Here is a 70,819-nt window from a genome sequence, read left to right as displayed (position 1 = left end):
CTGCCCCCACCTCCCACTGCCCCCACCTCCCACTGCCCCCACCTCCCACTGCCCCCACCTCCCACTGCCCCCACCTCCCACTGCCCCCACCTCCCACTGCCCCCACCTCCCACTGCCCCCACCTCCCACTGCCCCCACCTCCCACTGCCCCCACCTCCCACTGCCCCCACCTCCCACTGCCCCCACCTCCCACTGCCCCCACCTCCCACTGCCCCCACCTCCCACTGCCCCACCTCCCACTGCCCCCACCTCCCACTGCCCCCACCTCCCACTGCCCCCACCTCCCACTGCCCCCACCTCCCACTGCCCCCACCTCCCACTGCCCCCACCTCCCACTGCCCCCACCTCCCACTGCCCCCACCTCCCACTGCCCCCACCTCCCACTGCCCCCACCTCCCACTGCCCCCACCTCCCACTGCCCCCACCTCCCACTGCCCCCACCTCCCACTGCCCCCACCTCCCACTGCCCCACCTCCCACTGCCCCCACCTCCCACTGCCCCCACCTCCCACTGCCCCCACCTCCCACTGCCCCCACCTCCCACTGCCCCCACCTCCCACTGCCCCCACCTCCCACTGCCCCCACCTCCCACTGCCCCCACCTCCCACTGCCCCCACCTCCCACTGCCCCCACCTCCCACTGCCCCCACCTCCCACTGCCCCCACCTCCCACTGCCCCCACCTCCCACTGCCCCACCTCCCACTGCCCCCACCTCCCACTGCCCCCACCTCCCACTGCCCCCACCTCCCACTGCCCCCACCTCCCACTGCCCCCACCTCCCACTGCCCCCACCTCCCACTGCCCCCACCTCCCACTGCCCCCACCTCCCACTGCCCCCACCTCCCACTGCCCCCACCTCCCACTGCCCCCACCTCCCACTGCCCCCACCTCCCACTGCCCCCACCTCCACTGCCCCCACCTCCCACTGCCCCCACCTCCCACTGCCCCCACCTCCCACTGCCCCCACCTCCCACTGCCCCCACCTCCCACTGCCCCCACCTCCCACTGCCCCCACCTCCCACTGCCCCCACCTCCCACTGCCCCCACCTCCCACTGCCCCCACCTCCCACTGCCCCACCTCCCACTGCCCCCACCTCCCACTGCCCCCACCTCCCACTGCCCCCACCTCCCACTGCCCCCACCTCCCACTGCCCCCACCTCCCACTGCCCCCACCTCCCACTGCCCCCACCTCCCACTGCCCCCACCTCCCACTGCCCCCACCTCCCACTGCCCCCACCTCCCACTGCCCCCACCTCCCACTGCCCCCACCTCCCACTGCCCCCACCTCCCACTGCCCCCACCTCCCACTGCCCCCACCTCCCACTGCCCCCACCTCCCACTGCCCCCACCTCCCACTGCCCCCACCTCCCACTGCCCCCACCTCCCACTGCCCCCACCTCCCACTGCCCCCACCTCCCACTGCCCCCACCTCCCACTGCCCCCACCTCCCACTGCCCCCACCTCCCACTGCCCCCACCTCCCACTGCCCCCACCTCCCACTGCCCCCACCTCCCACTGCCCCCACCTCCCACTGCCCCCACCTCCCACTGCCCCCACCTCCCACTGCCCCCACCTCCCACTGCCCCCACCTCCCACTGCCCCCACCTCCCACTGCCCCCACCTCCCACTGCCCCCACCTCCCACTGCCCCCACCTCCACTGCCCCCCACTGCCCCCACCTCCCACTGCCCCCACCTCCCACTGCCCCCACCTCCCACTGCCCCCACCTCCCACTGCCCCCACCTCCCACTGCCCCCACCTCCCACTGCCCCCACCTCCCACTGCCCCCACCTCCCACTGCCCCCACCTCCCACTGCCCCCACCTCCCACTGCCCCCACCTCCCACTGCCCCACCTCCCACTGCCCCCACCTCCCACTGCCCCCACCTCCCACTGCCCCCACCTCCCACTGCCCCCACCTCCCACTGCCCCCACCTCCCACTGCCCCCACCTCCCACTGCCCCCACCTCCCACTGCCCCCACCTCCCACTGCCCCCACCTCCCACTGCCCCCACCTCCCACTGCCCCCACCTCCCACTGCCCCCACCTCCCACTGCCCCCACCTCCCACTGCCCCCACCTCCCACTGCCCCCACCTCCCACTGCCCCCACCTCCCACTGCCCCCACCTCCCACTGCCCCCACCTCCCACTGCCCCCCACCTCCCACTGCCCCCACCTCCCACTGCCCCCACCTCCCACTGCCCCCACCTCCCACTGCCCCCACCTCCCACTGCCCCCACCTCCCACTGCCCCCACCTCCCACTGCCCCCACCTCCCACTGCCCCACCTCCCACTGCCCCCACCTCCCACTGCCCCCACCTCCCACTGCCCCCACCTCCCACTGCCCCCACCTCCCACTGCCCCCACCTCCCACTGCCCCCACCTCCCACTGCCCCCACCTCCCACTGCCCCCACCTCCCACTGCCCCCACCTCCCACTGCCCCCACCTCCCACTGCCCCCACCTCCCACTGCCCCCACCTCCCACTGCCCCCACCTCCCACTGCCCCCACCTCCCACTGCCCCCACCTCCCACTGCCCCCACCTCCCACTGCCCCCACCTCCCACTGCCCCCACCTCCCACTGCCCCCACCCTCCCACTGCCCCCACCTCCCACTGCCCCCACCTCCCACTGCCCCCACCTCCCACTGCCCCCACCTCCCACTGCCCCCACCTCCCACTGCCCCCACCTCCCACTGCCCCCACCTCCCACTGCCCCCACCTCCCACTGCCCCCACCTCCCACTGCCCCCACCTCCCACTGCCCCCACCTCCCACTGCCCCCACCTCCCACTGCCCCCACCTCCACTGCCCCCACCTCCCACTGCCCCCACCTCCCACTGCCCCCACCTCCCACTGCCCCCACCTCCCACTGCCCCCACCTCCCACTGCCCCCACCTCCCACTGCCCCCACCTCCCACTGCCCCCACCTCCCACTGCCCCCACCTCCCACTGCCCCCACCTCCCACTGCCCCCACCTCCCACTGCCCCCACCTCCCACTGCCCCCACCTCCCACTGCCCCCACCTCCCACTGCCCCCACCTCCCACTGCCCCCACCTCCCACTGCCCCCACCTCCCACTGCCCCCACCTCCCACTGCCCCCACCTCCCACTGCCCCCACCTCCCACTGCCCCCACCTCCCACTGCCCCCCCCACCTCCCACTGCCCCCACCTCCCACTGCCCCCACCTCCCACTGCCCCCACCTCCCACTGCCCCCACCTCCCACTGCCCCCACCTCCCACTGCCCCCACCTCCCACTGCCCCCACCTCCCACTGCCCCCACCTCCCACTGCCCCCACCTCCCACTGCCCCACCTCCCACTGCCCCCACCTCCCACTGCCCCCACCTCCCACTGCCCCCACCTCCCACTGCCCCCACCTCCCACTGCCCCCACCTCCCACTGCCCCCACCTCCCACTGCCCCCACCTCCCACTGCCCCCACCTCCCACTGCCCCCACCTCCCACTGCCCCCACCTCCCACTGCCCCCACCTCCCACTGCCCCCACCTCCCACTGCCCCCACCTCCACTGCCCCACCTCCCACTGCCCCCACCTCCCACTGCCCCCACCTCCCACTGCCCCCACCTCCCACTGCCCCCACCTCCCACTGCCCCCACCTCCCACTGCCCCCACCTCCCACTGCCCCCACCTCCCACTGCCCCCACCTCCCACTGCCCCCACCTCCCACTGCCCCCACCTCCCACTGCCCCCACCTCCCACTGCCCCCCACCTCCCACTGCCCCCACCTCCCACTGCCCCCACCTCCCACTGCCCCCACCTCCCACTGCCCCCACCTCCCACTGCCCCCACCTCCCACTGCCCCCACCTCCCACTGCCCCCACCTCCCACTGCCCCCACCTCCCACTGCCCCCACCTCCCACTGCCCCCACCTCCCACTGCCCCCACCTCCCACTGCCCCCACCTCCACACTGCCCCCCCTCCCACTGCCCCACCTCCCACTGCCCCCACCTCCCACTGCCCCCACCTCCCACTGCCCCCACCTCCCACTGCCCCCACCTCCCACTGCCCCCACCTCCCACTGCCCCACCTCCCACTGCCCCCACCTCCCACTGCCCCCACCTCCCACTGCCCCCACCTCCCACTGCCCCCACCTCCCACTGCCCCCACCTCCCACTGCCCCCACCTCCCACTGCCCCCACCTCCCACTGCCCCCACCTCCCACTGCCCCCACCTCCCACTGCCCCCACCTCCCACTGCCCCCACCTCCCACTGCCCCCACCTCCCACTGCCCCCACCTCCCACTGCCCCCACCTCCCACTGCCCCCACCTCCCACTGCCCCCACCTCCCACTGCCCCCACCTCCCACTGCCCCCACCTCCCACTGCCCCCACCTCCCACTGCCCCCACCTCCCACTGCCCCCACCTCCCACTGCCCCCACCTCCCACTGCCCCCACCTCCCACTGCCCCCACCTCCCACTGCCCCCACCTCCCACTGCCCCCACCTCCCACTGCCCCCACCTCCACTGCCCACCTCCCACTGCCCCCACCTCCCACTGCCCCCACCTCCCACTGCCCCCACCTCCCACTGCCCCCACCTCCCACTGCCCCCACCCTCCCACTGCCCCCAACCTCCCACTGCCCCCACCTCCCACTGCCCCCACCTCCCACTGCCCCCACCTCCCACTGCCCCCACCTCCCCACTGCCCCCACCTCCCACTGCCCCCACCTCCCACTGCCCCCACCTCCCACTGCCCCCACCTCCCACTGCCCCCACCTCCCACTGCCCCCACCTCCATCCCACCACTGCCCCCACCTCCCACTGCCCCCACCTCCCACTGCCCCCACCTCCCACTGCCCCCACCTCCCACTGCCCCCACCTCCCACTGCCCCCACCTCCCACTGCCCCCACCTCCCACTGCCCCCACCTCCCACTGCCCCCACCTCCCACTGCCCCCACCTCCCACTGCCCCCACCTCCCACTGCCCCCACCTCCCACTGCCCCCACCTCCCACTGCCCCCACCTCCCACTGCCCCCACCTCCCACTGCCCCCACCTCCCACTGCCCCCACCTCCCACTGCCCCCACCTCCCACTGCCCCCACCTCCCACTGCCCCCACCTCCCACTGCCCCCACCTCCCACTGCCCCACCTCCCACTGCCCCCACCTCCACTGCCCCCACCTCCCACTGCCCCCACCTCCCACTGCCCCCACCTCCCACTGCCCCCACCTCCCACTGCCCCCACCTCCCACTGCCCCCACCTCCCACTGCCCCCACCTCCCACTGCCCCCACCTCCCACTGCCCCAACCTCCATGCCATCCACTGCCCCCACCTCCCACTGCCCCCACCTCCCACTGCCCCCACCTCCCACTGCCCCCACCTCCCACTGCCCCCACCTCCCACTGCCCCCACCTCCCACTGCCCCCACCTCCCACTGCCCCCACCTCCCACTGCCCCCACCTCCCACTGCCCCCACCTCCCACTGCCCCCACCTCCCACTGCCCCCACCTCCCACTGCCCCCACCTCCCACTGCCCCCACCTCCCACTGCCCCCACCTCCCACTGCCCCCACCTCCCACTGCCCCCACCTCCCACTGCCCCCACCTCCCACTGCCCCCACCTCCCACTGCCCCCACCTCCCACTGCCCCCACCTCCCACTGCCCCCACCTCCCACTGCCCCCACCTCCCACTGCCCCCACCTCCCACTGCCCCCACCTCCCACTGCCCCCACCTCCCACTGCCCCCACCTCCCACTGCCCCCACCTCCCACTGCCCCCACCTCCCACTGCCCCCACCTCCCACTGCCCCCACCTCCCACTGCCCCCACCTCCCACTGCCCCCACCTCCCACTGCCCCCACCTCCCACTGCCCCCACCTCCCACTGCCCCCACCTCCCACTGCCCCCACCTCCCACTGCCCCCACCTCCCACTGCCCCCACCTCCCACTGCCCCCACCTCCCACTGCCCCCACCTCCCACTGCCCCCACCTCCCACTGCCCCACCTCCCACTGCCCCACCTCCCACTGCCCCCACCTCCCACTGCCCCCACCCCACATTCAACTACCTACTTTCCCTGGCCCCTCTCCCTGCCCCATATCCATCCACCTACTTACCTCCTCCCCCTCCCCCCTGCCCCCTCCTCCTCCCCGCATCCACCTGACCCCTCCCCCTCCCCGCATCCACATGCCTCTCCCATAGAATTAGAGAATCATAGAAACCAGGGCCAGTGGTTTTAGCTGGGGGAAGGGTAATTATGAGGCTATTAGGAGAGAATTAGGAAACATAGGTTGGACTAGGAGATTACAGGGACTGGGAACGTCCGACATGTGGAGTTTTTTCAAGGAGCAGCTACTGCGAGTCTGTGATAGGTATGTCCCTGTCAGGCAAGGAGGAATTGGTAGGGCTAGGGAACCGTGGTGCACCAAAAAAGTTTCTTTGTTGGTTAAAAAGAAAAAGGAGGCTTATGTTCGGATGAGACGTGAGCACTCGGGTAGTGCACTAGAAAGCTTTAGATTGGCTAAGAGGGAGTTGAAGAGCGAGCTTAGAAGGGCTAAAAGGGGACATGAGAAGACTTTGGCGGATAGGGTTAAAGAGAATCCTAAGGCGTTCTATAGGTATGTCAAGAACAGAAGGTTGGTTAGGGCAAGTTTAGGGCCAGTTATAGATGGCAGAGGGAAGTTATGTGTGGAACCGGAGGAGATTGGTGAAGCATTGAACCAATATTTCTCTTCGGTGTTCACGCAAGGGGACATGAATATAGCTGAGGAGGACACTGGGTTGCAAGGGAGTAGAATAGACAGTATTACAGTTGATAAGGAGGATGTGCAGGATATTCTGGAGGGTCTGAAAATAGATAAATCCCCTGGTCCGGATGGGATTTATCCAAGGATTCTCTGGGAGGCAAGAGAAGTGATTGCAGAGCCTCTGGCTCTGATCTTCAGGTCGTCGTTGGCCTCTGGTATAGTACCAGAAGATTGGAGGTTAGCGAATGTTGTCCCATTGTTTAAGAAGGGGAACAGAGACTTCCCCGGGAATTATAGACCGGTGAGTCTCACTTCTGTTGTCGGCAAGATGTTGGAAAAAATTATAAGGGATAGGATTTATAGTTATTTGGAGAGTAATGAATTGATAGGTGATAGTCAGCATGGTTTTGTGGCAGGTAGGTCGTGCCTTACTAACCTTATTGAGTTTTTTGAGAAAGTGACCAAGGAGGTGGATGGGGGCAAGGCAGTGGACGTGGTATATATGGATTTTAGTAAGGCGTTTGATAAGGTTCACCATGGTAGGCTTCTGCAGAAAATGCAGATGTATGGGATTGGGGGTGATCTAGGAAATTGGATCAGGAATTGGCTAGCGGATAGGAAACAGAGGGTGGTGGTTGATAGTAAATATTCATCATGGAGTGCGGTTACAAGTGGTGTACCTCAGGGATCTGTTTTGGGGCCACTGCTGTTTGTAATATTTATTAATGATCTGGATGAGGGTATAGTTGGGTGGATTAGCAAATTTGCTGATGACACCAAAGTCGGTGGTGTGGTAGACAGTGAGGAAGGGTGTCGTAGTTTGCAGGAAGACTTAGACAGGTTGCAAAGTTGGGCCGAGAGGTGGCGGATGGAGTTTAATGCGGAGAAGTGTGAGGTAATTCACTTTGGTAGGAATAACAGATGTGTTGAGTATAGGGCTAACGGGAGGACTTTGAATAGTGTGGAGGAGCAGAGGGATCTAGGTGTATGTGTGCATAGATCCCTGAAAGTTGGGAATCAAGTAGATAAGGTTGTTAAGAAGGCATATGGTGTCTTGGCGTTTATTGGTAGGGGGATTGAATTTAGGAGTCGTAGCGTTATGTTGCAACTGTACACAACTCTGGTGCGGCCGCACTTGGAGTACTGTGTGCAGTTCTGGTCCCCACATTACAGGAAGGATGTGGAGGCTTTGGAGAGGGTGCAGAGGAGGTTTACCAGGATGTTGCCTGGTATGGAGGGGAGATCCTATGAGGAGAGGCTGAGGGATTTGGGATTGTTTTCGCTGGAAAGGCGGCGGCTAAGAGGGGATCTTATTGAAACATATAAGATGATTAGAGGTTTAGATAGGGTGGATAGTGATAGCCTTTTTCCTCTGATGGAGAAATCCAGCACGAGGGGGCATGGCTTTAAATTGAGGGGGGGTAGTTATAGAACCGATGTCAGGGGTAGGTTCTTTACCCAGAGGGTGGTGAGGGATTGGAATGCCCTGCCAGCATCAGTAGTAAATGCGCCTAGTTTGGGGGCGTTTAAGAGATCCGTAGATAGGTTCATGGATGAAAAGAAATTGGTTTAGGTTGGAGGGTCACAGTTTTTTTTTAACTGGTCGGTGCAACATCGTGGGCCGAAGGGCCTGTTCTGCGCTGTAATGTTCTATGTTCTATGTTCTATGCTCTAACCCTACAGTGCAGAAGGAGGCCATTCGGTCCATCGGGTCTGCACCGACCACAATCCCACCCAGGCCCTACCCCCACATATTTACCCGCTAATCCCTCTAACCTACACATTTTAGGATTCTAAGGGGCAATTTTTAACCTGGCCAATCAACCTAACCCGCACATCTTTGGACTCCCCACATCTACCTCCCCGCGCCCAGCGGCCCCCTCCCCCTCCCCGCGCCCAGCGGCCCCCTCCCCCTCCCGCGCCCAGCGGCCCCCTCCCCCTCCCCGCGCCCAGCGGCCCCCTCCCCCTCCCCGCGCCCAGCGGCCCCCTCCCCGTGCCCAGCGGCCCCCTCCCCGCGCCCAGCGTCCCCCTCCCCCTCCCCACGCCCAGCGGCCCCCTCCCCCTCCCCACGCCCAGCGGCCCCCTCCCCCTCCCCGCACCCAGCGGCCCCCTCCCCGCGCCCACCGGCCCCCTGCCCCTCCCCGCGGCCCCCTGCCCCTCCCCACGCCCACCGGCCCCCTCCCCCTCCCCGCGCCCACCGGCCCCCTCCCCGCGCCCACCGGCCCCCTCCCCCTCCCCGCGCCCACCGGCCCCCTCCCCCTCCCCGCGCCCACCGGCCCCTCCCCCTCCCCGCACCCACCGGCCCCCTCCCCGTGCCCACCGGCCCCCTCCCCCTCCCCGTGCCCACCGGCCCCCTCCCCCTCCCCGCGCCCACCGGCCCCCTCCCCCTCCCCGTGCCCACCGGCCCCCTCTCCGCGCCCACCGGCCCCCTCCCCCTCCCCGCGCCCACCGGCCCCCTCCCCGCGCCCACCGGCCCCCTCCCCGCGGCCCCCTCCCCGCGCCCACCGGCCCCCTCCCCCTCCCGGCGCCCTCCGGCCCCCTCCCCCTCCCAGCGCCCAACGGCCCCCTCCCCCTCCCTGCGCCCACCGGCCCCCTCCCCACGCCCACCGGCCCCCTCCCCCCCCTCCCAGCGCCCACCGGCCCCCTCCCCCTCCCAGCGCCCACCGGCCCCCTCCCCCTCCCAGCGCCCACCGGCCCCCTCCCCCTCCCAGCGCCCACCGGCCCCCTCCCCCTCCCCGCTCACACCGGCCCCCTCCCCGCGCCCACCGCCCCCCCCCCCCCCCCCGGCCGGCACCTCCCCTTCCCCACACCCACCTGCCCCCTCCCCGTCCCCTCCCCACACCCACCCGGCCCCTCCCCGCCCCCTCCCCACACCCACCAGGCCCCTCCCCACCCCCTCCCCACACCCACCAGGCCCCTCCCCACCCCCTCCCCACACCCACCAGGCCCCTCCCCACACCCACCCAGCCCCTCCCCCTCCACATCCACCCGCCCCCTCCCCCCTCCCCAAATCCACCCGCCCCCTCCCCACATCCACCCTCCCCCTTCCCCTCCCCACATCCACCCACCTGCGTTGAGGAGCGTGATCAGGAGTGGGTTTGGGGTGTCCTCTGAGACCTGTATGTTTGACCGAGGTCAGGAGGAGGGAGCCTTTGCATTCCATCCACAGCACAAAGATGCCATATCCTATCGTCTTCCCACCCATATTTTCCCTTCACCTTGCACTGTCCACCCGGATTTCTCCCCTTTCTGCTCGCCTGGCCCCAGTGAGACTTCCCTTCAAGTTTGGCACACTGCAATTCCTGCAGTGGCCACTGTTCCTGGTGGTGCTGTGACCTGATGAAGGAGCAGCGCTCCGAAAGGCTTTTTGCTACCAAATAAACCTGTTGGACTTTAACCTGGTGTTGTGAGACTTCTTACGGTGCTGTTAGGACAGACAGTTGCGATCTATTTATTTAGCCAGCAATTCTTGAGATGGGAATTCCTTCCTGATGGACACAAGGGGCCTACTTCAATTGATGGGGGTGGACTCACCCCTGATGTTTATGCGAGAGGAGGTGGGAACCATGCCCCCGTGTGAAATCTATCCCAATGGTTCTCTATCCCAATGGTTCATGTCTTTCTCTGTGCTGTTTCTAGTGGTGTTGTGAGACTTCTTAATGTGTTTACCCCAGTCCAACGCCAGCATCTCCACATCCTGTTTCTAGTGATCAGGGTGGTGAATGAGAATGATGATCCATGTTCCCAGCTCTCCTGAAGCATCTATTTATCCTTTGCCTGACCAATATGTGCTCCCATTGCCTCATTGACTGCTAAACCATCCACACATTGATCTATACTGCCTTGATTAGCAAAATCTTGATTTTTAAATTCTCACCCGGGTTTTCAAATAACACTCCCCTCCTCATCTAAACTTCTACCCCCACCCCACCCCACTCATGTAGAACAGTTTCCCACTGAGTACAGAGTGAGTACATTGCATGGCCACCAGCCGAGGACTCTTGTCGTCTTTCTGGACTTGAAAAACTTGGACAGGTACATGGATGATAGGGGTGTGGAGGGATATGGTCCAGGTGCAGGTCAGAGGGACTAGGCACAAAAATGGTTCGGCACAGGCAAGAAGGGCCAGAAGGCCTGTTTCTGTGCTGTAATGTTCTATGGTTGTATGGACAGTGGTGGGACATACGTATAAATTGCAGTGTACAGTGGAACCATGCCAATGCCTAAGATGATTTGGTATAAGGATCCTCCCTGGGTTTAATTGCTGCCTCCCTCCCCACTCATCCAGGAACCCACCTCCATCGGATTTTGTCAATGCGACAATTTGCTCGACCCTCCTCCCGCTGGCCCCCCCGCTCGCCTCCCCCGCCGCCCTCCCCGCTCGCCCTCCCCTCCTCCCCGCTCGCCCTCCCCTCCTCCCCCGCCGCCTCCCCTCCTCCCCCGCTCGCCCTCCCCTCCTCCCCCGCTCGCCCTCCCCTCCTCCCCCGCCCTCCCTTCCTCCCCCGCTCGCCCTCCCCTCCTCCCCCTCCGCCCTCTCCCCTCCTCCCCCGCTCGCCCTCCCCTCCTCCCCCGCTCGCCCTCCCCTCCTCCCCCGCTCGCCCTCCCCTCCTCCCCCGCTCGCCCTCCCCTCCCCCCCCGCTCGCCCTCCCCTCCCCCCCCGCTCGCCCTCCCCTCCTCCCCCGCTCGCCCTCCCCCTCCTCCCTCACAGGCATGTCATGTGTTGATGAGTTGCTGACTCCAGTTGGAGGCTCTGACTGACTCTGTCTTGTTTGCTAGGCCTCCAGCCTGTGTTTTGGAATAGGGTGGATGTGGCACAGTGGCTGAAGTGGGCAGAGCAGGAATACTCCCTGCGACCAATGGAAAGTGACATGTTTGAGATGAATGGTAAAGCTTTGTGCTTGCTCACCAAAGAGGATTTTCGATATCGCTGCCCTCATTCAGGTAAGGAGCTCTCCCTCCAGTGGAACGGCAATAATCATGGGGGACTTCAACCTGCATATTGATTGGCTGACTCAAGTTGGAAGGGGTGGGATGGCGGCAGAGTTCTTAGAATGCTGTCGGGATAGTTACCTTGAACAGTATGTTACAGAACCGACGAGGAACGAGTTATCTTAGATCTGCTAATGTGTAACGAGGTAGGTAGAATTAAGGATGTTCTTGTGAAGGACCCTCTTGGGTCAAGTGATCACAATATGGTCGAATTTCTGATACAAATGGAAGAGGAGACAGTAGGGTCCATACCAGTGTCCTCTGTTTGAACAGAGGGAAGTACGATAGGATGAGGGCTGAATTGGCTAAGGTGGACTGGGAGAGCAGACTGGTAGGTAGGACAGCTGAGGATCAGTGGAGGATTTTTAAGGAGATCCTTTTCAGTACTCAGCAACAATATATTCCGGTGATAAAGAAGGACCGTAAGAAACCAGCCGTGGATAACGAAGGAAATTAAGGAGAGTATTAAATTAAGAGACGAGTGCTTACAGAGTGGCCAAAAATAGTGGAGAATCGGAGATTGGGAAAACTTTAAGAGACAACAAAGAACAACTAAGAAAGCGATAAAGAAAGGAAAGATAGGTTATGAAGCTAGGCTAGCCCTAAATATAAAAAATGATAGTAAAAGCTTTTACAAATATACAAAAAGGAATAGAGTGGCAAGAGTGAATGTTGGACCCTTGGAGGACGAGAGGGGGGATTTAATAGTGGGAAATTGAGGAAATGGCTGAAACTTTAAACTAAGTTTTTTGTGTCGGTCTTCACGGTGGAAGATACAAATAGTTTACCGAATATTAATGATAGAGGGTTGGTAGGAGGGGAGGTACTCAATACAATTAAAGTTACCAGGGAGGCAGTGGCTTGGTAGACTAACGGGACTGAAGGTGGACAAGTCCCCGGGCCCCGGATGGAATGCATCCCAGGGTACTGAAAGAAATGTCAGAGGTAATAGCGGATGCATTAGTGGTTATTTATCAAAATTCATTGGATTCTGGGGTAGTGCCGGCGGATTGGAAAACGGCTAATGTTACGCCGCTGTTTAAAAAAGGAAATAGACAAAAGGCGGGTAACTACAGGCCGGTTTAGCTGAACGTCTGTAGTTGGGAAAATGCTGGAATCCATCATTAAAGAAGAAATAGCGGGCCATCTGGATAAGAATGGTTCGATTAAGCAGACGCAGCATGGATTCATGAGGGGAAAGTCGTGCTTGACGAACTTGTTGGATTTTTATGAAGATGTGACTAGTGCGGTTGACGGAGGGGAACCGGTGGATGCGGTGTTTTTGGATTTCCAAAAGGCGTTTGATAAGGTGCCTCACAAAAGGTTGCTGAAGAAGATGTGGGTCACACGGAGTTGGGGTAGGGTGTTAGCGTGGATTGGGGAATTGGCTATCCGACAGGAAGCAGAGAGTCGGAATAAATGGGTGCTTTTCTGGTTGGCAGATGGTAACTAGTGGCGTGCCGCAGGGATCGGTACTGGGGCCTCAACTATTTACCATTTACATAGACCGATCTGGAGGAGGGGACTAAGTGTAGGGTAACAAAGTTTGCAGACGACACAAAGATAAATGGAAAAGTGAATCGTGTGGAGGGCGTAGAATGTCTGCAGAGAGATTTGGACAGGCTGAGTGAGTGGGCGAGGATCTGGCAGATGGAGTATAGTGTTAACAAATGCGAGGTTATTCACTTTGGAGGAAATAATAGCAAATTGGATTATTATCTAAATGGAAAGAAATTACAACATGCTACTGTGCAAAGGGACCTGGGGGCCCTTGTGCATGAGACGCAAAAACCCAGTCTGCAGGTACAACAGGTGATCAAGTAGGCATATGGGATGTTGGCCTATATCGCAAGGGGGATAGAATATAAAAGCAGAGATGTCTTGCTGCATCTGTACAGGGCATTGGTGAGGCCGCAGCTGGAATACTGTGTGCAGTATTGGTCCCCTGATTTGCGGAAGGATATATTGGCCTTGGAGGGAGTTGCAGAGAAAGTTCACCAGGTTGATACCAGAGATGAGGGGTGTTGATTATGAGGAGAGACTGAGCAGATTGGGTTTGTACTCGTTGGAATTTAGAAGGCTGAGGGGGGATCTTATAGAGACCTATAAGATAATGAAGGGGCTGATAGGGTAGAGGTGGAGAGATTCTTTCCACTTAGAAAGGAAACTAGAACGAGAGGCACAGCCTCAAAATAAAGGGGGGTCAGTTTAGGACAGAGTTGAGGAGGAACTTCTTCTCTCAGAGGGTGGTGAATCTCTGGAATTCTCTGCCCACTGAAGTGGTGGAGGCTACCTCGTTGAATATGTTTAAATCACGGATAGATGGATTCCTGATCGGTAAGGGAATTAGGGGTTATTGGGATCAGGCAGGTAAGTGGTACTGATCCACTTCAGATCAGCCATGATCTTATTGAATGGCGGGGCAGGCTCGAGGGGCTAGATGGCCTACTCCTGCTCCTATTTCTTATGTTCTTATGTTGTGCCAGGAAATTCTGACAGCTGTGACCAGGACCAGGGGCACAATGAGGGGAGTCAAAAACTGAGTGTGGGGGTTGGATAGAGTAGTGTTGGGGGAGGCAATTTGAGCCCAGGTCTTTTAAATCCATTGTTCATTTGCTGAGGACACAATGAGTCTGGACTCAGTCTGTACATTCAACCAGGGTTCTTCCCAGAGGAAATGCACAGACTGGGCCAGTTTCTCCCAACACCCAACATGAACAGTGATTATTCTCTTGTGAAGAAATTCCTAATACTTCTACAATTGTGAATCTTCTCCTCAACTTAAAGCATCTGCTTGTATCTCGCATGATTCAATATTAACAGTTAGAAATCGGGGCTTTAAGGGAAGTGCAGATTTGGGAAGGGCCCGGTACCAACGTGTTTGGCACTTCCACCAGCTGTCTGTGCCTGCACCCCGCCATCTCCCCCTTCTTCCTGCGACCCACCCCGCTCCCCCCGCCCATTGTCATATTTTGTTCTATAATGTGACTGAGATACTTCAGTAAATGTAAATATTGTAAACGTACTGTTGGCGATGCTTGTTCCCTACCTGTTTCCTCAGGAGATGTTCTGTACGAGTTACTGCACCACATCCTGAAGCAGAGAGAATCTCCCATTTGGTATCCGCCCTTCCTCCAGCCAGTGGCTGCTCCGCATAATCCACCTGAAGTCATCCTTCACAATCACCTGGAAGGTTAGTCATTCCTGGCTCCAATTATTCACCACATTCCCGTGAGGGTGAGTTTGTGGGGGGGACGTGAGGGTGGGTTTGTGGGGGGCGGGGGGAGGTGAGGGTGGGTTTGTGGGGGGGGACGTGAGGATGGGTTTGTGGGAGGGGAGGTGAGGGTGGGTTTGTGGGAGGGGAGGTGAGGGTGGGTTTGTGGGAGGGGAGGTGAGGGTGGGTTTGTGGGGGGCGGGGGAGGTGAGGGTGGGTTTGTGGGAGGGGAGGGTGGGTTTGTGGGGGGGACGGGAGGGTGGGTTTGTGGGGGGTGGGGGGAGGGTGGGTTTGTGGGGGTGAGGTGAGGGTGGGTTTGTGGGAGGGGAGGTGAGGGCGGGTTTGTGGGGGGGGACGGGGGGGGTGGAGGTGAGGGTGTGTTTGTGGGGGGGGACGGGGGGGGGAGGTGAGGGTGGGTTTGTGGGAGGGGAGGTGAGGGTGGGTTTGTGGGAGGGGAGGGTGGGTTTGTGGGAGGGGAGGTGAGGGTGGGTTTGTGGGGGGGGGGGAACGGGGGGGGAGGTGAGGATGTTTCTGTGGGGGACGGGGGACGGCGGGGGGGGGAGGTGAGGGTGTTTTTGTGGGGGGGGGAGGTGAGGGTGGGTTTGTGGGGGGGGACGGGGGGGGAGGTGAGGGTGTTTCGGCGGGGGGGGAGGTGAGGGCGGGTTTGTGGGGGGGGACGGGGGGGGTGGAGGTGAGGGTGTGTTTGTGGGGGGGGGGACGGGGGGGAGGTGAGGGTGGGTTTGTGGGAGGGGAGGTGAGGGTGGGTTTGTGGGAGGGGACGTGAGGTTGGGTTTGTGGGGGGGGGGACGGCGGGGGGGTGGAGGTGAGGGGGGGTTTGTGGGAGGGGAGGTGAGGGGGGGTTTGTGGGAGGGGAGGTGAGGGGGGGTTTGTGGGAGGGGAGGTGAGGGGGGGTTTGTGGGAGGGGAGGTGAGGGTGGGTTTGTGGGAGGGGAGGTGAGGGTGTTTTTGTGGGGGGGGAGGTGAGGGTGGGTTTGTGGGGGGGGGGGGGGGGGGCGGCGGGGGGGGAGGTGAGGTTGGGTTTGGATGTTCTAGAATAGACAGTATTACAGTTGATAAGGAGGATGTGCAGGATATTCTGGAGGGTCTGAAAATAGATAAATCCCCTGGTCCGGATGGGATTTATCCAAGGATTCTCTGGGAGGCAAGAGAAGTGATTGCAGAGCCTCTGGCTCTGATCTTCAGGTCGTCGTTGGCCTCTGGTATAGTACCAGAAGATTGGAGGTTAGCGAATGTTGTCCCATTGTTTAAGAAGGGGAACAGAGACTTCCCCGGGAATTATAGACCGGTGAGTCTCACTTCTGTTGTCGGCAAGATGTTGGAAAAAATTATAAGGGATAGGATTTATAGTTATTTGGAGAGTAATGAATTGATAGGTGATAGTCAGCATGGTTTTGTGGCAGGTAGGTCGTGCCTTACTAACCTTATTGAGTTTTTTGAGAAAGTGACCAAGGAGGTGGATGGGGGCAAGGCAGTGGACGTGGTATATATGGATTTTAGTAAGGCGTTTGATAAGGTTCACCATGGTAGGCTTCTGCAGAAAATGCAGATGTATGGGATTGGGGGTGATCTAGGAAATTGGATCAGGAATTGGCTAGCGGATAGGAAACAGAGGGTGGTGGTTGATAGTAAATATTCATCATGGAGTGCGGTTACAAGTGGTGTACCTCAGGGATCTGTTTTGGGGCCACTGCTGTTTGTAATATTTATTAATGATCTGGATGAGGGTATAGTTGGGTGGATTAGCAAATTTGCTGATGACACCAAAGTCGGTGGTGTGGTAGACAGTGAGGAAGGGTGTCGTAGTTTGCAGGAAGACTTAGACAGGTTGCAAAGTTGGGCCGAGAGGTGGCGGATGGAGTTTAATGCGGAGAAGTGTGAGGTAATTCACTTTGGTAGGAATAACAGATGTGTTGAGTATAGGGCTAACGGGAGGACTTTGAATAGTGTGGAGGAGCAGAGGGATCTAGGTGTATGTGTGCATAGATCCCTGAAAGTTGGGAATCAAGTAGATAAGGTTGTTAAGAAGGCATATGGTGTCTTGGCGTTTATTGGTAGGGGGATTGAATTTAGGAGTCGTAGCGTTATGTTGCAACTGTACACAACTCTGGTGCGGCCGCACTTGGAGTACTGTGTGCAGTTCTGGTCCCCACATTACAGGAAGGATGTGGAGGCTTTGGAGAGGGTGCAGAGGAGGTTTACCAGGATGTTGCCTGGTATGGAGGGGAGATCCTATGAGGAGAGGCTGAGGGATTTGGGATTGTTTTCGCTGGAAAGGCGGCGGCTAAGAGGGGATCTTATTGAAACATATAAGATGATTAGAGGTTTAGATAGGGTGGATAGTGATAGCCTTTTTCCTCTGATGGAGAAATCCAGCACGAGGGGGCATGGCTTTAAATTGAGGGGGGGTAGTTATAGAACCGATGTCAGGGGTAGGTTCTTTACCCAGAGGGTGGTGAGGGATTGGAATGCCCTGCCAGCATCAGTAGTAAATGCGCCTAGTTTGGGGGCGTTTAAGAGATCCGTAGATAGGTTCATGGACGAAAAGAAATTGGTTTAGGTTGGAGGGTCACAGTTTTTTTTTAACTGGTCGGTGCAACATCGTGGGCCGAAGGGCCTGTTCTGCGCTGTAATGTTCTATGTTCTATGTTCTAAGCTGGGTGAATTTTATGTTTAGCACCTCACTCTCTCTTTCTGTCCCAGACTTGCTGCACAGAAATGTGCGCCCTTCGGAGCAGATCAGTCATCGCATTCAGCCTTCGCTGGAACCACTGCAGCGGTTGCTTCGCTCCCCAGGTGAGAACCAGCACCGCTTGTCTCCGGAAAGTGAACGAGAAAACTCCCAGAGCCTTATGCAGCCATCCGAGAGGAATCAGACCCCCAGGTCTCAGGCGGAGAATACACACAGCTCCTCACCTGATATCGAACAAAGACTATCCATTTCTCCGGTTGATGAGAACCATTGTCCATCAGGCACTGAGAACATAGCTCACCGGACAAATGGTTCACCACAGGATACCTCCCGAGTCATCCAGTTAATAAATACTTCCATGATGAACCCACTGATATTGAACAGACCCAGGATGACAGAACAGAATCCGCACAAGGATAAGCCTTTAAACCTCTCCCGGGAGGAACTATTATATCGGAATCATCTGATCGTCCCCATAGCAGCCCAGGAGGAACCTCTGACACCCATTGGGAGAATTGCAGGTAGGGAACAGTATCCAACCTTGACTGGGAGCAGGTTGGGGTGGTAAGGTTGAATACAGTGGCTCAGCTCACTGAGTCCAGGCTCTTGCTGCAGCTGAAGAGTGTAACCAAGGGCTCCTGTGAAGTGGACTGTTCCTGGTCATGGGTAAGTAGCTGGGTGCCACTGGGCTCTGAGCTTGGGAGAGGGTTCAGAGACTCAGAGTCTGTCCTAAAGCAGCATCAATGGCGGGCAATTTATAGTGTAAGTGATGGGCACTCAGTGGGAGGGGGTTTGCCAGGGTCTTGTTCAGTCTTGTACAAGTGGCCAGCTGGAATGTGAGAGGAAGTAAGTTAATTCAGCAATGGCATTCAACACAGACCTTCACTCAGACCATGGGAAAGCAGAAAACCTGTCCAAATAACCCCAGCAATAACCCTGATATTCAGGAGAGAGTGTACAGAGACAGCCAGCATGGAGAGATTGGGAGGAGAAAGTGTCCCTCCCAGCTGGAATGCTGAATCTAGGAGGTGGTTCCAAAGGGAACATTCAGCTCCATATTACTGGGCCTTTCTGTGGGAAAGTCCTTCAGGCTGAACATGGGGGATAGAAAACTATTCCCCCTGCCATTGGAGGTGTGAAGTAACAACTCACAGTTTAGACCCAGGCACTGGAGATGGTCTGTTCCTGCAGGCCCAAGGTCATGAAATGTGAATGCAAGCAGGCTTTTTCCGCTGAGGCTAGGGGAGAAAAAAACCAGAGGGCATGGGTTAAGGGTGAAAGGAGAAAAGTTTAAAGGGAATATTAGGGGGGGCTTCTTCACGCAGAGAGTGGTGGGAGTGTGGAATGAGCTGCCGGATAAAGTGGTAAATGCGGGGTCACTTTTAACATTTAAGAAAAACTTGGATGGGTTCATGGATGAGAGGGGTGTGGAGGGATATGGTCCAAGTGCAGGTCAGTGGGACTAGGCATAAAATGGTTCGGCACAGACAAGAAGGGCCAAAAGGCCTGTTTCTGAGCTGTAATTTTCTATGGTTCTATGGTTCTATGAAAGGGAGAAGAGATAGCCCGGGAAATTATAGACCAGTGAGTCTAACCTCAGTGATTGGTAAGTTGATGGAGAAGATCCTGAGCGGCAGGATTTATGAACATCTGGAGAGGAATAGTATGATCAGAAATAGCCAGCACGGCTTTGTCCAAGGCAGATCATGCCTTACGAGCCAAATTGAATTTTTTGAAGACGTAACTAGACACATAGACGAGGGAAGAGCGATAGATGTAGTTTATATGGATTTCAGCAAGGCATTTGATAAGGTGCCCCATGCTAGGCTTATTGAGAAAGTGAAGGGGCATGGGATACAAGGGGACATTGCTTTGTGGATTGAGAACTGGCTTGCCCACAGAAGGCAAAGAGTGGTTGTAGATGGGTCTTTTTCAGCATGGAGGTGGGTCACCAGTGAAGTGCCCCAGGGATCTGTTCTGGGACCCTTGCTCTTTGTGATTTTTATAAATGACCTGGATGAGGAAGTGGAAGGATGGGTTGGCAAGTTTGCTGATGACACAAAGGTTGGTGGTGTTGTGGATAGTGTAGAGGGATGTCAGCAGTTGCAACGAGACATAGATAAGTTGCAAGACTGGGCGGAGAAGTGGCAGATGGACTTCAACCCAGATAAGTATGTGGTGGTTCATTTTGGCAGGTCGAATAGGATGAAAGAATATAATATTAAGGGTAAGATGCTTGGCAGTGTGGAAGATCAGAAGGATCTTGGGGTCCGGGTTCATTGGATGCTCAAAGCAGCGTCGCAGGTAGAGGCTGTGGTTAAGGCGGCGTATGAAATACTGGCCTTCATCAATAGAGGGATTGAGTTTAGAAATCGGGAGATAATGCTGCAGCTGTATAAGACCCTGATCGGACCCCACCTGGAGTACTGTGCCCAGCTCTGGTCGCCTCATTACAGAAAGGATGTGGAAGCCATAGAAAGGGTGCAGAGGAGATTTTCAAGGATGTTGCCTGGATTAGGTGGCATGCCTTATGAGGATAGGTTGAGAGAGCTAGGTCTTTTCTCCTTGGAGAGGCGAAGGATGAGAGTTAACCTGATAGAGGTGTATAAGATGTTGAGAGGTATTGAGAGAATGGATTCTCAGCGGCTTTTACCCAGGGCTGGAATGGTTGCCACAAGAGGTCACAGGTTTAGGGTGCTGGGGAGTAGGTACAGAGGAGATGTTAGGGGTAAGTTTTTTACTCAGAGGGTGGTGGGTGTGTGGAATCGACTGCCGGTAGTGGTGGTGGAGGCGGATTCGATAGGGTCTTTTAAGAGACTTTTGGATAAGTTCATGGAAGTTCGTAAGATAGAGGGTTATAGGTAAGCCTAGTAGGTAGGGACATGTTCGGCGCAACTTGAGGGCCGAAGGGCCTGTTTGTGCTGTAGCTTTTCTATGTTCTATGAGAAATTAAAACGGGGCAAGAACAAGGATTCCTGCAGAAAAATGAGAGTGCGGATTCACTAGCTCTCCCCACTCTCATTCCTCACCCACACCACTGGAATCTGGTTCTTGTTGTTTAATCTTTACTCAATATTACACTAGTGTTGCTGAGGATTCTGGGCTTCAGTAGGGAGCTGTGAAGAGACTAGCGACTATATCAGAGTGTGACAGAGACCGAGTGAGTAATAAATTTGGTTCACATGGGAATTCAGTGCATGGAGGAAAGAGGTATCGTATTCATAGGAATTATTCCAAATTAATAAAATGTGTAATCAAATTAAGTTGACTAAATAACATAAGTAACAGTGGTAGGGCAGGTATTATGTTGCAGCTGTGGAATGTGGGTACTTTGGATTCCAAGTCGATTCCTGACAAACATCTGCAGAAAGTGTAAGCAGTTGGAGGAATTCCAGATGAGGATCTAGAAGCTGAACTGCACACACTGTGCAACATAAGGGAGGGGGAGAAATACCTGGACACTTTGTTCGAGAAGGCCTCTTAGAATAGGGTCATTTTGGTCAGTGCAAGGGGCAGGAGGATGCAAATGTGACGAAAGTGAAGGGGTTGAGCAGACAGCAATGGAGGAGCCTGAGGAGGAGAGACACCATTCTCTGGAGTAAAGAGCAAGAGTCCAGATGGTTGTGTTGTCTGCCCAGTGCCAGGAACATCAGTTCATGGTTGACAAGGAACATGCAGTGGGAGGGGGAGGATCCAGTCATCATGGTCCTTGTAGTTACCAATGACATAGACAGGACAAGGAATGAGGTTTTGTACAGTCAGTATGAGAACCTTGGACCAAATTAAGAATCAATACGTCAAAAGTAATCTCTGGATTATTACCTAAGCCCTCTGCAAACTACAAAGGGTAAATACGATCAGAGAAATTAATGTTTAGCTCAAAGACTGGTGTGGGAAAAGTGGGTTTTGCTTTTCCCCCACCTCACCCTCCCCGCCCCCAAACAGTAACCACAATGTAGGACAAAGTAATAATATCAGGCGCTTGATAAAGGGATGGCAATTATCATGAGTGATTTTAATCGACATATACTGGAAAAATTGTAACCTGGATGAGTTCATAGAATGTTTTCAAGACAGCCCCTTAGAGTAGCACATTCTGGGACCAACCAGAGAGCATGTTATATTAGATTTGTATTGTGTAATGTGACAGGATTAATTAATGACCTCCGCGTAAAGACATATGTACTTAGCAGTGACCACAATATCATTGAACTTCGCATTCAGTTTGAAAGAAGAGTGACTCTAAGACTAGTATTTTCAACTTAAATAAGAGCAAATAAATGGACATGAAAGCTGAGCCAGCTGTAGTGGAGTGGAAAGCTGGAGGATAAATCAATAGAGAAGCAGTGACTGACATTTAAGGCAATATTTCTGAATGTGCAGAATAAGTATATTCCTACTATAAAGAAAAATACCAAGAGCAGGATCCACCATCTATGCTAAACTGAAGAAGTTAAGAAAAACATCAAACTTAAGGCAAAGGTGAGTGGCAGGTCAGATAATTGGTCAGAATGTAAAGAACAGAAGAGAATGAGCAAGGTGGTTGATGAGGAAAAATAAATTTAAAGTATGGGGGAAAGATAGCTAGAAAAGTAAAAATAGATAGCAAAAGTTTCTACAGGTATTTAAAAAGGAGAAAAAGTAACTTGGTCTTCTGGAGAGTGAGAATGGGGAATTAATATTTGATAATAAGGAAATAGCTGATCAAATGAACAAAAATTTTGCTTCTGTCTTCACAAAAGAAGATTAGAGGGATAGAAGGATGTGTAGGTTAGAGGGATTAGTGGGTAAATATGTGGGGGTGGGACCTGGGTGGGATTGTGGTCGGTGTAGACTCGATGGGCCCAATGGCCTCTTTCTGCACTGTAGGGTTCTATGAACTATCGAAGATACAAAAACAATTCTTGTAATAGCTGTAAATCAGGAGGTAGAATGGAGAGAGGAACACGATCTGCCTTTGACAAAGCCATGCTGAGTATTCTTGAGCATACTAAACTTCTCTAAGTGAGGAGGTGTGGGATAGAGGGAAAGTTGGCCGATTGGATAGGTAACTGGCTGTCTGATCGAAGACAGAGGGTGGTGGTCGATGGAAAATTTTCGGATTGGAGGCAGGTTGCTAGCGGAGTGCTGCAGGGATCAGTGCTTGGTCCTCTGCTCTTTGTGATTTTTATTAATGACTTAGAGGAGGGGGCTGAAGGGTGGATCAGTAAATTTGCTGATGACACCAAGATTGGTGGAGTAGTGGATGAGGTGGAGGGCTGTTGTAGGCTGCAAAGAGACATAGATAGGATGCAAAGCTGGGCTGAAAAATGGCAAATGGAGTTTAACCCTGATAAATGTGAGGTGATTCATTTTGGTAGGACAAATTTAAATGTGGATTACAGGGTCAAAGGTAGGGTTCTGAAGACTGTGGAGGAACAGAGAGATCTTGGGGTCCATATCCACAGATCTCTGAAGGTTGCCACTCAAGTGGATAGAGCTGTGAAGAAGGCCTATAGTGTGTTAGCTTTTATTAACAGGGGGTTTGAGTTTAAGAGCCGTGGGGTTGTGCTGCAACTGTACAGGACCTTGGTGAGACCACATTTGGAATATTGTGTGCAGTTCTGGTCACCTCACTATAAGAAGGATGTGGAAGCGCTGGAAAGAGTGCAGAGGAGATTTACCAGGATGCTGCCTGGTTTGGAGGGTAGGTCTTATGAGGAAAGGTTGAGGGAGCTAGGGCTGTTCTCTCTGGAGCGGAGGAGGCTGAGGGGAGACTTAATAGAGGTTTATCAAATGATGAAGGGGATAGATAGAGTGAACGTTCAAAGACTATTTCCTCGGGTGGATGGAGCTATTACACGGGGGCATAACTATAGGGTTCGTGGTGGGAGATACAGGAAGGATATCAGAGGTAGGTTCTTTACGTAGAGAGTGGTTGGGGTGTGGAATGGACTGCCTGCAGTGATAGTGGAGTCAGACACTTTAGGAACATTGAAGCGGTTATTGGATAGGCACATGGAGCACACCAGGATGATAGGGAGTGGGATAGCTTGATCTTGGTTTCAGATAAAGCTCGGCACAACATTGTGGGCCGAAGGGCCTGTTCTGTGCTGTACTGTTCTATGTTCAAAATGCTCATAAATCTTGTCCCTCAGGATCTTCTCCATCAGCTTACCAACCTCTGAGGTTAGACTCACCGGTCGGTAATTTCCTGGGCTATCCCTATTCCCCTTCTTGAAAATAGGAACCACATCCGCAATCCTCCAATCCTCCGGCACCTCTCCCGTCTCCATCGACGATGCAAGGGTCATCGCCAGAGGCTCTGCAATCTCTTCCCTTGCCTCCCACAGTAACCTGGGGTACATCCCATCCGGATGTGCGGGCTAGGTTGATTGGCTATGCTAAAATTGCCCCTTAGTGTCCTGAGATGTGTAGGTTAGAGGGATTAGCTGGTAAATATGTAGGGATATGGGGATAGGGCCTGGGTGGGATTGTGGTCAGTGTAGACTTGATGGGCCCAATTGCCTCTTTCTGCCCTGTAGGGTTCTATGAAGTATAGAAGATACAAAAACAATTCTTGTAATAGCTGTAAATCAGGAGGTAGAATGGAGAGAGGAACTTGGTCAAATTACAATCACTAGGGAAGTGGTACTGAGCAAACTGATGGAGCTGCGAACTGACAAGTCTCCGGGTCCTGATGGACTTCATCCTAGGATCTTAAAAGACGTGGCGAATGGGATAGTAGATGTGTTGGTGTTAATTTTCCAAAAGTCATTAAATTCTGGAAAGGTTCCATCAGCCTGGAAAGTAACAAATATAACCCCTCGATTCAAGAAGGGAGGCAGAAAACAGGAAATGATAGGCAGGTTAGCTTGACATCTGTTGTGGGGAAAGTGTTAGAATAGATCATTAAAGAGGTTATAACTGGGCATGTTGAAAAACGCAAAGTAATTGGGAAGAGTTAACATGGTTTTGTGAAAAGGAAATCATGCTTAATCAATTTATTGGATTTTTCTGAAGGAGTTACTGAAGTTCCTGAGTTACTGGAGATTTTCTGAAGGTATGCTGTGGAGCCTGGATTATACTTGGATTTCCAGAACACATTTGATAAGATGCCACATCAAATGTTATTGTAGAAAACAGAAGCTCATGCTGTAGGGGTAACATATTAGCCTGGATTGAAGATTGTCTGACTGGCAGAAAACAGCGTATGCATAAATAGGTCTTTGACTAAGTGGTAGGTGGCAGAATGTGAAGTGGAGTTCCGCATGGGTCTGTGCTGGAACTTCAACCACTTGCAATTGACTTAGATGAGGTGAATGAAGGCAGGTAAAATTTGCAGATGACACAAAAATACAAAGAGCAAAGAAAGAAACCTGAACAAAGAGCAATACAGGACAGGAACAGACCCTTCAGCCCAGAAAGCCTGTGCCAACTGACAGATGATGCCTTTCTAAAGACCTTTTGCCTCTATGCATTCCGCATCCCTCTATTCCCAGCCTATTCATGTATCTATCAGGATGTCTCTTAAATGTTGCTATTGTATCTGCTTCTACCACCTCTTCTGGCAGCGCATTCCAGGCGCTGAGCACCATCTGTGTAAAAAACTTGTCTCTCACATCTCCTTTAAACTTTCCCCCTTTTACCTTAAACCGATGTCCCCTAGTAATTGACATTTCCACCCTGGAAAAAAGAAAAATACCGAAGAAAGTATGTTGTGAAGAGGACATAAAGAGGATGGTTCACTTTGCCAGGAAGAATAAAAAAGTAAAAGTTTCTGAAGTTTAGTTATTAGTCACAAGTGAGCTTGCATTAACATGAAGTTACTGTGAAAATCCCCTAGTTGCTATATTCCGGCGCCTGTTTGGGTCAATGCACCTAACCAGCACGTCTTTCAGACTGTGGGAGGAAACTGAAGCACCGGAGGAAACCCACTCCGACACAAAGAACAATACAGCACAGGAACAGGCCCTTCGGCCCTCCAAGCCCGCGCCGCTCCCTGGTCCAATCTAGACCATCCTTTTGTATCCCTCCATTCCCACTCCATTCATGTGGCTATCTAGATAAGTCTTAAACGTTCCCAGTGTGCCCGCCTCCACCACCTTGCCTGGCAGCGCATTCCAGGCCCCCACCACCCTCTGTGTAAAATACGTCCTTCTGATATCCGTGTTAAACCTTCCCCCCCCCCCGCCCCTCACCTTGAACCTATGACCCCTCGTGAACGTCACCACCGACCTGGGAAAAAGTTTCCCACCGTTCACCCTATCTATGCCTTTCACAATTTTATACACCTCTATTAGGTCACCCCTCATCCTCCGTCTTTCCAGTGAGAACAACCCCAGTTTACCCAATCTCTCCTCATAACTAAGCCCTTCCATACCAGGCAACATCCTGGTAAACCTCCTCTGCACTCTCTCTAAAGCCTCCACGTCCTTCTGATAGTGTGGCGACCAGAACTGGGCGCAGTATTCCAAATGCGGCCGAACCAATGTTCTATACAACTGCAACATCAGACCCCAACTTTTATACTCTATGCCCTGTCCTATAAAGGCAAGCATGCCATATGCCTTATTCACTACCTTCTCCACCTGTGACGTCACCTTCAAGGATCTGTGGACTTGCACACCCAGTCCCTCTGCATATCTACACCCTTTATGGTTCTGCCATTTATCGTATAGCTCCCCCCTACATTAGTTCTACCAAAATGCATCACTTCGCATTTATCTGGATTGAACTCCATCTGCCATTTCTTTGCCCAAATTTCCAGCCTATGTATATCCTTCTGTAGCCTCCGACAATGTTCCTCACTATCTGCAAGTCCAGCCATTTTCGTGTCGTCCGCAAACTTACTGATCACCCCAGTTACACCTTCTTCCAGATCGTTTATATAAATCACAAACAGCAGAGATCCCAATACAGAGCCCACTAGTCACAGGCATCCAGCCGGAAAAAGACCCTTCCACTACCACCCTCTGTCTTCTGTGACCAAGCCAGTTCTCCACCCATCTAGCCACCTCCCCCTTCATCCCATGAGATCCAACCCTTTGCACCAACCTACCATGAGGGACTTTATCAAACGCTTTACTACACGGAGTGAATGTGCAGACTCCACACAGATAGTGACCCAAGTCAGGAATCGAACACAGGTCCCTGGCGCTGTGAGGCAATGCTAACCACTACCACCATGGAGTCTTAGAACAAAGAACATTACAGCACAACAATAGGCCCTTTGGCCCTCCAGACCTGCACCAACCATGCTGTCCAATTGAACTAAAAGCCCCTACCCTTCCCGGGACCATATCCCTCCATTCCCATCCTATTCATGTATTGTCCAGATGCCCCTTAAAAGTCACGAGTGGAACTCACTGCTTCCACTCCCTCTCCCGGCAGTGAGTTCCAGGCACCCACCACCCTCTGTAAAAAAAAAACTTGCCTTGTACATCTCCTTTAAAACCTTGCCCCTTGCACTTTAAACCTATGCCCCCTAGTGATTGATTCTTCCACCCTGGGAAAAAGCTTCTGACTATCCACTCTGTCCATGCCCCTCATAATCTTGTCAACTTCTATCAGGTCTCCCCTCAACCTCCGTCGCTCCAGTGAGAACAAACCAAGTTTCTCCAACCTCTCCTCATAGCTAATGTCCTCCATACCAAGCAACATCATGGTAAATCTTTTCTGCAAAGCCTCCACGTCCTTCTGGTACTGTGGCGACCAGCATTGAACACTGTGTTCCAAGTGCGGTCTAACTAAGCTATAAAGCTGCAACATGACTTGCCAATTTTTAAACTTAATGCCCCAGCCGATGAAGGCAAGCATGCCGTATGCCTTTTTGACTACCTTTTCCACCTGTGTTGCCACTTGCAAATATCTGTGTACCTGTACACCCAGATCCCTTTACCTATCAATACTCTTAAGGGTCCTGCCATTTACTGTATATTTCCCATCTGTATTAGACCTTCCAAAATGCATTACCTCCCATTTGTCCGTCTTAAACTCCATCTGCCATCTCTTCACCCAGTCTCCAATTGATCTGTATCCTCTGATGGTCCTCATTGTTATCCGCATTTCCACCAACCTTTGTGTCGTCTGCAAACTTACTAATCAAACCAGTTACATTTTCCTCCAAATCATTTATATGTATATATTACAAACAGCAAAAGTCCCAGCACTGATCCCTGAGGAATGTCACTTGTCACAGCCCTCCATTCAGAAACGCAGCCTTCCAGTGCTACCCTCTGTCTTCTATGACCGAGCCAGTTCTGTATCCACCTTGCCAGCTCACCTCTGATCCTGTGTGACTTCACCTTCTGTACCAGTCTGCCATGAGGGACCTTGTTAAAGGCCTTGCTGAAACTCATGTAGACAATATCCATTGCCCTACCCTCATCAATCATCTTTGTCACTTCCTCGAAAAACTCGATCAAGTTAGTGAGACACAACCTCCCCTTCACAAAACCATGTTGCCTCTTGCTAATACATCCACTTATTTCCAAGTTGGAGTAAATTCTGTCTCGAAGAATCCTCTCCAATAATTTCCCTACCACTGATTATAAGGCTCACCGGCCTGTGATTACCTGGATTATCCTTGCCACCCATCTTAAACAAAGGAACAACATTGGCTATTCTCCAATCTTCTGGGACCTCCCCTGTAGCCAGTGAGGATGCAAAGATTTCTCTCAAGGCCCCAGCAATTTCCTCCCTTGCCTGTCTCAGTATTCTAGGGTATATCCCATCAGGCCCTGGGGACTTGTCTACCTTAATTTTTCTCAAGAACCCCAATACCACCTCCTTTTTGATCTCAACATGATCCAAACTATCTACACACCCTTCCCCAGACTCATCATCCATCAAGTCTTTCTCTTTGGTGAATACTGATGCAAAGTACTCATTTAATACCTCACCCATTTCCTCTGGCTCCACGCATAGATTCCCTCCCTTGTCCTTGAGTGGGGCAATTCTCTCCCTGGCTATCCTCTTGCTCTTTTTATATATATATATAATAAAAAGCCTTGAGGTTTTCTTTAATCCTGTTGGCCAATGACTTTTCGTGACCCCTTTTAGCCCTCCTTACTCCTTACTTAAGTTTCTTTCTACTTTCCTTGCATTCCACACTTGCTTTGTGTGTTCCCAGCCTCCTAGCTTTGACAAATGCTTCCTTTGTCTCTTTGAGTAGGCTCACAATATCTCTCGTTATCTAAGGTTCCCAAAACTTGCCATACCTATCCTTCATCCTTACAGGAATGTGCCGGTCCTGAATTCCTATCAACTTACACTTGAAAGCCTCCCACATGCCAGATGTTGATTTGCCCTCAAACATCTGCCCCCAATCTACATTCTTCAATTACTGTCTAATATTGTTGTAATTAGCCTTCCCCCAGTTTAGCACCTTCATCTGGGGACTACACTTATCTTTATCCATCAGTACCTTAAAGCTTACTGAATTGTGGTCACTGTTCCCGAACTGCTCCCCTACTGAAGCGTTGACCACCTGGCTGGGCTCATTCCCCAATACCAGGTCCAGTATGGCCTCTTCCCTAGTTGGACTATCTACATACTGTTTCAAGAAGCCCTCCTGGATGCTCCTTACAAACTCTGCCCCATCCATACCCCGAGCACTAAGTGAGTCCCAGTCAATATAGATGCAGTTAAAATCACCCACCACAACAACTCTGTTACTTTTACACTTTGCCAAAATCTGCCTACATATCTGTTCCTCTATCTCCCCGCTGGCTGTTGGGAGGCCTATAGTTAAACCCCCAACATTGTGACTACATCCTTCCGATTCCTGAGCTCTACCTATATTGCCTCGCTGTATGAGCCCTCCGAGGTGTCCTCCCGCAGTACAGTTGTGATATTCTCAACCAGTAGTTCAACTCCCCCACCCCTTTTACATCCCCCTCTATCTTACCTGAAACGTTAAGCTGCCAATCCTGTCCTTCCCTGAACCAAATCTCTGTAATGGCAACAATATCATAGTTCCAAATACTAATCCAAGTTCATCTACCTTACCTGTTACACATCTCGCATTGAAACAAATGCACTTCAGTCCACCAGACCCTCTTTGATCAGCAACCCCACCCTGCCTGCTGTTTCTCTGAGTCTTACTGGCCATATTGTCCAGTTCTCCTCCAGTTAATTCACCTTGCTTTGGTTCCTACCTCTCTGCCAAACTAGTTTATATCCTTCCGTGTGACACTTGCAAACCTCCTGGCCAGAATATTTATGTCCCTCCAGTTTAGATGCAACCCGTCCTTCTTGTACAGGTCCCAGCTGTCCCAGAAGAGATCCCAATGGTCCAGATATCTGAAACCCTCCCTCCTACACCAGCTGTTTAGCCATGTACTATCTTCCTATTTCTCGCCTCACTGGCATGTGACACAGGGAGTAAACCTGAGATTAGAACCCTAGAGGTTCTGCTTTTTAACTTTCTACCTAACTCCCTAAACTGCTGCTGCAGGACCTCACCACTCTACCTATGTCGTTAGTACCAATATGTACCACAACCTCTGGCTGTTCACCCTCTCCCTTCAGAATGCTTTCTGCCCATTCAAAGACATCCTGGACCTTGGCACCAGGGAGGCAACATACCATCCTGGAATTCATTTCACGTCCAAAGAAGCACCTATCTGTACCCCGAATTATAAAGACCCCTATAGCTATTGCTCTAGTGCTCTTTGTCCCTCTCTGCTTAACAACAGAGCCAGCCATGGGGCCACTGCTCTGGCCCCCAACCATATTCAAAATGATGTACTTGTTAGAGAGGAGGATGACCACACGGGATTTCTGCACTGACTGCCTGCCCTTTCTAGCAGTCACCCATCTATCTGCCTGCACCTTGGGTGTCACCACATCGCGAAAGCCTATGTCAATGACGCTTTCCGCCACCTTCATGCTCCTAAGTGCATTCAACTGCTGCTCCAACCTATCCACGTGGTCTGTGAGCAGCTGCAATTGGGTGCACTTCCTGCAGATATAGTTGTCCAAGAAGCTGGAAGCATCAGGGATTTCCCACATCTCACAAGTGCAGCACATAACCCCACCGACCAACATTTCTATCACCAATTAAAATATTTCAGAAAATGTATTAAACTCGTAGCTTCACTTATCGCTGCAGATACCCGAGGTAGGTCTTTATATCACTTTCCATCCCAGGATGAACACTGGATCTCTCCATCTTTAATTACCACACTGCTCCAAATTACCAAGTTCCAATCCCACTCTGGCTGCCTCACTCAGGCTGTCTCCCACTTCACTTGTGCAAAGATTACATCCTCGGCAGAGTTGTTGAGGATCCTCTGGGTCTCTCTCTATCTCGGCAGTGTTGTTGAGGAGCCTCTGGGTCTCTCAGTCCCTCTGTCGGCAGTGTTGTTGAGGATTCTCTGGGTCTCTCTCTATCTCGGCAGTGTTGTTGAGGATCCTCTGGGTCTCTCTCTCCCTCTCTCGGCAGTGTTGAGGATTCCCTGGGTCTCTCTCTCTGCAGAGTTGTTAAGGATTCTCTGGGTCTCTGTCTCTCTTTCTCGGCAGTGTTCATAGAAAAGATCATTGAAACCCTACAGTGCAGAAAGAGGCCATTTGGCCCATCGAGTCTGCACTGACCACAATCCCACCCAGGCCCTATCCCCATATCCCTACATATTTACCAGCTAATCCCTCTAACCTACCCATCTCAGGACACTAAGGGGCAATTTTAGCATAGCCAATCAACCTAGCCCGCACATCCGGATGGGATGTACCCCAGGTTACTGTGGGAGGCGAGGGAAGAGATTGCAGAGCCTCTGGCGATGATCCTTGCATCGTCGATGGAGACGGGAGAGGTGCTGGAGGATTTGAGGATTGCGGATGTGGTTCCTATTTTCAAGAAGGGGAATAGGGATAGCCCAGGAAATTACCGACCGGTAAGTCAAACCTCAGTGGTTGGTAAGCTGATGGAGAAGATCCTGAGGGACAAGATTTATGAGCATTTAGAGAGGTTTAGTATGCTCACGAATACTCAGCATGGCTTTGTCAAAGGCAGATCGTGCCTTACGAGCCTGGTGGAGTTCTTCGAAAATGTGACTAAACACATTGACGAAGGGAAAGCGGTAGATGTGGTTTATATGGATTTTAGCAAGACGTTTGATAAGGTCCCCCATGCAACGCTTCTAGAAAAAGTGAGAGGGCATGGGATCCAAGGGGCTGCTGCCCTGTGGATCCAGAACTGGCTTGCCCAAAGGAGGCAGAGAGTGGGTATAGATGGGTCTTTTTTAAATGGAGGTCGGTCACCAGTGGTGTGCCCCAGGGATCTGTTCTGGGACCCTTGCTGTTTGTCATTTTCATAAATGACCTGGATGAGGAAGCGGAGGGATGGGTTGGTAAGTTTGTCGACGACACGAAGGTTGGTGGGGTTGTGGATAGTCTGGAGGGATGTCAGAAGTTACAGAGGGACATAGATAGGATGCAAAGCTGGGCGGAGAAGTGGCAGATGGACTTCAACCCAGATAAATGTGTAGTGGTCCATTTTGGCAGGTCAAATGGGATGAAGGAGTACAATATAAAGGGAAAGACTCTTAGTACTGTAGAGGATCAGAAGGACCTTGGGGTCCGGGTCCATAGGACTCTAAAATAGAGCCCCGCAGGTGGAGGAGGTGGTTAAGAAGGCGTATGGTGTGCTGGCCTTTATCAATCGAGGGATTGAGTTTAGGAGTCCGGGGATAATGATGGAGTGATATAAGACCCTCGTCAGACCCCACTTGGAGTACTGTGCTCAGTTCTGGTCGCCTCATTACAGGAAGGATGTGGAAAAGATTGAAAGGGAGCAGAGGAGATTTACAAGGATGTTGCCTGGATTGAGTGGCATGCCTAATGAGGATAGGCTGAGGGAGCTCGGTCTTTTCTCCTTGGAGAGACGTAGGATGAGACGAGACCTAATAGAGGTGTATAAGATGTTGAGAGGCATAGATCGGGTGGACTCTCAGAGGCTTTTTCCCAGGGTGGAAATGGCTGCTACGAGAGGACACAGGTTTAAGGTGCTGGGGTGTAGGTACAGGGGAAATATTTGGGGGAAGTTTTTCGCTCAGAGGGTGGTGGGCGAGTGGAATCGGCTGCCGTCAGTGGTGGTGGAGACAAACTCAATAGGGTCTTTTAAGAGACTCCTGGATGAGTACATGGGACTTAATAGGATGGAGGGTTATAGGTAGGCCTAAAAGGTAGGGATATGTTCGGCACAGCTTGTGGGGCTGAAGGGCCTGTTTTGTGCTGTAGTTTTTCTATGTGTCTATGTTTCTAGAAAGAGGGTCTCTCGGCAGAGTTGTTGAGGATTCTCTGGGTCTCTCTCTCGGCAGTGTTAGAACAAAGAACAATATAGCACAGGAAACAGACCCTTCGGCCCTCCAAGCCCACGCCGCTCCCTGGTCCCAACTAGACCATTCTTTTGTATCCCTCCATTCCCACTCCGTTCATGTGGCTATCTGGATAAGTCTTAAACCTTCCCAGTGTGTCTGCCTCCACCACCCTCTGTGTAAAATACGTCCTTCTGATATCCGTGTTAAACCTCCCCCCCCCCCCCGCCCCTCACCTTGAACCTATGACCCCTCGTGAACATCACCACCGAACTGGGAAAAAGCTTCTCACCGTTCACCCTATCTATGCCTTTCATAATTTTATACACCTCTATTAGGTCACCCCTCATCCTCCGTCTTTCCAGTGAGAACAACCCCATTTCAGCCAATCTCTCCTCATAACTAAGCCCTTCCATACCAGGCAACATCCTGGTAAACCTCCTCTGCACTCTCTCTAAAGCCTCCACGTCCTTCTGGTAGTGTGGCGACCAGAACTGGGCGCAGTATTCCAAATGCGGCCGAACCAACGTTCTATACAACTGCAACATCAGACCCCAACTTTTATACTCTATGCCCCGTCCTATAAAGGCAAGCATGCCATATGCCTCATTCACTACCTTCTCCACCTGTGACGTCACCTTCAAGGATCTGTGGACTTGCACACCCAGGTCCCTCTGCGTATCTACACCCTTTATGGTTCTGCCATTTATCGTAGAGCTCCCCCCGACATTAGTTCTACCAAAATGCATCACTTCGCATTTATCTGGATTGAACTCCATCTGCCATTTCTTTGCCCAAATTTCCAGCCTATCTATATCCTTCTGTAGCCTCTGACAATGTTCCTCACTATCTGCAAGTCCTGCCAATTTTGTGTCGTCTGCAAACTTACTGATCACCCCAGTTACACCTTCTTCCAGATCATTTATATAAATCACAAACAGCAGAGGTCCCAATACAGAGCCCTGCGGAACACCACTAGTCACAGGCATCCAGCCGGAAAAAGACCCTTCCACTACCACCCTCTGTCTTCTGTGATCAAGCCAGTTCTCCACCCATCTAGCCACCTCCCCCTTTGTCCAATGAGATCCAACCTTTTGTTGAGGATCCTCTGGGTCTCTCTCTCTCTCTGTCTCGGCAGAGTTGTTGGGGATTCTCTGGGTCTCCGTCTCTCTCTGTCTCGGCAGAGTTGTTGAGGATTCTCTGGGCCTCTCTCTCTCAGTAAGAAGTCTAACAACACCAGGTTAAAGTCCAACAGGTTTATTTGGTAGCAAAAGCCACTAGCTTTCGGAACAGGCTGTTCCTTCGTCAGGTGGGTGGGAGTTCTGATCACAAACAGGGCACAAAGACACAAACTCAATTTATATGAATAATGATTGGAATGTGAATCTTTACAGCTAATCAAGTCTTAAAGGTACAGACAATGTGAGTGGAGGGAGCATTAAGCACAGGTTAAAGAGATGTGTATTGTCTCCAGACAGGACAGCGAGTGAGATTTTGCACATCCAGGCAAGTTGTGGGGGTTACAGATAGTGTGACATGAACCCAATATCCCAGTTGAGGCCATCCTCATGTGTGCGGAACCTGGCTATCAGTCTCTGCTCAGCGACTCTGCGCTGTCGTGTGTCGTGAAGGCTGCCTTGGAGAACGCTTACCCGAAGATCAGAGACTGAATGCCTGTAACCGCTGAAGTGCTCCCCCACAGGAAGAGAACAGTCTTGCCTGGTGATTGTCGAGCGGTGTTCATTCATCCATTGTCGTAGCGTCTGCATAGTTTCCCCAATGTACCATGCCTCGGGACATCCTTTCCTGCAGTGTAACAGGTAGACAACGTTGGCCGAGTTGCAAGAGTAGGTACCGTGTACCTGGTGTTCTCGCGTGAGATGATGGCATCCGTGTCGATGATCTGGCACGTCTTGCAGAGGTTGCTGTGGCAGGCAGTCTTTGTGCCCTGATTGTGATCAGAACTCCCACCCACCTGACAAAGGAACAGCCTGTTCCGAAAGCTAGTGGCTTTTGCTGCCAAATAAACCTGTTAGACTTCTTACTGTATTTACCCCAGTCCAATGCTGGCATCTCCACATCATGTCTCTCCCTCTCGGCAGAGTTTTTGAGGATTCTCTGGGTCCTTCTCTCTCTCTCGGCAGTGTTGTTAAAAGAGCAAAGAAAATTACAGCACAGGAACAGGCCCTTTGGCCCTCCAAGCCTGCACTGACCATGCTGCCCGACTTAACTAAAACCCCCTACCCTTCGGGACCATATCCCTCTATTCTCATCCTATTCATGTACTTGTCAAGACGCCCCTTAAAAGTCACTACCGTATCCACTTCCACTACCACCCCAAGCAACGAGTTCCAGGCACCCACTACTCTCTGTGTAAAAAATCTGCCCTGTACATCTTCTTTAACCCTTGCCCCTCGCACCTTGAACCTATGCCCCTAGTAATTGACTCTTCCACCCTGGGAAAAAGCTTCTGACTATCCACTCTGTCCATGCCTCTCATAATCAGGTCTCCCCTCAACCTCTGTCACTCCAATGAGAACAAACCAAGTTTCTCCAACTCTCCTCATAGCGAATGCCCTCCATACCAGGCAACATCCTGGTAAATCTTTTCTGTACCCTCTCCAAAGCCTCCACATCTTTCTGGTAGTGTGGCGACCAGAACACTATATTCCAAGTGCGGCCTAACTAAGGTTCTATAAAGCTGCAACATGACTTGCCAATTTTTAAACAAAATATCCTGGCCGATGAAGGCAAGCATGCCGTATGCCTTTTTGACTACTTTCTCTACCTGCATTGCCACTTTCATAGAACATAGAACATTACAGCGCAGTACAGGCCCTTCGGCCCTCGATGTTGCGCCGACCAGTGGAACCAATCTAAAGCCCCTCTAATCTACACTATTCCAATATCATCCATATGTTTATCCAATAAGCATTTGAATGCTCTTAATGTTGACGAGTCCACTACTGCTGCAGGCAGGGCATTCCACGCCCTTACTACTCTCTGAGTAAAGAACCTACCTCTAACATCTGTCCTATATCTATCACCCCTCAATTTAAAGCTATGTCCCCTCGTGCTAGCCATCACCATCCGAGGATAAAGGCTCTCACTATCCACCCTATCTAATCCTCTGATCATCTTGTATGCCTCTATTAAGTCACCTCTTAACCTTCTTCTCTCTAACGAAAACAACCTCAAGCCCCTCAGCCTTTCCTCATACGATTTTCCCACTATACCAGGCAACATCCTGGTAAATCTCCTCTGCACCCTTTCCAAGACTTCCACCTCTTTCCTATAATGCGGCGACCAGAACTGGACGCAATACTCCAAGTGCGGCCACACCAGAGTTTTGTACAGTTGCAGTATGACCTCCTGGCTCCAAAACTCAATCCCTCTACCAATAAAAGCTAACACACCGTACGCCTTCTTAACAACCCTATCAACCTGGGTGCCAACTTTCAGGGATCTATGCACATGGACACCGAGATCGCTCTGCTCATCCACACTACCAAGTATCTTACCATTAGCCCAGTACTCTGTATTCCTGTTACTCCTTCCAAAGTGAATCACCTCACACTTTTCCGCATTAAACTCCATTTGCCACCTCTCAGCCCAGCTCTGCAGCTTATCTATGTCGCTCTGTAACCTGCAACATCCTTTCGCACTGTCCACAACTCCACCGACTTTAGTGTCATCCGCCTTCTACGCCCTCATCCAGGTCATTTATAAAAATGACAAACAGCAGTGGCCCCAAAACAGATCCTTGCGGTACACCACTAGTAACTGAACTCCAGGATGAACATTTCCCATCAACCACCACCCTCTGTCTTCTTACAGCTCGCCAATTTCTGATCCAAACCACAAAATCACCCTCAATCCCATGCCTCTGTATTTTCTGCAATAGCCTACCGTGGGGAACCTGATCAAGCGCTTTACTGAAATCCATATACACCACATCAACTGCTTTACCCTCATCCACCTCTTTCGTCACCTTCTCAAAGAACTCAAGAACAAAGAACAGTACAGCACAGGAAACAGGCCCTTCGGCCCTCCAAGCCTGTGCCGCTCCTTGGTCCAACTAGACCAATCGTTTGTATCCCTCCATTCCCAGGCTGCTCATGTGACTATCCAGGTAAGCCTTAAACGATGTCAGCGTGCCTGCCTCCACCACCCTACTTGGCAGCGCATTCCAGGCCCCCACCACCCTCTGTGTAAAAAACGTCCCTCTGATATCTGAGTTATACTTCGCCCCTCTCAGCTTGAGCCCGTGACCCCTCGTGATCGTCACCTCCGACCTGGGAAAAAGCTTCCCACTGTTCACCCTATCTATACCCTTCATAATCTTGTACACCTCTATTAGATCTCCCCTCATTCTCCGTCTTTCCAAGGAGAACAACCCCAGTCTACCCAATCTCTCCTCATAGCTAAGACCCTCCATACCAGGCAACATCCTGGTAAACCTTCTCTGCACTCTCTCTAACGCCTCCACGTCCTTCTGGTAGTGCGGCGACCAGAACTGGACGCAGTACTCCAAATGTGGCCTAACCAGCGTTCTATACAGCTGCATCATCAGACTCCAGCTTTTATACTCTATACCCCGTCCTATAAAGGCAAGCATACCATATGCCTTCTTCACCACCTTCTCCACCTGTGTTGCCACCTTCAAGGATTTGTGGACTTGCACACCTAGGTCCCTCTGTGTTTCTATACTCTTGATGACTCTGCCATTTATTGTATAAGGTTTGTGAGGCACGACCTACCTTTCACAAAACCTTGTTGACTATCCCAAATCAAATTGTTCCTTTCTAGATGATTATAAATCCTATCTCTTATAATGCTTTCCAAAACTTTGCCCACAACAGAAGTAAGGCTCACCGGTCTATAATTACCAGGGTTGTCCCTACTCCCCTTCTTGAACAAGGGGACAACATTTGCTATCCTCCAGTCTTCTGACACTGTTCCTGTAGACAATGACGACACAAAGATCAAAGCCAAAGGCTCTGCAATCTCCTCTCTAGCCTCCCAGAGAATCCTAGGATAAATCCCATCCGGCCCAGGGGACTTATCTATTTTTACCCTTTCCAGAATTGCTAACACCTCCTCCTTAAGAACATCAATCCCATCCAGTCCAACAGCCTGCATCTCAGTACTCCCCTCAACAACACTGTCCCTCTCCAGTGTGAATACGGATGAAAAATATTCATTTAGTGCCTCTCCTACCTCTTCAGACTCCACGCACAACTTCCCACTACTGTCCTTGACTGGCCCTAATCTTACCCTAGTCATTCTTTTATTCCTGACATACCTATAGAAAGCTTTAGGGTTTTCCTTGATCCTACCTGCCAAAGATTTCTCATGTCTCCTCCTGGCTCTTCTTAACTCTTTCTTTAGGTCCTTCCTGACTAACTTGTAACTCTCAAGTGCCCGAACTGAGCCTTCACGTCTCATCTTAACATAAGTCTCCTTCTTCCTCTTCACAAGAGATTCAACCTCCTTAGTAAACCACGGTTCCCTCACACGTCTGCTTCCTCCCTGCCTGACAGGTACATATTTATCAAGGACGCGTAGTAGCTGTTCCTTGAACAAGTTCCACATTTCAATTGTGCCCATCCCCTGCAGTTTCCTTCCCCAACCTATGCCAGCTAAATCTCGCCTAATCGCATCATAATTTCCTTTCCCCCAGCTATAACTCTTGCCCTTTGGTATATACCTATCCCTTTCCATAGCTAAGGTAAACGTAATCGAATTGTGGTCAATTTCAGTGACCTGTGTACCTGTACACCCAGATCCCTCTGCCTATCAATACTCTTAGGGATTCTGCCATTTACTGTATATTTCCTATCTGTATTCGACCTTCCAAAATGCATTACCTCACATTTGTCCAGATTAAACTCCATCTGCCATCTCTCCGCCCAAATCTCCAACTGATCTATATCCTGCTGTATCCTCTGATGGTCCTCATCGCTATCCGCAAATTCAATCAAATTACGATTCAAACCAGTTACATTTTCCTCAAATATATATATATATTACAAACAGCAAAAGTCCCAGCACTGATCCCTGAGGAACACCACTTGTCACAGCCCTCCATTCAGAAACACACCCTTCCACTGCTACCCTCTGTCTTCTTTGACCGAGCCAGTTTTGTATCCACCTAGCTAGCTCACTTCTGATCCAATGCGACTTCACCTTCTGCACCAGTCTGCCATGAGGGTCCTTGTCAAAGGCCTTACTGAAGTCCATGTAGACAACATCCACTGCCCTACCCTCATCAATCATCTTTGTCACTTCCTCGAAAAACTCGATCAAGTTCGTGAGACACGACCTCCCCTTTACAAAACCATGCTGCCTCTCTCTAATACATCCACTTATTTCCAAGTGGGAATAAATCCTGTCTCGAAGAATCCTTGTGACGAGGAGTGCTCCTGGTTCAACTGCTTGTTGAGGATTCTCTGGGTCTCTCTCTCTCTCCCACGGCAGAGTTGTTGAGGATTCTCTGGGCCTCTCTGTCTTGATGTGGAGATGCCGGCGTTGGACTGGGGTAAACACAGTAAGAAGTCTCACAACACTAGGTTAAAGTCCAACAGGTGTATTTGGTAGCAAAAGCCACTAGCTTTCGGAGCGCTGCTCCTTCGTCAGGTAAGTGGGAGTTCTGTTCAAAAACAGGGCATGTAAAGACACAAACTCAATTTACAAAATAATGTTTGGAATCCGAGTCTTTACAGGGTAATCAAGTCTTAAAGGTGCAGACAATGTGAGTGGAGAGAGGGTTAAACACAGGTTAAAGAGATGTGTATTGTCTCCAGCCAGGACAGTTAGTGAGATTTTGCAAGTCCAGGCAAGTCGTGGAGGTTACAGATAGTGTGACATGAACCCAAGATCCCGGTTGAGGCCATCCTCATGTGTGCGGAACTTGGCTATCAGTCTCTGCTCAGCGACTCTGCGTTGTCGTGTGTCGTGAAGGCCGCCTTGGAGAACGCTGTCCTCTCTCTCTCAGCAGAGTTGTTGAGGATTCTCTGGGTCTCTCTTTCTCTCGACAGAGCTGTTAGAACATAGAACAGTACAGCACAGAACAGGCCCTTCGGCCCACGATGTTGTGCCGAGCTTTATCTGAAACCAAGATCAAGCTATCCCACTCCCTATCATCCTGGTATGCTCCATGTGCCTATCCAATAACCGCTTCAATGTTCCTAAAGTGTCTGACTCCACTATCACTGCAGGCAGTCCATTCCACACCCCAACCACTCTCTGAGTAAAGAACCTACCTCGGACATCCTTCCTATATCTCCCACCATGAACCGTATAGTTATGTCCCCTTGTAATAGCTCCATCCACCTGAGGAAATAGTCTTTGAACGTTCACTTTATCTATCCCCTTCATCATTTTATAAACCTCTATTAAGTCTCCCCTCAACCTCCTCCGCTCCAGAGAGAACAGCCCTAGCTCCCTCAACCTTTCCTCATAAGACCGACCCTCCAAACCAGGCAGCATCCTGGTAACTCTCCTTTGCACTCTTTCCAGCGCTTCCACATCCTTCTTATAGTGAGGTGACCAGAACTGCACACAATATTCCAAATGTGGTCTCACCAAGGTCCTGTACAGTTGCAGCATAACCCCACGGCTCTTAAACTCCATAGGCCTTCTTCACAGCTCTATCCACTTGAGTGGCAACCTTCAGAGATCTGTGGATATGGACCCCAAGATCTCTCTGTTCCTCCACAGTCTTCAGAATCCTACCTTTGACCCTGTAATCCACATTTAAATTTGTCCTACCAAAATGAATCACCTCACATTTATCAGGATTAAACTCCATCTGCCATTTTTCAGCCCAGCTTTGCATCCTATCTATGTCTCTTTGCAGTCTACAACAGCCCTCCCCCTCATCCACTACTCCACCAATCTTGGTGTCATCAGCAAATTTACTGATCCACCCTTCAGCCCCCTCCTCTAAGTCATTAATAAAAATCACAAATAGCAGAGGACCAAGCACTGATCCCTGTGGCACTCCGCTAGCAACCTGCTTCTAGTCTGAAAATTTTCCATCCACCACCACCCTCTGTCTTCGATCAGATAGCCAGTTACCTATCCAATCGGCCAACTTTCCCTCTATCCCACACCTCCTTACTTTCATCATAAGCCGACCATGGGGGACCTTATCAAACGCCTTACTAAAATCATGTATATGACATCAACTGCCCTACCTTCATCAACACACTTAGTTACCTCCTCAAAAAATTCAATCAAATTTGTGAGGCACGACTTGCCCTTCACGAATCCGTGCTGACTATCCCGGATTAATCCGCATCTTTCTAAATGGTCGTAAATCCCATCCCTAAGGACCTTTTCCATCAATTTACCAACCACCGAAGTAAGACTAACCGGCCTATAATTACCAGGGTCATTTCTATTCCCTTTCTTAAACAGAGGAACAACATTCGCCACTCTCCAGTCCTCTGGCACCATCCCCGTGGACAGTGAGGACCCAAAGATCAAAGCCAAAGGCTCTGCAATCTCATCCCTTGCCTCCCAAAGAATCCTAGGATATATTTCATCAGGCCCAGGGGACTTATCGACCTTCAGTTTATTCAAAACTGCCAGTACATCCTCCCTCTGAACATCTACTTCCTCCAGCCTATTAGCCTGTAACACCTTCTCTTCCTCAAAAACATGGCCCCTCTCCTTGGTGAATCTTGTTGAGGATTAGCTGGGATCTCTGAACCCTCTCCCAGGCTCAGAGCCCAGTGACACTCAATACCTTACCCAGCTGCACCATGACCAGGAATAGTCCACTTCTTAGGAGCCCCTGTGGTTAAAGACCCTTCAGTTCCAGGAAGAGCCTGGACTCAGTGAGCTGACCCACTGTATTCACCTTTATCAGTCCAAACTGTGACGTCTTCCACTGTGAAATAGGCCACTCATACCAGTCTGGACATGGTTTATAAGAATGGCCAAGTTTATTGACGTCAATGGTGCTCTCAGGTTTTGAGAGCTTGCATACATAATGGGTTTTTAGTTCCCAGGTGCAGTCATTTTAATGGAGGAAATGCAGCACTAGTTTGCACACAGCAAGATCCCACAATATTAATGAAAAATAACCTAGTTTTGAAGTGGCTGGAGGAATAAGTCATAGAATCCGACAGTGCAGACAGAGGCCATTTGGCCCATCAAATCTGCACTGACCACGATCCCACCCAGGCCCTATCCCTATAACTCCATGCATTTACCCTAGCTAGTCTCCCTGACACTAAGGGGCAATGATGTGGAGATGTTGGCGTTGGCGTGGGGTGGGCACAATAAGTCTCACAACACGAGGTTAAAGTTCAACAGGTTTATTTGGTAGCACAAGCTTTCAGAGCGCTGCTCCTCACTCACCTGATGAAGGAGCAGCGCTCTGAAACTTGTGCTACCAAATACCCCTGTTGGACTTCAACCTGGTGTTGTGAGACTGCTTACTAAGGGGCAATTTAGCATGGTTAATCTACCTAATCTGCACCTCTTTGGACTGTGGGAGGAAACCAGGGCACCCGGAGGAAACCCACACAGACACGGGAAAGCGTGCAAACTCCACACAGACAGTGACCCAAGGCTGGAATTGAACCTGGGCCTCTGGTGCTGTGAGGCAGCAGTGCTAGCAACTGTGCCTCCTAAGTATTGGCGGGGAAACTGGGGGAACTGGCAGAATCTTCCGATTGAATCTTGATGGTGACTGAGCGCCCTGGAGCGAGAGATGGGCTTTGGGTTTAACATCTGTCAGTGCAGTGTCAACCTGGATAATGGGTTCATATCCCTGGAATGTGACAGGAACAGACCACCTTCTGACAGAGTGGGAGGATGAAGGCGAGAGTATGAAGGGGGGCCCCGAGGGAACGCGGAGGGGGGGAGAGAGAGCCGAGAGAGTGTGAGGAGGGGGGGCCCGAGAGAGTGTGAGGAGGGGGGTGGGCCCGAGAGAGTGTGAGGAGGGGGGGTGGGCCCGAGAGAGTGTGAGGAGGGGGGTGGGCCCGAGAGAGTGTGAGGAGGGGGGTGGGCCCGAGAGAGTGCAAGGAGGGAGGGAGGGGCCGAGAGAGTGCAAGGAGGGAGGGGGGGGGGCGAGAGAGTGCAAGGAGGGAGGGAGGGGCCTAGAGAGTGCAAGGAGGGAGGGAGGGGCCGAGAGAGTGCAAGGAGGGAGGGAGGGGCCGAGAGAGTGCAAGGAGGGAGGGAGGGGCCGAGAGAGTGCAAGGAGGGAGGGAGGGGCCGAGAGAGTGCAAGGAGGGAGGGAGGGGCCTGACAGAGAGTGCGAGGAGGGGGAGGGGGGGCCGAGAGAGTGCGAGGAGGGGGAGGGGGGGCCTAAAGAGTGCGAAGAGGGGGAGGGGGGGGCTGAGAGAGCGCGAAGAGGGGGAGGGGGGGCTGAGAGAGCGCGAAGAGGGGGAGGGGGGGCCGAGAGAGCGCGAAGAGGGGGAGGGGGGGCCGAGAGAGCGCGAAGAGGGGGGGGGGCCTAAAGAGCGCGAAGAGGGGGAGGGGGGGCCGAGAGAGCGCGAAGAGGGGGAGGGGGGGCCGAGAGAGCGCGAAGAGGGGGAGGGGGGGCCGAGAGAGCGCGAAGAGGGGGAGGGGGGGCCTAAAGAGTGCGAAGAGGGGGAGGGGGGGCCTAAAGAGCACGAAGAGGGGGAGGGGGGGCCGAGAGAGCGCGAAGAGGGGGAGGGGGGGCCGAGAGAGCGCGAAGAGGGGGAGGGGGGGCCGAGAGAGCGCGAAGAGGGGGAGGGGGGGGCCTAAAGAGCGCGAAGAGGGGGAGGGGGGGCCGAGAGAGCGCGAAGAGGGGGAGGGGGGCCGAGAGAGCGCGAAGAGGGGGAGGGGGGGCCGAGAGAGCGCGAAGAGGGGGAGGGGGGGCCTAAAGAGTGCGAAGAGGGGGAGGGGGGGGCCGAGAGAGCGCGAAGAGGGGGAGGGGGGGCCGAGAGAGCGCGAAGAGGGGGGGCCGAGAGAGCGCGAAGAGGGGGAGGGGGAGGGAGGGCGAGAGAGCGTGAAGAGGGGGAGGGGGGGCGAGAGAGCCGAGGGGGGAGGGAGGCGAGAGAGCGCGAGGAAGGAGGGCGAGGGATCGCGAGGGGCAGTGGAGGCGAGAGATTGCGAGAAGGGGGGAGGCGAGAGAGCGCGAGGGGGGGAGGCGAGAGAGCGCGAGGGGGGGAGCGAGAGAGCGCGAGGGGGGGAGCGAGAGAGCGCGAGGGGGGGGGGAGCGAGAGAGCGCGGGGGGGGGGAGCGAGAGAGCGCGAGGGGGGGGAGCGAGAGAGCGGGAGGGGGGGGAGCGAGAGAGCGGGAGGGGGGGGAGCGAGAGAGCGCGAGGGGGGGAGCGAGAGAGCGCGAGGGGGGGAGCGAGAGAGCGCGAGGGGGGGAGCGAGAGAGCGCGAGGGGGGAGCGAGAGAGCGCGAGGGGGGGAGCGAGAGAGCGCGAGGGGGGGAGCGAGAGAGCGCGAGGGGGGGAGCGAGAGAGCGCGAGGGGGGGAGCGAGAGAGCGCGAGGGGGGGAGCGAGAGAGCGCGAGGGGGGGAGCGAGAGAGCGCGAGGGGGGAGCGCGAGGGGGGGAGCGCGAGGGGGGGAGCGAGAGAGCGCGAGGGGGGAGCGAGAGAGCGCGAGGGGGGGAGCGAGAGAGCGCGAGGGGGGGAGCGAGAGAGCGCGAGGGGGGGAGCGAGAGAGCGCGAGGGGGGGAGCGAGAGAGCGCGAGGGGGGGAGCGAGAGAGCGCGAGGGGGGGAGCGAGAGAGCGCGAGGGGGGGAGCGAGAGAGCGCGAGGGGGGGAGCGAGAGAGCGCGAGGGGGGGAGCGAGAGAGCGCCGGGGGGGGAGCGAGAGAGCGCGAGGAAGGGGGGCGAGCGAGAGAGCGCTAGGCAGGGGGGCGAGCGAGAGAGCGCTAGGAAGGGGGGCGAGCGAGAGAGCGCGAGGAAGTGGGGGCGAGGGAGCGCGAGGAAGGGGTGGAGCGAGAGAGCGCGAGGAAGGGGGGAGCGAGAGAGCGCGAGGAAGGGGGGCGAGCGAGAGAGCGCGAGGAAGGGGGGCGAGCGAGAGAGCGCGAGGAAGGGGGGCGAGCGAGAGAGCGCGAGGAAGGGGGGCGAGCGAGAGAGCGCGAGGAAGGGGGGCGAGCGAGAGAGCGCGAGGAAGGGGGGCGAGCGAGGGAGCGCGAGGAAGGGGGGCGAGCGAGAGAGCGCGAGGAAGGGGGGGCGAGGGAGCGCGAGGAAGGGGGGCGAGCGAGAGAGCGCGAGGAAGGGGGGCGAGCGAGAGAGCACGAGGAAGGGGGGGAGCGCGAGGGGGGAGGGAGGCGAGAGTGCGCGAGCGGGGGGGCGAGAGAGCGCGAGGAAGGGGGGCGAGCGAGAGAGCGCGAGGAAGGGGGGCGAGAGAGCGCGAGGGGGGCGAGAGAGCGCGAGGGGGGGAGGGAGGCGAGAGTGCGCGAGCGGGGGGGGCGAGAGTGCGCGAGCGGGGGGGCGAGAGTGCGCGGGGGGGGCGAGAGAGCACGAGGAAGGGGGGGGCGAGAGAGCGCGAGGTAGGGGGGGTGAGGGAGCGCGAGGGGGGAGGGAGGCGAGAGTGCGCGAGCGGGGGTCGAGAGTGCGCGGGGGGGGGCGAGGAAGGGGGGGCGAGGAAGGGGGGGCGAAGAAGGGGGGGCGAGTGAGCGCGAGGAAGGGGGGGCGAGGGAGCGCGAGGAAGGGGGGGCGAGGGAGCGCGAGGAAGGGGGGGCGAGGGAGCGCGACGAAGGGGGGGCGCGGGAGCGCGAGGGGGAGCGGGGCGAGAGAGCGCGAGGGGGAGCGAGGGGGCGAGAGAGCGCGAGGGGGAGCGGGGCGAGAGAGCGCGAGGGGGGTGGGGCGAGAGAGCGCGAGGGGGGTGGGGCGAGAGAGCGCGAGGGGGGTGGGGCGAGAGAGCGCGAGGGGGGGGAAGGGGGGGGGGGTGAGAGATTGCGTGGGAGTTGGGGGGGTGAGAGAGTGCGTGGGGGTTGGGGGGGGTGAGAGAGTGCGTAGGGGTTGGGGGGTGAGAGAGTGCGTAGGGGTTGGGGGGGTGAGAGAGTGCGTGGGGGTTGGGGGATGAGAGAGTGCGTGGGGGTTGGGGGGATGAGAGAGTGCGTGGGGGTTGGGGGATGAGAGAGTGCGTGGGGGTTGGGGGGATGAGAGAGTGCGTGGGGGTTGGGGAGGTGAGAGAGTGCGTGGGGGTTGGGGGGGGTGAGAGAGTGCGTGGGGGTTGGGGGGGGAGGCACCGAGAGAGTGGGGGGGGAGGGGGAGGCGAGAGTGCGTGGGGGTTGGGGGGGGAGGCACCGAGAGAGTGGGGGGGGGAGGGGGAGGCGAGAGTGCGGGGGGGGAAGGGGGAGGCGAGCAGGGGGAGGGGGGGGTGAGAGAGTGCTAGGAGGGGAGGGAGGGCGAGAGAGCGCTAGGAGGGGAGGGGGGGCGTGAGAGCGCAAGGAGGGGGAGGGGGCGAGAGAGCGCGAGGAGGGGGAGGGGGGGCGAGAGAGCGCGAGGAGGGGGAGGGGGGGCGAGAGAGCGCGAGGAGGGGGAGGGGGGGCGAGAGAGCGCGGGGAGGGGGAGAGGGAAGGGGGGCGAGAGAGCGCTAGGAGGGGGAGGGGAGGGGGGGCGAGAGAGCGCTAGGAGTGGGAGGGGGGGGCGAGAGAGCGCGGGGAGGGGGAGGAGGAGGGGGGGGCGAGATAGCGCGATGAGAGGGAGGAGGAGGGGGGACGAGAGGGAGGAGGAGGGGGGACGAGAGAGCGCGAGGAGGGGGGGGCGAGAGAGCGCGAGGAGGGGGAGGGGGGCGAGAGAGCGCGGGGAGGGGGAGGGGGGCGAGAGCGCGAGGAGGGGGAGGGGGGCGAGAGCGCGAGGAGGGGGAGGGGGCGAGAGCGCGAGGAGGGGGAGGGGGGCGAGAGCGCGAGGAGGGGGAGGGGGCGAGAGCGCGAGGAGGGGGAGGGGGCGAGAGCGCGAGGAGGGGGAGGGGGCGAGAGCGCGAGGAGGGGGAGGGGGCGAGAGCGCGAGGAGGGGGAGGGGGGCGAGAGCGCGAGGAGGGGGAGGGGGGCGAGAGCGCGAGGAGGGGGAGGGGGCGAGAGAGCGCGAGAAGGGGGGGAGGGGGCGAGAGCGCTAGGAGGGGGAGGGGGGCGAGAGCGCTAGGAGGGAGAGGGGGGCGAGAGGGGGGAGGGGGGCGAGAGAGCGCAAGGAGGGGGAGGGGGGCGAGAGACCGCGAGGAGGGGGAGGGGGTGAGAGAGTGCTAGGAGGGGGGCGAGAGAGCGTGAGGAGGGGGAGGGGGAGGGGGAGGGGGGTGCGAGAGCCCGAGGAGGGGGAGGGGGGCGTGAGAGCCCGAGGAGGGGGAGGGGGGCGTGAGAGCGCGAGGTGGGGGTGGGGGCGAGAGAGCGCTAGGAGGGGGAGGGGGCGAGAGAGCGCTAGGAGGGGGGCGAGAGAGCGCGAGGAGGGGGAGGGGGGCGAGAGAGCGCGAGGAGGGGGAGGGGGGCGAGAGAGCGCGAGGAGGGGGAGGGGGAGGGGGCGAGAGAGCGCGAGGAGGGGGAGGGGGGCGAGAGAGCGCGAGGAGGGGGAGGGGGGCGAGAGAGCGCGAGGGGGAGGGGGCGAGAGAGCGCGGGGAGAGGGAGGGGGGCGAGAGAGCGCGGGGAGGGGGAGGGGGCGAGAGAGCGCGGGGAGGGGGAGGGGGCGAGAGAGCGCGGGGAGGGGGGCGAGAGAGCGCTAGGAGGGGGGCGAGAGAGCGCGAGGAGGGGGAGGGGGCGAGAGAGCGCTAGGAGGGGGAGGGGGGCGAGAGAGCTCGAGGAGGGGGGGGTGCGAAAGCGCGAGGTGGGGTTGAGAGAGGGGGAGGGGGTCGGAGGCCGAGAGAGCGCGAGGAAAGGGGGTCGGAGGCCGAGTGTGTGGGTGTTGGGGCGAGAGAGTGCGAGGGGTGGTGGGGGGTGCGTGAGATCATGGGGATGGATCGAAGAGAGCACGGGAGGGGAGGGCTGACCGAGAGAGGGGAGTGAGGGGGGTAAAAGGGCGGGGGGCGCGTGAGATGGGGTGGGGGTGAGAGGGCGGGGGGTGGGGGTGAGAGGGCGGGGGTGGGGGTGAGAGGGCGGGGGGGGGGGTCGCCAGAGGCTTACACCCTGAGTCCCACCCAAGCAGTCTTGATGCTAAGTCAGAGACATTTTAAATCAGGAACTTTCGGCAAAATCCAAATGGCAGCCTATGAAAGGTTGAAGGTCACTGATGTGACTGTCCTGTTGCTCCCTCACAGACTGCAGGCTACTCTGGGACTATGTTTATCAGCTCCTGTCAGACAACAGGTACGAAGCGTTCATCCGATGGGAAGACCACGAGTCCAAAGTTTTCCGAATTGTGGATCCGAATGGACTGGCACGCCTGTGGGGAAACCATAAGGTAAAGCTTTCACTTGGTGACCTCTCGGTGCGGAGGCCCCACAGGGCTCAGGGGGCATCGAAAGGGGGGGAGAGAGACGGAGTGCAGACTAGGAGAGAGAGAGAGAGAGAGGGAGTGCAGACTAGGAGAGAGAGAGAGACGGAGTGCAGACAAGAAGAGAGAGAGAGAGACGGAGTGCAGACTAGGAGAGAGAGAGACGGAGTGCAGACAAGGAGAGAGAGAGAGACGGAGTGCAGACAAGAAGAGAGAGAGAGAGACGGAGTGCAGACTAGGAGAGAGAGAGAGAGAGACGGAGTGCAGACTAGGAGAGAGAGAGAGCGAGACGGAGTGCAGATTAGGAGAGAGAGAGAGAGACGGAGTGCAGACTAGGGGAGAGAGAGAGAGAGACGGAGTGCAGACTAGGAGAGAGAGAGAGAGAGACGGAGTGCAGACTAGGAGAGAGAGAGAGAGAGACGGAGTGCAGACTAGGAGAGAGAGAGAGAGACGGAGTGCAGACTAGGAGAGAGAGAGAGAGACGGAGTGCAGACTAGGAGAGAGAGAGAGAGGCAGAGCACAGGCTGGGAGAGAGAGAGAGGGACAGAGTGCAGATTGAGGGGGAGAGAGAGGGAGCGCAGACTGGGAGAGAGGGGGAGCACAGACTGGGCGGGGGGGGGGGAAAGAGAAAAAGAGAGAGACAAAGCGCAGGCAGGGGGAGGAAGGGAGAGAGAGTCGGAGCGCAGAGATGGGGGCAGAGAGAAAGAGATGGAGCGCAGACTCGGGGAGAGAGAGAGAGATGGAGCGCAGACTCGGTGAGGTGGTTGGAGAGAGAGAGTAATAGGGATGAAGCACAGACTGGGGGAGAGAGAGAGAGAGAGATGGAGCGCAGACAGAGTGGGGGGAGAGAGAGAGAGACAAGTGCAGACTGGGAGAGAGAGGGATGGGGCACAGACTGGGGTGGGAGAGAATCAGAGCGCAGACTGGGAGAGAGAGAGAGAGAATCGTACCACAGACGGGGGCAGAGAGAGATAGGTGGAGCGCAGGCTTGGGGTGAAAGAGAGCGAGCCGGAGCGCAGATTGGGAGAGAGAGAGACAGAGCACAGGCTGGAAGAGAGAGAGGGACGGAGCACAGACTGGGGGAAAGAGAGAGAGAGACGGAGCGCAGACTTCCCGGGGATTGGGTGTAGCTCCTGCAATAGTCTCTTCTGGCACTGCTGGCCAACCTGTCTCTGAGGGCTGCATCCAGCCTTCCCATTTATTCCCTGTTAGGTTGTCAGATTTGAAGTCAGTGAGGTACCGACCAACTTTTCAACTGGGGACATGAGCAGAGCAAGCAATATGTCCCCACCCCTCCCCTCCCTATAAAATTCACCCCAGTGAAGGAGGCCCAGATTCTGGCCTCCTCATAACTAATGGGGCACAGGTGGTACTGTAGCACAGTGGTTAGCACTGCTGCTTCACAGTTCACGGGTTTGATTCCCTGCTTGGGTCGCTGTCTGTGTGGAGTTTGCACGTTCTCCCCGTGTCTGCGTGGGTTTCCTCCAGATGCTCCGGTTTCCTCCCACAGTCTGAAAGTCGTGTTGGTTAGCTGCATTGACCCGAAGAGGTGCCGGACTGTGGCGACTCGGGAAATTTCACAGTAACTTCATTGCAGTGTTAATGTAAGCCTTACTTGTGACTAATAAATAAACTTTCTTTTTCTTTCTTCTCATGATAATCATAACTCCTCATAACTGGGGACGGCACAGTGGTTAGAACTGCTGCCTCACAGCGCCAGGGACCCGGGTTCAATTGTGGCCTTGGGTCACAGTGAATGGAGTGTGCGCATTCTCCCCCTTGTCTGCGAAGGTTTCTTCTGGGTGCTCCGGTTTCCGCTCACAGTTCAAAGATGTGTGGGTTAGGTACATTAAGAACATAAGAACATAAGAAATAGGAGCAGGAGTAGGCCATCTAGCCCCTCGAGCCTGCCCCGTCATTCAATAAGATCATGGCTGATCTGACGTGGATCAGTACCACTTACCCGCCTGATCCCCATAACCCTTAATTCCCTTACCGATCAGGAATCCATCCATCCGCGCTTTAAACATATTCAGCGAGGTAGCCTCCACCACCTACATTGGCCATGATAAATTGCCCTTTGTGTCAGGGTGACTAACAGAGTAAATAAGTGGAGTTACGGGGATAGAGGCTGGGTGGGATTGTCATCAATGCAGACTTGATGGGCCAAATGGCCTCCTTCTGCAATGAAGGCATTCTATGATTCTATAATGCCTCTGATCACAGGATAATGATGTATGAGGGAGATTCTTCAGCCCATCCCACCAAACAGTTCCTCAAGCTCACAAGATCCAATTGCTAATGATTGTACACCTCATTCCTAATGAGGTTAAAAAGCTAACTTTTTGTGACACAAGGAATCATTTTCTACACTCCCTCTGACACACGAACCTATCCCATGGATCTCTGTTGGTGTGGCTTTTGAATTCGTACTTTGCTTTTGTATTCTAAAATAAGACCCTCGTCAGACCCCACTTGGAGTACTGTGCTCAGTTCTGGTCGCCTCATTACAGGAAGGATGTGGAAAAGATTGAAAGGGTGCAGAGGAGATTTACAAGGATGTTGCCTGGATTGAGTGGCATGCCTTATGAGGATAGGCTGAGGGAGCTCGGTCTTTTCTCCTTGGAGAGACGTAGGATGAGAGGAGACCTAATAGAGGTATATAAGATTTTGAGAGGCATAGATCGGGTGGACTCTCAGAGGTTTTTTCCCAGGGTGGAAATGGCTGCTACGAGAGGACACAGGTTTAAGGTGCTGGGGGGTAGGTACAGGGGAAATGTTAGGGGGAAGTTTTTCACACAGAGGGTGGTGGGCGAGTGGAATCGGCTGCCGTCAGTGGTGGTGGAGACAAACTCAATAGGGTCTTTTAAGAGACTCCTGGATGAGTACATGGAACTTAATAGGATGGAGGGTTATAGGTAGGCCTAAAAAGTAGGGATATGTTCGGCACAACTTGTGGGGCCAAAGGGCCTGTTTTGTACTGTAGTTTTTCTATGTTTCTAAAAGCAAAATCCTGCAGATGCTGAAGATCTGAAATCAAGAAAGTGGTTCCAAAGTAGAGTCACAATGGACATACAGTGTTAACTTTGATTGTCCCTTCAAAGATGCATAGAATCATAGAATCCCTACAGTACAGAAAGAGGCCATTCGGCCCATCAAGTCTGCACCGACCACAATCCCACCCAGGCCCTACCTCCGTATCCCTACATATTTACCCACTAATCCCTCTAACCTACGCACCCCAGGACACTAAGGGCAATTTTAGCATGGCCAATCAACCTAACCCGCACATCTTTGGACTGTGGGAGGAAACCGGAGCACCCGGGGAAAACCCACGCAGACACAAGGGGAATGTGCAAACTCCACACGGACAGTGACCCAAGCCGGGAATCGAACCCAGGTCCCTGGAGCTGTGAAGCAGCAGTGCGAACCACTGTGCTACCGTGCCACTGAGTCTTTCTAGTACTCTCCATTTTTATTACTTTTGTAGTCTAGGAGCTGAATTTTGTGGAGTCAAGAAGACGTATTTTTTTTTAAATGGCAGGCATGAGCTGAATGCAGAAGTCCTGCCCTCATTTCCAACAGATCCAATATTTGTCAGTAGGGAAAAAGAGACCAGGGCAAGGTTCAAAGAGGAGGAAAATCCAAACTCAGTGCTGTGTTTAAACACACCCCATTTTGGCTGTTGCAAGTAGCTTTGCCCTGTGGAAGATATGAGTTGATGGATGAATTGATAGGGCAGAAATAAACACTTTTGAAGAGTGGCTAAGGTCTATTTAACTGTTATGATCTGAAGTTTCTTCAGATCCCTTGCTCTTTAAACGGCCAAGAAAATTGGCTGCAGCTGTCAGTGATTGTTTAAAATCCCTGTTTTGAGTGCTATGATTGCCAGGACAGTTGGTGGAGCATCTGTACAAGCAGTTTCAATTGAGTTATAATTGAAACTGAATATGAATGCTTGGCTAAGTTTCAAAAGTTGTCAAGTTCTCTTTCGCAGAATGTTCTGAGCTCACAGTTTAAAATAGAGTTGACATCTTAAAAAGGCCAATGATGGAATAAGGATTTAAACATAAATTTGTTTTTATAAGAGATTAACCATTAAAGATTAAAAGCCTTAGTGCTCTCATGTTTTGGAAATTATTCCAAGTCTGCATGGTGAGAGCTGCTAGATTTTTGAAATTTATTTGATTTGAGCTCCACATGGTTTCTGATGATTGCACAATGTTCAGCAACATTTGCAGCTCCTCAGGTACTGAAGCAGTCCATATCCAAATGTAGCAAGACCTAGATAATCTCCAGGCTTGGGCTGACAAATGGGGAGTAACCTTTGCACCATTTCTTTTCATTTAGCGATGGTGGTGTAGTGCTGAGCATGGCTGCTTCCCAAGCAGTAGACCTGGGTTTGACTCTATAGACAGTTACATAAGCGAGATGGGTATAGAGGGATATGGGCCAAACACGGGTAATTGGGACTAGCTTAGGGGTTAAAAAGGGGGCAGCATGGACAAGTTGGGCCAAATGGCCTCTTTCCATGCTATAAACCTCTGACTCTATGACACACAAGTGCCAGGCAATGCCCATCTCCAACAAGAGAGAATCTAACCAATGATGTTCAATTACCTATTCATAGTTGAATTCCTCACCATCAACATCTAGTCACCATAGAATAGTGACAGTAGCATGTACCATCTACAAGATATACTGCAGGAACTCACCAAGGCTCCTTCGACAGCACCTTCCAAACCCACGACCACTAGGTGCATTCACCCAAACAGGCGCCGGAGTGTGGCGACTAGGGGAATTTCACAGTAACTTAATTGAAGTGTTAATGTAAGCCTTACTTGTGACTAATAAATAAACTTTACTTTTATCATGGGATACATGGGAATGCTACCCCATGGAGGTTCCTGTTCAAACCACTTACCATCCTGACTTGGAAACATATCACCGTTCCTTCCCTGTCACTGGGTCAAAATCCTGGAATTCCCTCCCTAACAGGACTGTGTGTGTTACCTACACTTCAGGGACTGAACCAGTTCAAGAAGGTGACTCAGCACCACGTTCTGAAAGGCAACGAGGAATGGGCAATAAATGCTGGCCTCACCAGCGAAGACCACATTCCATGAAAGAAAGAGTATCTGAAAACAACATTTTCATGTTAATAAAAACCTTTCCTTACCTTCTGGATCTTTCTTCATTCTATCTCTTACTATTTCTAATCTTTAGGTACCATTTCTTCTTTTCAGATTTTTTTTTAGTTTTACTGTTCCTGGCTTGGTGTTTATCTTCCTTTTTGAACATAAGAGCTAGGAGCAGGAGTAGGCCACCCAGCCCCTCGGGCCTGCTCCACCATTCAATAAGATCACGGCTGATCTTTTTGTGGACTCAGCTCCACTTACCCGCTCACCATAACCCTTAATTCCTTTACCGTTCAAAAATTTATCTATCCTTGCCTTAAAAACATTCAATGAGGTAGCCTCAACTGCTTCATACAGCTTCAAACATTTCATTTAACCCAGCCAAAAGACTCCAATAATCCTCTGGATGTGGTGCAGTAAACCTTCTTGAACCAAAAGTGCTGTGCCCTGTGATGTAAGAATTAGGAGCAGGATTTGATTTGATTTATTATTGTCACATGTATTATTACAGTAAAAAGCATTGTTTCTTGCGTGCTGTACAGACACAGCATTCTGTTCAAACAGAAGGTAACGAGAGAGTGCAGGATGTAGTGTTACAGCCATAGCTAGGGTTTAGAGAAAGATCAACTTAATACGAGGCAAGTCCATTCAAACGTTTGATGGCAGCAGGGAAGAAGCTGTTCTTGCATCGGTTGGGTATGTGAGCTCAGACTTTTGTATCTTTTTCCCGACGGAACAAGGTAGAAGAGAGTACGTCTAGGGTATGTGGGGTCCTTAATTATGCTGCCTGCTTTTCGAGGCAGCAGGCCGTGTAGACAGTGTCTATGGATGGGTGGCTAGTTTGCATGATGGACTGGGCTTCATTCATGAACCTTTGTAGTTTTTTGTGGTCTTGGATAGAGCAGGAGCTATACCAAGCTGTGATATAACCAGAAAGAATGTTTTCTATGGTGCATTTGTAAAAGTTGGTGAGAGTCAGAGCAGACATGCCAAATTTCCTTAGCTTCCTGAGAAAGTAGAGGCATTGATGGGCTTTCTTAACTATAGTGTCGGCATGGAGGGATTAGAACAGGTTGTTAGTGATCTGGACACCTAGAAACATGAAGCTCTTGACCATTTCGACTTTGTCCCCATCGACGTACACAGGGGCATGTTCTCCACTACGTTTCCTGAAGTTGGTGACTATCTCCTTCATTTTGTTGTCCATTGAGGAAATGTCATTGAGGATTATTGTCGTTTCACAAGTTCACCAGATTCTCTATCTCTTTCCTGTACTCTGTCTCATCATTGTTTGAGATCCAACCCACTGCAGTGGTGTCATCAGCAAACTTGAAAATCAAGTTGAGAGGAATTTGGCCACACAGTCATAGATGTATAAGGAGTATAGTAAGGGGCTGAGGACACAGTCTTGTGGAGCACCAGTGTGGAGGAGGTGTTTTGCGGTCTGTGGGTTAGGAAGTCTAGGATCCAGTTACAGAGAGAGGAGCCGAGCACCAGGTCATGGAGTTTGGAGATAAGTTTTGTAGGAATAATGGTGTTGAAGGCTGAGCTGTAGTCAATAAATAGGAGTCTGACACAGGTGTCGTTGTTATCCTGGTGTTCCAGGGTTGGGTGTAGGGCCAGGGAGAGGTGTCTACTGTGGACCTGTTGTGGCAATAGGCAAGCTGTAGTGGATCCAGGCAATATGGGAGGCCAGAATTGATTTGTGCCATGACTAACCTTTCATAGACCATTCAGCCCTTTGAGCCTGCTCCAACATTCAATAAGATAATGGCTGGTCTGATTGTAATCTCAACTCCACATTCCTCCTGTCCCCCCCATAACCCTTGACTCCTGTCTAATTCAGCTTTGAGTATATTCACTGTCTCAATCTCCACCGCTCTCTCTCGAAAGATAAATAACCGTCTGAGAGAAAAGGTTCCCTTCATCTCCCTCTTAAATGGGAGATTCTTGTGTCTCTTAGTTCTAGATAATCCTAAAAAGAGAAACATCTCAGCATCTGCTCCGTAGAACCTTCTCAGAAGCCTATATTTCAGTAAAACTACCTCTCACTCTTCTAAGCTCCAATGAGTAAAGGTCCAACCTCCTTAGCCTTTTCTCATTTATCCCAGGAATTGGTCTAGTGAATTGTCTCTGAACTGCTTTCAGTGCAAGTATATCCCTCTGCAAATAAAGAAACCAAAACTGTACACAGCTCTCTAGGTAGAACATAGAAGTCCAGGAACAGGCCCTTCAGCCCAAAATGTTGTGCCGAACATGAGCCAAATTAAATTAATCCCTTCTACCTGCCCTTAGTCCATATCCTTCTATTTCCTGCATATTCATGTACTTATCTAAATGCCCCTATCGTTTCTGCCTCCACCACCACCCTGTGTTCCAGACACTTATCATTCTCTGTGTAAAAATAAAAACTTGCCCCTCATCTGAACTTTCCCCCTTTCACCTTAAGTGCATGCCCCCTCGTATTAGATATTTCAATTCCTGGAAAAAGATTCTGACTGTCAAGCCTATCTATGCCTCTCATAATTTTATAGACTCTACCAGGTCTCCCTTCAGCCTCCGCCACTCCAGAGAAAACAACCCTAATTTGTACAGCCTCTCCTTATAGCTCACACCCTCTAATCCAGACAGCAGCCTGGTAAACCTCTTCTACACCCTCTTCAAAGCTTCCACATCCTTCCTGTAAAGTGGTGACCAGAATTGAACATAATACTCTTAAGTGCGGCCTAACCAAAGTTTTATTAAACTGCAATATGACTCATTCCGACCAATAAAGGCTAGCATGCGGTACGCCTTCCTTACCACCCTATCTACTGGCCACTTTTGGGAACTATAGACTTGAACCCCAAGATCCCTCTGTACATCAGTGCTGTTCAGGGTCTTGCTTAACATTTGATCTCCCAAAGTGCAGCACCTCATACTTGCCCGGATTAAACTCCATCTGCCATTTCTCCGCCCATATCTGCAGCTGATCGATATCCCGCTATATCCTTTGACAACCTTCTATCTCTGTGGTCTTTCCAATACCTGACGTAATTTAACAAGACTTCCCTAATTTAATACTCCATCTCCCTTTTAATTTGCCTTCCTGATTACTTGCTGTACCTACAACGGTAGGTACAATGGGTGGCACGGTGGTTAGCACTGCTACCTCACAGCACCAGGGACCAGGCTTCAATTCCAGCCTCAAGTGACTGTGCGGAGTTTGCACATTCTCTGCGTGGGTTTCCTCCAGGTGCTCCAGTTCCTTCCCACAGTCCAAAAATGTGCGGGTTAGGTTGATTGGCGATGCTAAATTGACCCGAGTGTCGGGGATTCGTGGATTAAAAATGTGGGGTTGCAGGGATGGGGCCTGGGTGGAATTGTGGTCGGTGCAGACTTGATGGGCTGAATGGCCTCCTTCTGCAGTGTAGGGCATTCTATGATACGTACTAACTTTTTGTGATACTTCTTCCAGGACCCCAGATCCCTCTGGACCTCAGCATTATTCATTCTTGTCTTCATGTAAATAGTAATGTGCTTTTCTACTCATCTTGCCAAAGTGGACAACCTCACATTGTCTCACTGAGCACAGCAGGACCATTCTGTTAAATGGACAGGATGGTGAGAGCAGCACAAATTGACAGAATGACATCAGGGAGATTTAGGGCCCTAAACATGGTTAATCCTAAAGTATTCTTCAGTATGGAGCTCCCTGCCTCTGAATTGAAGCTGGGTTGTCGAGGAAAACATATAGCGTTTATTTATCTGGCCTATGTACCCACTGATGTACAAATTGTTTAACAAACCAAAACTCTTTCCAAAACAGAACCGAACAAACATGACATATGAAAAGATGTCGAGGGCTCTACGTCATTACTACAAACTGAACATCATCAAGAAGGAGCCCGGGCAACGGCTCTTGTTTAGGTACCGTGAGGGTGGGGAATTGGGGTGGGGGCATCGTGGATGGCTGGGGTCTAGCTTTCATGAGGGTGGAGGGCAATGCTGATGACCGGGGTCTCGGTACCGTGAAGGTGGAAACTTGGATTTGGGGCATTTTGGATAGCTGGGGTTTAAATTCTGAGAGGGTGAGGAATCAGGATGAGGGTGGGGCAATGCTGATGGCTGGAGGGGCATTGGCGAACATGGGGTTACTGCTGAGGGCAGCACTGGAATGGTCTGAGGTAGTGGACAGGGAATATGGGGGTTGGCTACAGATCGTGAGTGGTGGTGGATGCAGTCAGTGGGGTTGTGAAGGTGTGTTGGTAATGGGGCAGTGGACACAGAGCAGGGCTGGAGAAAGGGCATGGTGAGGGAGAGGGTGCAAATGGTAAATGGCGCGAGTGTCAGGGTACAGCTGATAATGGGGAGGACATTGAGGAGGAGTAGACATTGAGAGGGTGTTGGTGGGTGGTGAATGGAGGATAGTGAAGGCAGGACTTCCTGCCCATCCTGAGCAATGGATTTCCTCCCTCAATCTCTTGTCAGGTTTATGAAAACCCCGGATGAGATTGTGAACAGTCGGGCTGATCGTCTGGAACATCTGGAGTGCCAAGAAATGGAGGAGCCACTGTACCAGGATGAGGAGTGCTGAGTGCAGTGACTATGGGAACTCTGACTGGAAATGGAGAAGATGCCCGGACACTGCAACTGTTGGACCGGCAGGGCCAGAGTGTTGGGAGTGGAGAGTGACTCTTTGTGCAAGTACTGCAGGCACTGAGGTCCACACTGTGCTCCAGTTTATCGCTATATCTACCCTACATCTGCCGCTTTATTTACTGTGACAACTATCAACCTTTCATTGGACCAACAATGATTGGGAGTGGCTGAGGACAAACAGAGGGTGGTCTCCAAACCTGCTCTCCATCTTTGCCATCCCCTTGTGGACTCTGATATAGTTAATGCCAGGCTTCTACCACACAGCAGCTTCCTTGGAACACGAATGACAGGGAATATGGAATCAGAATGGACTGAAAGGCCGACCCTGTCCATGTCAATCTGGTCAGTGGCAGAGGGGTCTCCTGCTGTCTAATGCACTATTACTCTTAATGATTATAACTTGAATTTTAATGATTTTTTTTTTAAACTGCACAAATGGAATCTCTGCCGCTGTTGGAGCTATCTACATTTTTTTAAAATCAGAAAACACACTTTGTCATGATTCTTTTTAAGCAATGCTACACCTGGAATTAAAATGAAAATGATTAGAGGTGGACATGCTGTTATCGAGTTGGAATTTTGGGATCGCTCTGTGAATCCACAGGGCAATAGTCACAAACTTTGACTTTCATCACTTGTCTCAGCAAAAGATTGCAAAAAGTAGTTTATAAATGTCTTCACACACATATTGCTAATGGGCCTACGGAGACAGCTTGCTGTTTAACTTCCACATGAGCAGTCGGCTTTAATCTGTTCTCCCAAAATCTCTTCTCCCCTTTCCCTTCAACCACAGCTCTGATCAATTCTTAAAATGTTGCAATGATCTCTGCTTTACTAAGTAACTGCGTTCATTTCACAGCTTTGCACCCCTTGATGTGTTTACTGTTAGAATTGTGAAGATATTGGACAGAAAGAAACCATATCAGTGCCATCTCTCTGGCCTAATTGGTCCCACTCCCTTGCTGTTGGAACCATAGAAAAGTTACGGCATAGAAAGAAGCCATTCAGCCCATCAGGTTGACGCTGGCTGAAAATGTCTCCAACACTGAGTCCGTAGCCTTGCAGGTTCTTCAGGTGCAGGTGCAGATCCAGATATCTTTTAAATGAGTTGAGAGTTTCAGCCTCAATCACCAATTCCAGATACCCATCATCCTCTAGGTGGAAAGGTTTTCCCAATGTTCCCTCTAATCCTTCTACCAATCACCTTCAATCTGTGCCCTCTGATAATTAATTGGCTAGGGGAAACAGGTGTTTCCTGTCTGGCATGTCTAGACCCCCTCATCATTTTGTACAGCTCAATTAGGTCTAGACAAATACATGAATAGGATGGGAATAGAGGGATATGGTCCCCGGAAGGGTAGGGGGTTTTAGTTAAGTCAGGCAGCATGGTCGGTGCAGGCTTGGAGGGCCGAAGGGCCTGTTCCTGTGCTGTAATTTTCTTTGTTCTTTTTTTTACCCTCACCGTTCTTTGTTGCAAAGAAAACAACCCAACCTATCAAATCTCTCCTCCATAGCTACAATTTTCCAACCCTGGCATCATCTTGACCAATACAAGCAAAGGCTTAGATAAGGCCCAGAGAAATTATGTAATATGGTGACCAGAACTGTACACAAAATTCCAGCCGTGGCCTAACCAGTGTTTTATATAGTAAAAGAGTCAGAGGTTTACAGTATGGAAACAAGTCCTTTGGCCCAACTCGTCCATGCCACCCAGCTTTTAACTACTAAGGTAGTCCCAATTGCCCATATTTAGCCCTTGTCTCTTTTACCCATGTCACTGCCTAAATGCTTTTTAAAAGATAGAATTGTACCTGCCTCTAGCAGCTTGTTCCAGACATTCACCACCATGTGTGTGAAAAAATTGCCCCTCTGGACGTTTTTGTCTCTCTCACCTTAATGCGATGCCCTCAAGTTTTAGACTACCCTACCTTTGGGAAAAGATGTTGACTATCAAACTGATCTATTCCCCTCATTATTTTATAGACCTCCAAGTCCCCTACACACCAGGGGAAAAAAAGTCCCAGTCTATCCAGCCTTTCCTTCCAGCTCAAACCATCAAGTCCTGTAGCCTCCTAGTAAATCTTTTCTGCATCCCAGCATTACATCCCAGCTTTTGTGTTCTCACCCAATAAATGAAATCATTCCACATGCTTTCTTGACTGCCTTATCTACCTGCTTTGCCACCTTCAAGAGTCTGTTGACATGTATCCCAAGGTCTCTCACTTCCTCAATCCTCTCAATGTCTTCCCATTTATTGAGCTTTGATTTCCCTCCCCAAATGCATCACCCCTCACCTTTCCTGATTGAATTTCAAACCATTGATATAATTCTGGAGTTGACAGCTATCCTCTTCACTACACTTTGTGTCATCAGCAAATTTCCTAATCACGCCTCTCACATTTAAGTCGAAATCATTAAAATATACAATAAACAGCTAGGGCCCCAACACTGAGCCCTGTGGAACATCACTGGAAACTGTTTTTCATTCACAAAAATCACCCATCAACCCTTTGTTTCCTGTCAACGAGCACATTTTGGATCCAACCTGGCACCTTCCCTTGTCTCCCATGAGATATCATTTTTCTGACCAATCTGCTATATAACATCCACTGAACTACCGTAATCCTCGTCGTTACTCCCTCAAAACAACTCATTTGGTTAATAAGACACGATCCTCCCCTAACAAAACCATGCTGACTATCCCTGATCAATCCGTGCCTTTCTAAGTGACAGTTTATCCTGTCTCTCAGAATTGATTCTGATAATTTGCCCACCACCAAAGTCAGACTGACCAGCCGATAATTTTCTGACCTATCCCTTGCACCCTCTTTTAAATAATGGTACAATATTTGTAGATCGCCAGTCCTCTGGTACCTAAACTGTATCTAGTGAGGATTGGAAAATGATCCTTCAAGCATCCGCTATTCCCTCCCTTGCTTCCTTCAATAACCTCGGATACACTACATACGGCCCTGGTGAATGATCCACCCTCAAGGATGTTAGTCCTCTCTCACTGTGTTATTGTGTTGACCCTCAGAATAGGGTACGGTGGACAAAGAAACAATTACACAGAATATTTTGTACAATTCAAAATTAATTAAAGGTTACAAAAACACATCAATAAACACTTGAACTGCCTTTTTACTCAACACTTGCTAAAATACTGACTATTTGCTGCAACAAACGCTTTGAATTCCAATATTACCTGAAATACTTGCGAGGCAAGTTGATCAGCCTCCCTCCCAGCTGGATCATCTTCTCCAAGTCCACGTGCATTGGTTGTTCCTTCAGTCAATGCTGCCGATGTCTCTGATGTTCCTTCTTTTATCCAGGTTCTCCTGGTGCTGAGTCTGATACACTTGCAAACCGGGCCCAAGTTCTATTGTCTCATTAAGACTAGAAATAAACAGGACACTCCTTTAGGAGTATTGACAGGCAGAGCGATCTGGTCGTACATATCCACTGAAAGTGGCAATGCAGGTGGATAAGGCGGTCAAGAAGGCACACATAGTGATGGAAAAGGATGAGTGGTGTCCCAAGGGTAAGGTGTTGGATTGGGGGAAGGCTAACTTTATTGGGATCAGGCAGAAATTGGCAGCTCTTGATTGGGAGAGGCTGTTTGAGGGTAAATCCACATCTGGTATGTGGCAGTCTTTTAAGGAACGGTTGTTAGGGCTACAGGACAAGCATGTGCCTGTAAAAAAGGATAGGAAGGGTAGGATTAGGGAACCGTGGATAACCAGGGAAATTGAGGGACTAGTCAAAAGGAAAAGAGAGGCGTATGTTAGGTCCAATCAGCTAAAAACGGAGGGAGCTCTGGAGGAGTACAATGAAAGTAGGAAAATACTCAAACGGGGAATTAGAAGAGCAAAAAGGGGTCACGAAATGTTCTTGGCAGACAGGATTAAGGAGAATCCCAAGGCATTTTATTCATACGTTAGGAACAAAAGGGTTGTTAGGGAAAAAATCGGACCTCTCAGGGACAAAAGTGGGGACTTATGCTTGGAGCCCAAAGAGGTAGGGGAGATCCTAAATGAATACTTTGCGTCGGTATTCACAAAGGAGAGGGATGTGTTGACTGGGAGTGTCTCGGAGGGGAGTGTTGAACCGTTGGAGAAAATCTCCATTACAAAGGAGGAAGTGTTAGGTTTGTTAGAGAATATAAAGACTGACAAATCCCCAGGGCCTGATGGAATCTATCCAAGGCTGCTCAGGGAGACGAGAGGTGAAATCGTTGGGCCTCTGACGCAAATCTTTGTCTCGTCACTGGACACAGGTGAGGTCCCAGAGGATTGGAGGATAGCCAATGTGGTCCCGTTATTTAAGAAGGGTAGGAAGGATAACCCGGGTAATTATAGGCCGGTGAGCTTGACGTCCGTGGTTGGGAAGTTGTTGGAGAAGATTCTTAAAGATAGGATGTATGCGCATTTAGAAAGGAATAAACTCATTAACGATAGTCAACATGGTTTTGTGAGAGGGAGGTCATGCCTCACTAACCTGGTGGTGTTTTTTGAAGAAGTGACCAAAATGGTTGACGAAGGAAGGGCCGTGGATGTTGTCTATATGGACTTTAGTAAAGCGTTTGACAAAGTCCCTCATGGTAGGCTAGTGAAAAAGGTTGGATCCCATGGGATAAAGGGGGAGGTGGCTAGATGGGTGGAGAGCTGGCTTGGTCATAGAAGACAGAGGGTGGTAGTGGAAGGGTCTTTTTCCGGCTGGAGGCCTGTGACTAGTGGTGTACCGCAGGGCTCTGTATTGGGACCTCTGCTGTTTGTGATTTATATAAATGATCTGGAAGAAGGAGTAACTGGGGTGATCAGTAAGTTTGCGGACGACACAAAACTGGCAGGACTTGCAGATAGTGAGGAACATTGTCAGAGGCTACAGAAGGATATAGATAGGCTGGAAATTTGGGCAAGGAAATGGCAGATGGAGTTCAATCCTGATAAATGCGAAGTGATGCATTTTGGTGGGAATAATGTAAGGAGGAGCTACACGATAAATGGAAGAACCATAAAAGGTGTAGAGACGCAGAGGGACCTGGGTGTGCAAGTCCACAGATCTTTGAAGGTGACGTCACAGGTGGAGAAGGTGGTGAAGAAGGCATATGGCATGCTTGCCTTTATAGGACGGGGCATAGAGTATAAAAGTTGGGGTCTGATGTTGCAGATGTATAGAACGTTGGTTCGGCCGCATTTGGAATACTGCGTCCAGTTCTGGTCGCCACACTACCAGAAGGACGTGGAGGCTTTGGAGAGAGTACAGAGGAGGTTTACCAGGATGTTGCCTGGTATGGAGGGGCTTGGTTATGAGGAGAGATTGGGGAAACTGGGGTTGTTCTCCTTGGAAAGACGGAGGATGAGGGGAGACTTAATAGAGGTGTATAAAATTATGAAAGGCATAGATAGGGTGAACGGTGGGAAGCTTTTCCCCGGGTCGGTGGTGACGTTCACGAGGGTCATAGGTTCAAGGTGAAGGGGGGGAGGTTTAACACAGATATCAGAAGGACATATTTCACACAGAGGGTCGTGGGGGCCTGGAATGTGTTGCCGGGCAAGGTGGTGGAGGCGGACACACTGGGAACGTTTAAGACTTATCTAGACAGCTATATGAACGGAGTGGGAATGGAGGGATACAAAAGAGTGGTCTAGTTTGGACCAGGGAGCGGCGCGGGCTAATTGTTCCTTGTTTCTCGTGGAAGTGGAAATGACTAGGGTTGGGAAGCATTTTCCGATCAGGGCCATTGTGATCTCCTGGACTCGTTTCGATCGCCTCAGGGGGTCGGAGAGGAATTTCCCAGATTTTTTTTCTCCCATATTGGCCCTGGGGTTTTTCACTCTGGGTTTTCGCCTCTCCCTGGAGATCACATGGTCTGGAATGGGGGGGTGGGGGTGAGTTAATAGGTTGTAATGAACAAAGCATCGTAGCTGTGGGGGACAGCTCGGTGGATAGGATATTGGTATGTAGATAGGCTGGAAAATTGGGCGGGGATCCTGGATTCAGGATTCAATCCTGGACCGGGGAGCGGCGCGGGCTTGGAGGGCCGAAGGGCCTGTTCCTGTGCTGTATTGTTCTTTGTTCTTTGTTCATCAGTTGGGACATTGAGCATAAAAATTGGCAGGTCATGATGCAGCTGTACAGAACCTTAGTTAGGCCTCATTTGGCCGCGATTCTCCCATTGTGACCCGCAATTTTTCTGGCAGGTTGGGCAAGGAGATGTGTGTGTCGGCCATTTTGCGGGTTCCCCGACAGTTTTTAACAACCTGCGTGCATCTCCCAGCTGGAGAAAAATGGCACCACCAGGAATCCGCTGAAAATCGGCGGGCCACTGTTTAGCATGAGTTTACATACCTTTGCATGCCATTGGCGGAGATTGCCGTGTGGATTCCGATAATGTCTGTGTCTCCCACCTCTTTGGCGTGATGTAATTTTAGCGCGAATCAGAATAGGTATGTAAAAGTCACAACCTGGCATGGCAGCCTTGAACTGGCGTGAAGAGGTAAGTGCTGCTAGCGGAGAGTGGGGGGATGTTGCAGGTAGGTCCTGGAGATGCCTGGCGGCCTTCCTCCTGCTGCCTTCAGGATTTGGCCCATTTCCTCACAGCTGCCTGAGGTTTCGTCAGGGAGTCCCGCTCCCCCAAGCAGCGCTGAAGCTGACTGTGAGAGGCAGCATCGAGGGCTCCTGCTCTCCCCCACCCCCTCTCCAAGCAGCGTTGAAGCTGACTGTGAGAGGCAGCGTCAAGGGCTCCTGCTCGCCGCCCCCCCCACCACACCCCTCCAAGCAGCGCTGAAGCGCACAGTGGGAAGCAGCCTCAAGGGCTCCCGCTTCCTCTCCCTCCTTCAGAGCACTTTGCAGTGGCATTGTCTTTCTGCGGGGTGTGGTCAGGGACTCTACTAAGTGCTGGTGTTCTGGGGTGGGGGAGAAGTATCACCATGTAGTGACTGAGGCCGAACCAGATGAAGCTGCTCCAGGCCAGATTGCAGAGGTTCAGACATGGACTGCATGGTGTGGCTTTTGCTACCAAATAAACCTGTTGGACTTTAACCTGGTGTTGTTAAACTTCTTACGGAATCTGCTGTCAAAGGGCACACATCTGGTGCTGCTTTGCAGTCTGTCTCTGCCCTGGGACACGGACCAGCAACACATGCCTGTAACAGATGCTGCAATTGCACACATAGCAATGGCTCAAGGATGCCCATTGTCTATGTCTGCACACCAACCTGCATAATCTGTGCCAGCATTTGTCATGATGAGAATCTCACACAACCCTAATCGGGTCATGCATGGCACCATGGATTGCGTGGGGTTGCCAGCTCCCACAAGTGGGGATGCTGGCCCAAGTGAGGGATTGGGATGGTGACGGGACTATGCAGCCAACGATAATAATCCATCATTCTATGCTCTTTCCAAACCCCACTGTGCAGATGGATCCCGGTGTGCTTGATCTGGAGCTGGTCATGTTGGTGGCAGGGACGGAAGAGGAGGAGGTGGAAGCGACTCAGGAGGTGGCGGGCGTAGAGAGACCACCACAAAAACAGCCACCACCAGACCCTCAGGAAGGAGGGCAGGGGGCTGCAGCCGAGGGCCAGGGGGTGGGTGAGCAGGCACCCGAGAGGGTGCACAGAAGGCGGAGGGTGCCAAGGCCAAGGAGGTACAGACCCCACAATTTCTTTGAGGCCCTCTCAGAGGAGATGTGCTGTCGCCAGCTGCGCTTGTCCAAGACCACGGTGCATTACTTTTGTGAGGTCCCCTCACACCTGGCAACTCGGGGGAGCGGCGGCCACCTGCCCCCTATGGATGTGAAGGTGACGGCAGCCCTTAATTTCTATGCCTCTGGGTCATTCCAGGCTCCCAGTGGTGACCCAGCTGGGATCTCCCAGGCCTCCGTGCACGATGTGAGCAGCAGGTCACAGGTGCCCTGTGTGCCCGGGCAGGGCAGTTCATTAATTTCGATGTGGGCCGCACACAGCAGGAGGCCGGGCTCTCAGCTTCACATCCCGAATGTGCAGGGCACAGTGGATGGCACACACATCGCCTTGTGGGCCCCCCATGCAGGGCTGCAGCGATTTGTGAACCGGAAGAGGTTCCACTCCCTGAACGTTCAAATTGTCTGCGACCATCAGCTGAAGGTCATGCAGGTCGATGCACGCCATCCAGGGAGTGTCCATGAGAGCTTTGTGATCCGGCAGTCGGACATCCCTGGGGCTCTTTGAAGACCAGCCCAGGCTCCCGGGATGGCTACTGGGTGACAAGGGTTACCCGCTAAGGTCATGGCTGATGACGCCTGTGCAGAGGCCCGAGACCGAGGTGGCGACCCGCTACAATGAGGCCCATGCAGCCACTTGGTTCATCATTGAGTGGTGCATCGGCCTGCTGGAGATGTGGTTCCACTGCTTGGACCACTCGGGGGGTGGAGGCCCTCCAGTATAATCCTGTGTGTGCTTCACTCGTCGTTATCATTTGCTGCGCTCTGCACAACATCAACCAGCCGGGGGTGGCGGGGGGGGGGGGGGGGGGGTGCAGACACGAGGAGGAGGAAGGTGAAGGAGGAGGACGAGACAGGAGAAGGAGGAGGAGGACAAGGACGAGACAGGAAGACAAGGATGAAACAGGAGGAGGAGGGGAAGAGAGGAGGAGGAGCCAGGAGGAAGAGGAGGAGCCAGAAGGAGGAAGAGGAGCAGCCAGGAGCAGGAGGAGGAGCAGCAGCCAGGAGGAGGAGGAGGAGGAGGAGCAGCCAGGAGGAGCAGCCAGGAGGAGGAGGAGGAGCAGCCAGGAGGAGCAGCCAGGAGGAGTAGGAGGAGGAGGAGCAGCCAGGAGGAGGAGGAGGAGAAGGAGGAGGAGCAGCCAGGAGGAGCAGCCAGGAGGAGGAGCAGCCAGGAGGAGCAGCCAGGAGGAGGAGGAGGAGCAGCCAGGAGGAGCAGCCAGGAGGAGGAGGAGGAGGAGCAGCCAGGAGGAGGAGGAGGAGGAGGAGCAGCCAGGAGGAGGAGGAGGAGGAGGAGCAGCCAGGAGGAGGAGGAGGAGCAGCCAGGAGGAGGAGCAGCCAGGAGGAGGAGGAGCAGCCAGGAGGAGGAGCAGCCAGGAGGAGGAGGAGAAGGAGGAGGAGCAGCCAGGAGGAGCAGCCAGGAGGAGGAGCAGCCAGGAGGAGCAGCCAGGAGGAGGAGGAGGAGCAGCCAGGAGGAGCAGCCAGGAGGAGGAGGAGGAGGAGGAGGAGCAGCCAGGAGGAGGAGGAGGAGGAGGAGGAGCAGCCAGGAGGAGGAGGAGGAGGAGGAGCAGCCAGGAGGAGGAGGAGGAGCAGCCAGGAGGAGGAGGAGGAGGAGGAGCAGCCAGGAGGAGGAGGAGGAGGAGGAGCAGCCAGGAGGAGGAGGAGGAGCAGCCAGGAGGAGGAGGAGCAGCCAGGAGGAGGAGGAGCAGCCAGGAGGAGGAGGAGGAGGAGGAGCAGCCAGGAGGAGGAGGAGGAGCAGCCAGGAGGAGGAGGAGGAGGAGGAGCAGCCAGGAGGAGGAGGAGGAGCAGCCAGGAGGAGGAGGAGCAGCCAGGAGGAGGAGGAGGAGGAGGAGGAGCAGCCAGGAGGAGGAGGAGGAGGAGGAGGAGCAGCCAGGAGGAGGAGGAGGAGGAGCAGCCAGGAGGAGGAGGAGCAGCCAGGAGGAGGAGGAGGAGGAGGAGGAGGAGCAGCCAGGAGGAGGAGGAGGAGGAGGAGGAGGAGGAGCAGCCAGGAGGAGGAGGAGGAGGAGGAGGAGCAGCCAGGAGGAGGAGCAGCCAGGAGGAGGAGGAGGAGGAGCAGCCAGGAGGAGGAGGAGGAGCAGCCAGGAGGAGGAGGAGGAGGAGGAGCAGCCAGGAGGAGGAGGAGGAGGAGGAGGAGGAGCAGCCAGGAGGAGGAGCAGCCAGGAGGAGGAGGAGGAGGAGGAGCCAGGAGGAGGAGGAGGAGCAGCCAGGAGGAGGAGGAGGAGGAGCAGCCAGGAGGAGGAGGAGGAGGAGCAGCCAGGAGGAGGAGGAGCAGCCAGGAGGAGGAGGAGGAGGAGGAGGAGGAGGAGCAGCCAGGAGGAGGAGGAGGAGGAGGAGGAGGAGGAGGAGGAGCAGCCAGGAGGAGGAGCAGCCAGGAGGAGGAGGAGGAGCAGCCAGGAGGAGGAGGAGCAGCCAGGAGGAGGAGGAGCAGCCAGGAGGAGGAGGAGGAGGAGGAGGAGCAGCCAGGAGGAGGAGGAGGAGCAGCCAGGAGGAGGAGGAGGAGCAGCCAGGAGGAGGAGGAGGAGGAGGAGGAGGAGCCAGGAGGAGGAGGAGGAGGAGCAGCCAGGAGGAGGAGGAGGAGGAGGAGGAGCAGCCAGGAGGAGGAGGAGGAGCAGCCAGGAGGAGCAGCCAGGAGGAGGAGGAGGAGCAGCCAGGAGGAGGAGGAGGAGGAGGAGGAGCAGCCAGGAGGAGGAGGAGGAGGAGGAGCAGCCAGGAGGAGGAGGAGGAGGAGGAGGAGGAGGAGCAGCCAGGAGGAGGAGGAGCCAGGAGGAGGAGGAGGAGCAGCCAGGAGGAGGAGGAGGAGCAGCCAGGAGGAGGAGGAGGAGCAGCCAGGAGGAGGAGGAGGAGGAGGAGCCAGGAGGAGGAGGAGGAGCAGCCAGGAGGAGGAGGAGGAGGAGCAGCCAGGAGGAGGAGGAGGAGGAGGAGCAGCCAGGAGGAGGAGGAGGAGGAGGAGCAGCCAGGAGGAGGAGGAGGAGCAGCCAGGAGGAGCAGCCAGGAGGAGGAGGAGGAGCAGCCAGGAGGAGGAGGAGGAGCAGCCAGGAGGAGGAGGAGGAGGAGGAGCAGCCAGGAGGAGGAGGAGGAGGAGGAGCAGCCAGGAGGAGGAGGAGCAGCCAGGAGGAGGAGGAGGAGGAGGAGGAGGAGGAGGAGCAGCCAGGAGGAGGAGGAGGAGGAGGAGCAGCCAGGAGGAGGAGCAGCCAGGAGGAGGAGGAGGAGGAGCAGCCAGGAGGAGGAGGAGGAGGAGGAGCAGCAGCCAGGAGGAGGAGGAGGAGCAGCCAGGAGGAGGAGGAGGAGGAGGAGGAGGAGCCAGGAGGAGGAGGAGGAGCAGCCAGGAGGAGGAGGAGGAGCAGCAAGAAGAAGAAGAGGAGGAGGAGGAGCAGCCAGGAGGAGGAGGAGGAGGAGGAGCAGCCAGGAGGAGGAGGAGGAGGAGGAGGAGGAGGAGCAGCCAGGAGGAGGAGGAGGAGGAGGAGGAGGAGCAGCCAGGAGGAGGAGGAGGAGGAGGAGGAGCAGCCAGGAGGAGGAGGAGGAGGAGGAGCAGCCAGGAGGAGGAGGAGGAGCAGCCAGGAGGAGGAGGAGGAGGAGCCAGGAGGAGGAGGAGGAGGAGGAGCAGCCAGGAGGAGGAGGAGGAGGAGGAGGAGGAGTAGCCAGGAGGAGGCGGAGGAGGAGCAGCCAGGAGGAGGAGGAGGAGCAGCCAGGAGGAGGAGGAGGAGGAGGAGGAGCAGCCAGGAGGAGGAGGAGGAGGAGGAGGAGGAGGAGCAGCCAGGAGGAGGAGGAGGAGGAGGAGCAGCCAGGAGGAGGAGGAGGAGGAGGAGCAGCCAGGAGGAGGAGGAGGAGGAGGAGGAGTAGCAGCCAGGAGGAGGAGGAGGAGGAGGAGGAGCAGCCAGGAGGAGGAGGAGGAGGAGGAGGAGCAGCCAGGAGGAGGAGGAGGAGGAGCAGCCAGGAGGAGGAGGAGGAGCAGCCAGGAGGAGGAGGAGGAGGAGGAGCAGCCAGGAGGAGGAGGAGGAGGAGGAGCAGCCAGGAGGAGGAGGAGGAGCAGCCAGGAGGAGGAGGAGGAGGAGGAGGAGGAGGAGCAGCCAGGAGGAGGAGGAGGAGGAGGAGCAGCCAGGAGGAGGAGGAGGAGCAGCCAGGAGGAGGAGGAGGAGCAGCCAGGAGGAGGAGGAGGAGGAGGAGCCAGGAGGAGGAGGAGGAGGAGCAGCCAGGAGGAGGAGGAGGAGGAGGAGCAGCCAGGAGGAGGAGGAGCAGCCTGGAGGAGGAGGAGGAGGAGGAGCAGCCAGGAGGAGGAGGAGGAGGAGGAGGAGCAGCCAGGAGGAGGAGGAGGAGGAGGAGGAGCAGCCAGGAGGAGGAGGAGGAGGAGCAGCCAGGAGGAGGAGGAGGAGGAGGAGCCAGGAGGAGGAGGAGGAGGAGGAGCAGCCAGGAGGAGGAGGAGGAGGAGGAGGAGACAGAAGGAGGTGAGACAGGAGGAGGAGGAGGAGGAGCCAGGAGGAGGAGGAGGAGGAGGAGCCAGGAGGAGGAGGAGGAGGAGGAGGAGACAGAAGGAGGTGAGACAGGAGGAGGAGGAGGAGCCAGGAGGAGGAGGAGGAGGAGCCAGGAGGAGGAGGAGGAGCCAGGAGGAGGAGGAGGAGCCAGGAGGAGGAGGAGGGGCCAGGATGAGGAGGAGTCAGGAGGAGGAGGAGACAGGAGGAGGAGGAGGAGACAGAAGGAGGTGAGACAGGAGGAGGAGGAGGAGACAGGAGGAGGAGGAGACAGGAGGAGGAGGAGACAGGAGGAGGTGACAGGAGGAGGAGCAGGAGGTGACAGGAGGAGGAGGAGGAGACAGGAGGAGGAGGAGGAGACAGGAGGAGGTGAGACAGGAGGAGGAGGAGGAGACAGGAGGAGGAGGAGGAGACAGGAGGAGGAGGAGGAGGAGGAGGAGTAGCAGCCAGGAGGAGGAGGAGGAGGAGGAGGAGGAGCAGCCAGGAGGAGGAGGAGGAGGAGGAGGAGCAGCCAGGAGGAGGTGGAGGAGGAGCAGCCAGGAGGAGGAGGAGGAGCAGCCAGGAGGAGGAGGAGGAG

At 54.0% G+C, this 70,819-nt stretch overlaps 1 protein-coding gene across 1 annotated transcript; it reads left to right on the top strand.

The window, feature by feature from the left end:
- Nucleotides 1–11,483: 11,483 nt before the first annotated feature.
- LOC144486749 (transcription factor ETV6-like) lies at nucleotides 11,484–60,203 on the top strand. Its single transcript, XM_078204776.1, has 6 exons — nucleotides 11,484–11,642; nucleotides 14,752–14,883; nucleotides 17,625–18,134; nucleotides 48,099–48,241; nucleotides 57,221–57,321; nucleotides 57,883–60,203. Exons 1-6 carry the CDS (start codon nucleotides 11,558–11,560, stop codon nucleotides 57,986–57,988), a joined length of 1,077 nt encoding a protein of 358 aa, XP_078060902.1. The 5' UTR covers nucleotides 11,484–11,557; the 3' UTR covers nucleotides 57,989–60,203.
- The last annotated feature ends 10,616 nt before the right edge of the window (nucleotides 60,204–70,819 follow it).

This window comes from Mustelus asterias, unplaced genomic scaffold (genome assembly GCF_964213995.1).
Source record: "Mustelus asterias unplaced genomic scaffold, sMusAst1.hap1.1 HAP1_SCAFFOLD_446, whole genome shotgun sequence".
In the NCBI taxonomy this organism is placed as follows: domain Eukaryota; kingdom Metazoa; phylum Chordata; class Chondrichthyes; order Carcharhiniformes; family Triakidae; genus Mustelus; species Mustelus asterias.
This window is presented reverse-complemented; position numbering and strand designations above follow the sequence as displayed.

Excerpts from the sequence above, each read along its gene's own strand:
- LOC144486749 (XM_078204776.1), top strand. The coding sequence starts at position 11,558 with ATGGAAAGTGACATGTTTGAGATGAATGGTAAAGCTTTGTGCTTGCTC. Across the intron at positions 11,643-14,751 it reads ATATCGCTGCCCTCATTCAG|GAGATGTTCTGTACGAGTTA; the intron begins GTAAGGAGCTCT and ends CTGTTTCCTCAG. Across the intron at positions 57,322-57,882 it reads GGGCAACGGCTCTTGTTTAG|GTTTATGAAAACCCCGGATG; the intron begins GTACCGTGAGGG and ends ATCTCTTGTCAG.